We start from the raw sequence: 72,089 nt of genomic DNA, 5'->3' as shown, positions 1-72,089 counted from the left end.
AGAGAATTTTTTGTAAATATAATTTTTAATACAAAAAATTATACAAAACAATTCAAATATAATACAAATAAACATAGATACAAATTCATATACAAACACATACAAATACTTAAACCAAACAAAAAGCAGCATATAAATACGATACAAATGAAACAGAACACATAGAACAGTAATGAACACACACGCAGAACACATACAAATTCAAATAGTAATGAACACACATAGAACACATACAAACCAAATACAAACACAAATAATAATGAATATATAAATAGAGAAAGAGAAAGAGAGAGACCCGCACCGACTTGAGAAGGAGCGAGCAACGGCAGATGGTGGCGAGACTTCGGGGTCGACACCGAAAGAACGAGTGACGACGGCAATCGACTGAAGGAACGGCGGACAGCGGCGAGGCTAGTACCAAGAGTAATAACTTAACCAGTGTGCGTGAGTGACAGCAGAGGAGAAAAAACCAGAAAAATCAAGAAGAAGAAGAAAAAGAAGAGAAGATAGGGAAAATGGGCATTGGGCAGAGGTACTTTTGGGATGCGCATGACGTGGGCAAGCATCGGGTAGCTGGCTTTTCACCTCCAAATTGCGAGGTTGCTGGTCGCCGGAAAAGCGTTTCCAACAAGTTTAAGTAAATTGCGAAATGACCCCATACGTTTCACAATTTACAGAAACGCCCCAAAATTTATTTCTGGGCGTTCTCGCCATCTCCGAAATGGGAAACGATTTCGAAATGCCGAAATAACGTCCCAAACGCATTTCCGTGCTATCTACCCTAATATTGCAAGAGAGAAAACAATCAGAGGACGCAGAAAAGTTCTCTCCCGAACACTTTGATGTTTAAGTTAAATACTAAACATGTTAAAAGATTGAGAGCAAAATTTTCACCAGTATATTAAAGACATACATTTTGTAGAATGAAGACCTATTATTTATGGAAGGGATTAGGACAATCTTAAATCTCCTTAGTTTGTGATTTTTTTTTATAACTAATATTTACCTCAATATTCTAATATCTTATTAAAATTAAGATTTTTAATAAATAATGTCCATCCCTTTCATACTAAGGTTTTATTAGGATTCTTAAAAGATAATGTCTATCCTTTTTATAGATCCCTCTAAGACATTTGCAAATGTCAGAATTATTCAGTTTACAATGTTACATGAAACGCCTCGATTAAGAAAAAATTTACATATTTTTAACCCAAAATATTATTTTGAACTTAATTTTTTTGAAACTTTTACCTATAACATAACAATAAAAGTTCATTCTTGTTCAGTTGTCACTCCCATTTTCCTCAGTAAGTCTCTTTATAAGCTTCTTGTTTAAAGTTAGTTGAATTTCGCCGATTACTCAATCCTCTTTCTTTGCTTGTGAGTTTCAAAAGATTAAATGCCCCTTAATTAATATGAAAAATATGGCTTTATCGAAGATAATATAAATAAAATATTGCTTTTTTTTTTTTTAATTAGGTGTCTTGCAGCTTTTGCATATATTTATTTAGTAGGTCAACTACTAAAGAAATATGAAAGTAGATGAAGACAAATGTTACCAAGAAAAGGAAAAAAATGGAGCTGTTTTTAATTTGAAAACATTTATTTATTAGGTTTTTTTTTAATTTAAACAAATGTTAGAATGTTCTATTTAAGATAAGTTCTATTTAAAATAAGATAAGATTATCAATATATATATACATATATATATATATTTTAGTTTAAAACATATCAAGAATGGATACAGCGATATGACTTATATATAGGAGTCCAATTTTCTCAATTTGTCCATTGGTGGAGAACCAAAACACATCCCGAAAGAAGTACGTACCATCTTCAACACATCATTGATCCTTCATAATATATTAATTTGTTTCTTTCATTTGTTGTTTGGTTAATGAAATTTGGTGGGTTGTTAATTAATTAGAATCAAGAAAGCTCGAAAAAACTCGCAGCCATCGTTAAGAAGAGAGAGCGTACTTGGTGGGTTTCATTTGTTTCTTCTTCGTGTGCTTCGTCTGTCTATCGGTTCCAATTTTCGGTCTTCCTTCATAAGATTGCTTCGGCCAAGAAAGTACGTTACAACAGTTCAAATGCCTGCAGGTTGTGCCTCCTTCTTGGATCATTCTTGGTTTAATCTTTCATAATTGTATTCGTGCTTTATGTTTCACAATATATTTGTACCGTATTATATGTATTTTATTATACAGGCGTTCATACATTTACAAATCACAGCAGCTTTAAAGGGAAAATTTTGCTGATTCCCTTGGCAAAATACAAGAACTGAAAAATGTCAAGATACTATACAGGCGTTGACTTGTCGCTACTCTCTAGCCTTGTTGGTCCAACATGAGGCCGTAATAGCAAACCGTTCGATTCCAATGGTCAAAGTTCAGAGATACGCTACCCGATTGCGACTTCTCTCGAGCAGCCCATCCATGATCACCCGTTTCTTGTACTCCGCCGAGTCCATCTCCGCCGGGTAAACGACGGCCTCCGGCGAGTGAATCCCCCTCCGGCTGGGAACCAGAAATAGCATCGATGAGGTGCAGAAAATCGAGCAAGCCTTCCCCCAAACGATCAAAACCAACAACAAAACAAGGAGAAAGCACAACCCCACATTTGAAATGCAACCTTCTTCCACTTTCCGGTACAACGAGGATCTGGAATTGGAACTGATGGACGAAGCGGATGAAAAAGAGAACGGCGTCGTCGAAGTGGCTGGGCCATCAAAACAAGAACTCTTTGATCTAAAGACCGTAGATTGTTCTTTCACAGGTTTTACTTTCGCTGAATCCAAAGTTCCACTGGTTTTTGCAGACACGCTCTTGCTTCTTAACGATGCGTTGGAGTTTTTCCGTGCTTTCTTGATTCTAACCTTCTTGGCCTGTCGATTGAAACGAAACAGTATGACCCATATTCATTAATAATGTAATTGAAAACAGACAAGATTTGTACGAAAATGGTTGAAATAACAATTACCAATGAAGCCCCGAAAAAAATGGCTGTAAGAACACGAGTAAAACGGCGGCGAGACCCTCCTTTGCCGAGATTTTCATCAGAGCAAATATTGACCTCATCTTTGGAAATACGAGTGAAGATCTTGGGGGGCGCCATGCTGTCGTCTTCAGATAAGTGCGAGAATAAGGCCGGATCGCCGGAACTCCCGTCGTCGACACAACCGTCACGGCGTGGCTTGACTGAATAGTGGTCGACGGCGACAGGCCGGAATCGAAGGTTCGGCTGGGTTTGTGCTCCTTCGTCTGCCTTGAACTGAATTTATAATAAATATTTTTATTTGTTAGTTTTTTGCAAAGACGTCAAACAAGATTTGAATCAAGAAATCAAGATTTCACGCGGATTAATGAGGAATAGACTGTATTGTTACTGAATATTTCTCAAATTCTCATACACTATACTACTTGAAAATTCTATTTCCACTATGCATGCTTTGGATCTGTATGACTGTATCCTATTTCTTTTGTTTTTTTTTTTTCTTGGCTAGCTGTATCCTATTTCTAATTTGTTGTGATTCGGAGGTAAGTAGCTGTATCACTGTTTTGCTCTTAAATAAGTGTGAAATTGTCCTTTTCACTTTTATTCTAATATAATTTAATAAATTTAAATTTAATGTAACTTAATGTGATACAAATACTCTAGATTGAGCTTTATATATATATATATATATATACACACACACACACAAATACTAAACTTGCAATATTTGATAACATCCGTAATTGTATATTGTCAAATTCAAAATGATAAAAATCACAAGGTTTTTAATTTCCTTCCTGCTTCCTCGTCACCACCCATACAGTGTTTCTTCTTATATATATATATAGTAGGTCCTGTCCTGTGCCTTACGGCTCCAGGCTCCAGGTACCAGCCATTGTCAATTAAGGAGTTTTGAGAGCTAAACATTCACCCCTTCTTGTGTTGTGTATTCCGCTGGAGGGTATATTCTGCATTTTATTTACTTGAGAACATTTTGGCAAGTTTAACATAATTTTGTTTGTGTAACAGTCAGTGAGACAATGTGATGCACTTTCGTAAAGTTAGCACAGTTTTCAGGACATATTATTATACGAGTATAAATGGGACGCAGAGGACGATTCAAGCAGAACTCGTCGAACACAGGCGATGAAGGAGTACTAAGGTTGCGACGTAGAATGGCAGATTCGGAGACGGTGTCGACCGACGGGGACGGCGGCAACACAACAAGGGTCGACGGACGATGACGACGTAGCTGGAGACGACAGATGGCGGCGACGTTGCAGGAGTCGACGGAGGTGGGCAGCGTCCTTGTATTAAATGAGTCTCCTCTACCTAGAAACAAACGGAGGCTAAGAAAAATAAGTCTCTTTCAAAAAAATGTAAAATACTGTTCATCACCTATTCTTCGTCGTTGTGTACAATAAAGAGGGGGTAATTGGTCTCCTCTACCTTTGTGTTATTAATTTTTTATATTAAATGAGTTTTAAATAAGTGCTTTTATGAATCCTCAGTTTAAATTATATTTAAATTAGTTCTGCCTTAATGTATATTTTAAATTAGTACCTTATGGATACTTGTTTTTTAATATTATCTTAGAAAATTTGTAATTTTTTCATAAATTCTACGATTAGAAAAGTCTTACAATATGAAATCTTAATCTAAACATTGAAATTCTTGGAAACACGCCATAAATCTAAGTCACTCCTATTTTCCCTCACTTTTTTTTTATTGTACTTCTAGTGTGAAAGAAAATTTTAGTAAAAAAAGACTCCTATTAAAAATCAAAACTTGAAAATGCTTTCTTAATAATCACTTCATTTCATTGTGTCAAAATAAGACACTATAACAAAAATAGACATTAACAATAAAAAATTAACGACGACATTAGTTTTGGTCGTTAACGTAGTATTATTAACGACTAAATATAAATCCCATTGTTATAAGATAACTTTTAACGACAAGTAAAATAAGTTGTCGTTAATGACTAAAATTTTTAATTTGAACCATAAAATAATAAAAAAATTATTAAAATTTAACTAACAGTTATATAAGTAATTCTTAATATAATTATATTTTTCTATAAATGCACAAATATAATTATTAAACTATGATAATTGAGCATTAGTTATTTATTGATAATATAATATATTAAAAAAATATAAACATATTAAAAAGAATACATGAACATATTAAAAAGAACATATAAAATATTATTTTTTATTAAATTATTAAATATTAAAAAAAAAACAAATAAATTGAAGAGGCGAGAATCCCCTGCCTCCTTCCTGGCCAAAATCCCCCCCTTCCCCCAAAAACCCCCCAATCCTCCCCCAAATCCCTAAGTCTCCTTCTCTGGCTCTCTAGCTCGCCCTCGCTCTCGCTCTCACTTCTTACTCGTTGCCTCGCCATCGCTCTCTCGTTCTCACTTGCTGCCTTGCTCTCACCTTCGCCCTCGCTGTCTGGTTCTCGCCCCTTGCTCGCCCTCGCTCTCTCGCTCGCGCTCGTGGCTAGCCCTCACCTCTCGCTTGCTGCCTCGCCCTAGCCCTAACCCTCGCCTCTCGATTGCTCATGGCTCGCCCTCACTAGCTGCCTCGCCCTCGCTCGCCTCTCGGTTATTTTTTATTTTTTGGATATTTGCTTTACTTTTTATTTTTAAAATTTGTTTGCTGCTCATATATGTTAAATTTGGTAAATTTGTAGTGTTTTCAGTATTAGTTCATTTTTTTCTGTTTAATTCTTTTATGTTCCTTTCTTTCTTTTTTGCATTGTTTTGTTTGTTTAATTCACTAGAGCTTATGAGTCTTGTCTTATGCCTATTTGAAGATAAAAGGAAATCTAAATCAGATGGAAGTAACTCTAACAATGAAAATCTGTCCAAAAAAGATCTTGCCCTACAACAAGCGTTGGATCAAATTACTACTTCATTTGGAAAGGGATCTATCATATGGTTGGGTCGGTCTGTCTCTCATAAACAAGTTCCAGTGGTGTCTACAGGATCATTTGCTTTGGATATAGTTCCTGTGAAATATTTTATGATTTTTAATTGTAGATTAAGTTTTGTTGGAGAATTTTCTATTTATTTTCTATTTTTGCGAAATGTATGTTATACACAGTCACAGACAGCTTTCATCTAACATTTTCTTCGTTAATATTTCCATCAAACACCCACAGTATGTTTTTTATTAAGATAATATGCTATCAGCTTCTGCAAATGCAAATGACCACGCTTAGGTACTGTAATAATTAATATTTCTTTTTTACTTAAGTTTGAATCTAAGCTCTTTGGCTATTTTTATCTTTATTTATATTATTAGATTGTGTTACTATGGAAGGCATTTTAAATTTATAGTGCTCTGTCTCAACTGTTTAGGTTAAGGACAATTGCTTACTCTTAACTTGTTGAATTCTACACGTATACTTGCTTGAACTGCTATCTGCATACCTATCCCCATACATCATGTGCCTGCATGTGTATGTTCATGAATTGTAAGCCTGTGATCTGAAAAATATATTTCTTATGGGCTTTAGGTTAACAACTTAGTATTGATCATACCAAGTTAGGTATGGATTAAGTAATCAAGTTAGTATTGATCATACCAAGTTTGTATAACAGTTGAGTCATGCCATGCGTGTGCTAAAAGTTTTAACTTTTTTGAATTATTAATATATATGTAAAGAATACTAATATAAGAGCTTTGTTTCTTTTAGGTCGGTAGATATATATATCTATATGTATATATATGTACATGAATACTGGTAGTGTTTTTATCCCATATTCTCATGCTCTGTAATTTAGTCTATCTCTAATACTATCAATTTTTGTTGTATCTAGTACGATGGATAGGAATTGGATGCGATTGAGTGATAGACTTTCTGACCAGTATGTTAATGGAGTTAGTAATTATTTGTGATACCAACATTGTTCGAGGTATATATCCTGTGAGTGATAGGATTTAATCACTCCCTCCGGGTGGCGGGTGATCACCATTTTTTTAAAATTTTGAATGCTTAGTACTATATGCATCACGTGAGTGATAGGATTTAATCACTCCCTCCAAATGGTGGGTGATCACCCATTATTTTTTTATTATTAATGCTTAGTGTTATATGTATCCTGTGAGTGATAGGATTTAATCACTCCCTTCGGGTGGTGGGTGATCACCTATTTTTAAAAAAAATTAATGCTTAATACTATATATATCCTGTGAGTGATAAGATTTAATATGTAACGACTCGTCTAGTGAACCTTAGATGTTAATTATATTTTTATATAATGTGTTGTATGTGGGCTTGTTAGATGCCAAAAGTAAGTTATGGGTGAATAAGAGGGTATGTCTTTAATAAACAACTCATGCTCCATTCTTTTCTAAAAATTTTCATAAGATTCCTTTAAAGATTTTGTTGTAGGTTTTTTTTCCATGCCTATAAACATCATATATAAATAATTTTGTTTACCCCCTGACCTTTTTTTAGATTTTTGCAAGTATAGCTTCTGTTGTTGGCTTATCGGGCATGAAATTAAATTAGTTTTTAGAAATTTTTATTTTCTTTTTTAAACGAAAAGAAATTTAGAACTGCCATGAATGCAAAAAATGGGTGGTTGTAAACAATGGAAGGTCGTTTAGAATTGTAGCACCAAATAGAGCTAGTTTTGTTAAATTTGTGATAGAGATACACAGCAGTCACAGCTGTTAGGATAATGGAACAAATTCACCAAAACTTCTAGAATAAAATTTTACCAATTTCACAAAATCTCCCTAATTTGTAAGAATTTTCAAGAAAGCTGAATATGTAAATAACCGTCCAAATTGATCAAAACTAGTGACACAAAATTTTTACTCCCTAGGTAAGTCAAGATATGGGAATAAAGGATCTTATACCTATGAACACAAAGCTAGGAGATCTTAATAATGTTTTCTGAAGAATTGTGAATGTAATAAAGCAACCCTCACTTGTGCATTCCTGAAACTGAAATTGGAAGAAGCCGCAAGCAATTCCATTAACACTTATTTATATAAGACAATAACTATATTGTGCATCTGATATTTATATACAATGCCAGCTTGTGCTTGTAGAACACATATTTAGCATATCACATGGGCATACGTGTTGAATATATTTACAGCATCTATTTTGGAATGTCCATGTTTAATGGCTATTGGATGCTTCCTCTGCTTTCTTACAAAGGCTATTATATAGATGTTAGGAAAGCTAACATATGAGCAGATTTTGAGTCTTCATAGAGATAAAATTAATGTATCAATCATGATTCATACATATATATATCTATATAAAACCTAAAAAGCCTTTAAAACTTTAATATAAGATCTGATTTAGTGATTTCTAATGCTGTAAAAAAGAGAGAGAGAGAGAGAGAGAGAGAGAGAGAGAGAATTTTGAAATATAGGATTTGAATCCTTCCAATATGGATTCATGGATTGCTAGAAGGAGATTTTATGTTTGAAAGTTGTTGCATGAAGAGAAAGTGGCTTTTTGATTTGTGAGATTAGCCATGAATGCAAAAAATGATATGCTTGCCATCTTCCAAATATTTTATGTTGGGTCATTGGACTAATGATCTTACAGAAGATATGGTCATGGATAAAGATAATTCAAAAATTAGAATTCATATAGGTGGCCACATTCCACAGAACTAAGGCTTTGTGTTTTTATTAATCTACATCTCAATCTACTCTATATTTAAGGGTTTTTATGTTTTGGTACGTTTTAGTGATTGTATATTATGTAGTTTGTGATGGAGACATTTTGGGCTTTGTTAATTCTATTTCTAACATTTTATAAAAAAAACATGAACATTTTTTTTACTCTAATTTCATGTTTTATTTTTTATTTTTTTGTAGGTTAATGAGACAACAAGGCTCTAAAGGAAGCAATTGCTGTCTTGGAGTACATGAACAGTTTTATGACTATATATATTGTTTTGTTGTACATTAGTTTTGAATAGTATATACAATTGTCAAAGTGTTATTTTTAGTTGAACATATTTTTTTATGTAATTTGTTAGCAATTAACACTTATATATATACTACTTTTGGTGTGTAAATACTAATGGATAATGATTACTTTGGTGTTATTTGAATGACATGTTTAATTTTATGAGTTTTATTCTAATTTGATATGGATAATGATATATAGGTTTGGTGGTTTATATCAAAACATGATGTTTTTGTCATTGATGACTAGTAATTGTTTTCATACTGTTAAAAAAAATAAAAAAATATTTTTTTAACGATAGGAATCTTACCGTCGCTAATTGTTCACATTATTAACGAGAGGAAATATTATCGTTATTGGTTTGTGTTTTGATAACTAAAAAGTTATTTTAAACGACAGGAATCATACGGTCGCTAATTGTTTAGACTATTAACAATGGGAAATATTGTCGTTATTAGCTTATAATTTAGTAGTTAATAATTATTTTTAATGACGGGAATCATACGGTCGCTAATACAATTAACGACGGGTTTATTATTTTTGTCGTTAAAGACTTTTATCCTCGAAGGCAATAACGACGACCGACAACAGGAAAATTCCCATCGTTATAACTTTTTAACGACTGGAAATCAACTTTCAACAACTGATTTTCTCGTCGTTAAAACCCATTTTTCTTATAGTGAGATATATGGTATAAAAATGGACAATCTATTCTTTCCTCTTTTTTTTTTTCAAAAATTGATCTTGGAGATTGTGTAATGCTTTCTGTCAAACCTTTCGTTTACATAGTAGTGACATATATTAAAATTAATATATTTCAATATATACTTTAAAATATATATTTAAATTTTTAATAATATAACATTATGAAAAAATATAAGGTATAAAAAATACATTATTTTAGAATATACCCATAAATAAGCTTATAAACTAGTTTGTCAACAAGTCTTAACTTTTGAATGATTTTATTCGCGAGCTTCAAACAAATAAAGCATTTTAAATCTCAAACTCAATTCATTTTCTAAACTTATTAACTTGAAAACAAACCTTAATAGAGTTATTCACAAGAAACCATGTTCATTTGTAACCTTAAGATTAAGGCTCGTCATAGCCTAATTTAGGTTTGCAAACCTGTTTCCTTCCTTTCTCTTTTCTTTTATTCTGTGAGAAAAAGAGTGTAGATATAAAGTTGGTGAAGATGAACAATTGTGGATGATGAGAAGATAATGATGATGGCCATTGAAGGGTAGGGTTGGCTAGCGATGACTGGCAATGGTGGCTGGTGGTGCGTGGTGGCCTACGAGAGGATTTTGGGAGGGAGAGAGTTGAATCATCATGGATGTGAAATATGTTTTGGGTCATTGTAGTGATTTTTCATGTTAGAATGCTGATAAGGACCTTACAACTACTATGTTCCTAGTGCAGTACTCCCATGCAAAGAGGTTGGACGTGCTTAGAGGACTAAAGGGAATCTGTTAGTTGGTCCACGAGTTGTTCATGGGGCCTTATCTATTTGTTGCTTTAGTTCCTATTTCTTAGCTAATAATTTTCCCATTTCCTCATTGTTTTAGAAGAAGTGGTTATTATATTTATTATTTAAACTTCAGTATCTATAAGTGAAGATTATGCAGAATAATAATCATATTTCCCTCCCGCATATCTTTTTCTTCTTCTCTCTCTCTCTTACTTTCTTTCACTATTCACTTCCCTTCAATGTTACTTTGGTGCAAACGTCATTTTTTCGTATCAAAGCATGGTCATGGAAAACTATGGGAAATGAAATGCGGAGTTTCGCAATGAGGTCCAAGAAGTCATCACCCAACATAAAGCTAACTTCGACTAGATGAACACCACCCTTCAAACTATTCTAAGCGAGTTACAGTCCCTACGAGCTACCCAATCAAAAACCACAAGTGAAGAAAACATCAATCCTTTTGCCCATGGAGAATCATCCCACCACCAAGCGCTACACAACTCTGATAGTTCCCATACTCCAGGGGCTACTGAGCAGAGCCATACCAACCTCAAGCTATCTTTCCCAAATTTCAACGGCGAAGATCCTATGGGGTAGATTTATAGGGCTAAAAAATATTTAGAGTTCAAGGGGGTCGAGTCATCACAACAAGTACAGCTGGCATCTTTCCACCTAGAGGGGGTGGCGTTATAATGGCATCGCTAGTTGAGCAAATTCATGGGGCCTTTTTAATATTTGGAATTCACCAAATACTGTGACTGACCATGTGCAGTGGTTAGAGACACTTGGTCTGATTCAAGTCAATTACCGTGACTTGACCATGAGCTTTGAAAATAATGGTAGGCTGAACAAGTTACAAGGAATATGTAAAGGGCTATCTAAGGAATCAAGTAATAAAGAACTGCTGAACTTGGAGGGTGTGGGGTATTTTTTCTAGATAATTTCTGACCCTCCAATAGATAACCCACAAGAGTTGGCCACGCGACCTCAATGAGCTCCTCATAGAATTCAACTAGGTATTTCGGGAACCCACATAGTTACCCCCTACTTGTATCATGACCACAAGATTCCTCTAATGCCCAATACTCAGCTGGTCAGTGTCTAGCCTTACCGGTATCCTTATTATCAAAATGTTGAGATTGAACGTCAAGTCTATAAGTTTTTGACAATGAGGTTTATCAATCCAAGCAATAAAAAATAAGCACCTGATTCCCATAGTAAATAAACTACTCGACAAACTTCATAGAGCAATATTCTTCACCAAATTAGATCTTTTGCTCCAATTATGATCAAATCCTATTTCACGACAAAGACATCCACAAGACATCTTTTTGCACTCACGAGGGTCACTATGTGTTCATCGTCAAGCTGTTCGGACTCACCAATGTGCTAGCAATGTTCCAAAGCCTGATAAATGATGTATTTTGACCCTATGTATGTAAGTTTGTCCTAGTTTTCTTCGATGATATTTTGATCTATAGCACCAGTTGGTTCGACCACCTATCCCACCTACGCATTGTTTTATTTGTTTTATCTAGTAATCATTTATTTGCTAAGAAGTCAAAGTGCTAGTTTGGAGTTTAGCAAGTTGACTACCTTAGCCATATTATCTATTCTGATGGAGTGCACATGGACCCCGAAAAGATAATAGCTATTAATGAATGGCTAACCCTAACAACTCCTAAGGGAGTACGAGGATTCTTTGGACTTGTCGGGTACTACCGAAAGTTCATCAACGAGTTTGGACGAATTGCAACCCTACTTAATTAATCAACTCCTAACCAAAGATGGATTTGTTTGGACTCCGGAGGTAGCAACATCTTTTGTTCGACTAAAGCAAGCATCAACCACAACCTTAGTTCTGTAGTTACCCGACTTCACTAAGCCGTTTGTTGTAGAGAGTGACACCTACAAGGAAGGTATATGGGAAATTCTATTGCAAGAAAGAAAACCAGTGGCTTATTTCAGTAAGGCCTTGAAAGGGGCTTCTTTGTCACTGTCCACCTATGAGAAGGAAATGATCGCCATTATTAAAGCCATCCACAAATGGAGACCATACTTGCTGGGGAGACCCTTCACTGTGTGCACTGACCAATGCAGCCTGAAGTTCCTCCTTAAGCAGTGAATTACAACATCGGCACAAACCCGATGGCTACCCAAGTTCATGGTGTAATACCCTAAGTCATTATGAATAAATCTAATATTAGTTATGCTTTTATTTAATTAAATTATAGTATAATTGCTTAGTTTAATATGATATGAAATTCAATTATTAAAGTATGCTTAGTGTGTAAACATGTGTAAGTATGTAAAATTTATAGGTAGATATATAAGTAGAAAAATGAAAATAAGAATGTATATAGTTTGTCGTGTATAATTTGATATGTATGTATGTATATGTATAATAGCTTGCTGTATAAATATGTATGAAAATTCGTATATATACATAATATATATATATCCGTATATCTAAAAAAAAAAAATCGCAGGAAATCTGGAACAGGCGCACGGCCGCGCCTGCAATCGGCGCTCAGGGAGTGGGGGGGGCCATTAATGGCCGAGGTGACGTCGGAGTGGCCTCCCGGCCACGTGGGTGTCTCGATGGGACGTTCGCGGCAGAGCTTTGGCTATAAATAGCCGAGATCGCGCATGCCCCATTCATCCGAAAATTTCGAGGCCTTAATCGGGCACTTGGGCAGTGTTTGAGAGTTTTCGTGAGTGGGGTACTGGTCCTCGAGGTGTGGGTGACATTTCTGGAGCTTTTGGTGACCAACCGAGCAGTGGGGGAGAAGATTCAAGCCTTCGCCGGAAAATCGCGATTCGCCGGAGCCGAGCTTTCAATCGCAAAATCGAGGTATGTCCGGTCATTTTTTCAAAAATTTAATGCCATAATCGAGTTCTGGGGGTCGAGTTTAAGGGGGGATGAGGCTTCTTTCGAAGCTCCGGGCTCTGGTAGCATCGCCGGCGGCGTTAGAACCGCCGGAGAAGATGACCGCGAGGGGGAGGGGTCGGGCGCGTGGGGGCACGCGCCCGCGATTGAGGCAGAGGCGCGTGCGGTCCACGCGCCCGCCAAGGAAAAAATAAGAAAAGAAAAAGAAAAAGAAAAGAAAAGAAAAGAAAAAGAAAAGAAAAGGAAAGAAATGAAGAAAAAAATAGAAATAGGAGAAATAAAATTTTGTAAAAATTTTAGTAAATGGGAAATTTTATTTATGGCATATTTGGTAAGAAATATTAGTGAAAAGAAATTAATAAATGGAAAGATTAGGTAATTATTATGAAATAATTACATATTTAGCTATTATAAACTAAGAGAAAATAGGAATGAAAATTAGAAAATTACAAGAAAAATTCCAGAATACTAAGAATATTATTTAAGGAATATTGGTAAAAAGAAAGTAAAATTTTATGAAGCATAGATAATTATTATGTAATTTTGGAAGAGATAGAGCTTAGGAATAAAAGAAAAAGGAAGAAATTATGAAAAAATTAGCAATTGGTATTCTAAAAATAATCTATTATGTAGGGGCCCTCGTGAGCAAGGGAACTAAGGGGTAGCCGCTTGGCACGTAGATCGAGACAAATTAACTGTAAGTATGCTGCTTGAATTTAACACAGTTATAAATGTAACTGCTTTTATCATATTGGCATGCTATGATATGAAACCATCACGTAGACTGCATCAATGATATGACTATGAAATGCATACATGCACAATGATACTGTTGATCACACGCATATGAGGCCGTAGGGAGTACGAACTGACACCGCTGGCCTATCAAGGGTGCACCCATACACCCCGGCTTCGAAGAGAAGGCCGCTAAAATGATAGGCAGCATGAGGGGTGTAGTTGACACCTACGATGAAAGACATTGCATACACTCATAGCATTACATTTGGCATTCTTACTTAGATGATTCATCATCTAACATGGGTTCGCCCCTGGAACATTCAACGTTCCAGCTGGGACTTGCAGAGATGATTCAGAAAGTGGTGATGTGTAGTGACACGAGACATCAAGATACGAGCAAATGTATCATGTTATAACATGATTAGTTTAAGATTTATGTATATTGTTCCATCATCAAACGCTTTATGTATTAACTTGTATTAAATGCCATGTACGATTATTAAATTATGCATGAACAGGTTCGATTCAGCTTCCGCTTTACATTTATTTCTAGTCTAGATATCTCATCTGGCACTAGAAACGGTCTTAGGGAATTTTAAAATAATGTTCAAAAAGAAAATTAAACCAAATTTCCTGAGGCATAACACGCTCGAGAAAGCGGGCTGTTACACATGGGTTATGACAACTCAATACAGTATAAGAAGGGCAAAGAAAATCAGGGAGCTAACACATTATCGAGAAGAGGAACAATTCAATGCATGGCTATTCCGTTATTGATTCCGTCACTAAATTTTGTGACAGGCAAGCCACCGCTAAAACATTTTAGTGATGGATTTTCGTCACAAAATCCATCTCTAAATTATGATTTTCTTGTAGTGAGCCGATTGGTGGGAAAAGTTGCAAGCAAAGACTTTGCGTGATCCTTATTACACACAACTCACTAATGCCACCCAAAAAGATGCACGAGCTTATATCCAGTGTGATGGAGTTTGGTTTCACCAAGGCCACGCATGTATGAGTCCTAGTTCTCCTCTAATTCCCTTGTTATTGGTAGAGATTCATTTTACTCTTGTTGGGGGCCACTTTGGTTACCATAGGACTCTTAGTAGGCTACGAAAGGAATTCTATTAGCTGAATATGAGGAGTAGCGTCAAGTCGTTCATCAAGAATTGTGACATTTGTCAATGCTGCAAGCATGATAGTACTTGTAACACCCCGCTTTTACCGAGCGTTAAATGTCTTAGGATTTCAGGGATATATAATTTTTTTTTTCACAAATACATAACATAAATCATTCCCCAACAATCATGTTGTACCTTCTCAGCATATCAAACTTAAAATCAGTAAACTAAGACAGATAACATCATTATAAATGCAGAAGCTATATTGAAACCTCAAATGATACATAATCGAAACCACTTTGTTCGAAAGATCGCGTCATCGTTTAACTTGACATCATTTAAATAAAATACATCATAATCAAAAAGTCATGCTATAACCACCTACAAATCGTTGTCACTCGTTAGCAATTCCTTTCCCTTTGGTACCACTACTTTTACCTGGAACGTTTGAATATTTCAAGGATAAAGTCCAAAATAAGATGCTGAATTATCTAAGTGAGAGTTCAAAACGATATCTTGAATGTATGCAAAACATGAAACAAAACTAACATATCCCTGATATGCCCCCACCCAAGAGAATCCCACACAACACTTAACCTTAACCGGGAAAAATGCAATCTCTCTAAAGGTAACACAACCACATCGACACATTGGCATAACTCAATCTTAGCTTAAGAGGGCAACATCAATGCCTCTCCCTGACACAACGGAAAACCATCGTTACCACTTTCGACATGGAATGATCAACATCAATTCAGGAACTTAGGGAATCACCCCATAATCATGCCAATGATTACATTTCCACTCAAAAGCATATCGGATCACGTCAACTCAAATCCTGGAGATAAGATGATCAACATTATCCCTAGGAATCCACGTCCACCTCCGAAACAATGCTATCGCTCAAAGGCACCTGGGGTGGTGTCCACTTGCAGCCCCGCCACTTAAGCCAATTTGGGGTGGTGTCCACTCTTAGCCCTATAACTTGTGGGCATTTTCCAATAACACGTTTCCCTAGTGCTTTCACTCAAGTGCCACATCATAAGTTGACATTCCAATCCCCCATGTATAACCAATCACTCTAGTGTAACTTCTCTAGCAAACCTGCCCGACTCGGAACCCCAAGTAGTCATCCCAGTAAACACAACCAACATAGGATACCCCTGTAGGTTATTCCAGCAAACACCCCTGGAGAATTATGGCTACACTGTAATGCCCTGTCTTCCCAGAACATGCATTACCTCGAGATTTTGGGAATATATATACATTTTTTTTTCAACATCATACATACAACATAAGCCTCTCGATGAACATACCCTCATCATAATCATTTCCCGACAATCTCGATTGTACCTTCTCAGCATATCAAAATTTAAAAAAAAATAATAGACTAAGACAGGTATTATCAATCACATCAACGGAAGCAAGATCGAAACCTCAATGATATATAACCGACAATTCCTTTTATAATAACCAAATCGATGTTTCACATGAAAATATCAAAATATTACATAATCTCTTAACATCGTAATCGTCGACAAGGACCTATGAAAACTAAACATATCAGCTACATCTCGACGACATCTTTCCCCTTGGCGCCACTGCTTTCACCTGGAACGTTTGAATATTCCAGGGACATAGTCCAAATTAGATGCTGAATCATCTAAATGAGAGTTCAAAAACATTTTCATGCAGATGTGCAAAATCATATATAAAACCGACAAATCCTGACATGCCCCAGCCTAAGAGAATCCCACATAGCACTTAGCCCTAACTAGGGAAAATGCAATCTCTCTAAAGGCGACATGACCACATCAACCCATTGGCAAACACAATCCTGCTTAAGAGGGACAACCTCGACATATGAACCCGGGAACCACCCCATTGTCATTGTTAGGCATTACGCTCCTACTCAAAAGCATTTCAAAACCTGACGTAACCCTAGCCCCAAGAGTATCACATCAGCACTATCCTTGGAATCAACGACACCTCAGTATTAATGCTATCACTCAAAGTAACCTGGGGTGGTGTCCACTCTCAGCCCCGCCACTTGGGTACCATAGGGTGAAGTCCGTCTCAGCCCCATCCCAAATGGGTCACATAGCAATAATCCTCAGCACGCATCCCGAGTGCTGTCACTCGAGGGCCACGTCACAGGATTACAACCCACGTCCCACATGGACAACACAACATGCCGATGCCGAAAAATCATAACATGCATAAAATCAACATTTCAATGTATGCAATTTACCATACAAAATCTAATACAGGTGTAAATAATCATTTGTAAAACCATCAATAAACCTAGCCATTGGGATGAACACTCACAGTAAACCATTCATATGCCACTAACAAGTTTTTCGATAGAGCCACTCACCGCAACTCAAATTTCCTCGAAAAGTGCGATACGCCTCGATTTGCATGCCCTCTTCGAACTTCGCACGAGTCACTTCGACCTTAAGCCGTAAGGCACCCTAATCATCATATTTATCCAACAATTATCAAAATATAATTTTCTCCTTAATTTTCTTACATTTTCCTCATTTTTCTCCTATTTTTTATCACTAATAATCCAAAATAATTGTCTACACAACTATTTTCTCAAATATTTTTACATAACTATACATAAAATAATTTTCCAAGAATTTTGGAAAAAAATCAAAAAATACCTATGTGACATGCACCCCCACGCACGGGCGAGTAGGCTGGAGGATTCGGTTAGCGCGTGATAGTCACACGTCGATCGTCTTCTTCATTTTTTCGATCGCCGGCGATGCTCCAATGCCCGATTTTCTTACACTGATCGAAAGCCCATTTCTAGTCGATCACGATACCATTAGTTTCAGGCCGAAAGGCCACCAGAAAAGCCCCCGATCAGGCAGTTTCAGGCGCGGCGCGGCGGTCCGCCTCATTTTTTCTATCAGCCTTCGAAACACCCTCAAAACACCTCGAAAGCTCACGAAACTTACTAGAAACACTCCTCTCACCTCAGGGATCAAAAGCCCCTTAATGGCTTCCTTCGATTCGCCCTCAAACTCGAGCGATTTGTTACTCCAAATTTGACCAAGAACCCTTACTATTTATAGGCCAAAACTGACTCCCACGTGGCCAATCTCCGGCCATATCTTCTCCCACAGGCCTCCTAGACCACCCTTGGCATGCCCTAACGAAGCTAGGCTGCCAAATTTCTAGATTTTCAGGCCACAAATCATGGCCAGATCTGCCATTTCTGAGCAGATTTTTCAGAAATTACAGTTTGGCCTTCTTAAAATTTTCTTTTGCATTTTGGTCCTTATCCCCAAGCCCCTGATCTTCCCAGCACCATCACTAAGACCCTCAAAATTAGTACTTCTCATTTCTCCCTTGAAACTTCCAAAAAATTACCGTTTTAACCTCCCTCGAGCAAATTTAGAAAATTATACTTAGGCCCCACTGATCGTTTTGACTCTAAATCCACTCGATTCAACCCGAAATCAATTAAGGGTTGTTCTATACATCAAATATTAGTCGTTGACACACTCTGTTGACTTTTCGGATGTCTCCTACGTCGATTCGATTTTCTCAGCTTTGTCGACAGCTGTACCGAAAACTGTTCCCGATCCAATTTCTTTCATCACCAAAAATCATAACTTATATTGCTTGATGATGCTATACCATTTTTCTTAATTATCTAGGGTCCAAAGTACTCTCTTCGGTCGATTCGGTGATTTATTTTACTATCAAACCCACTTTTTGGTATTTTAAATTCATCTAAATTACGTGGTGACCTCACATAGATATAGGGTATTACACTATCCGAGCAACATCCCAGGTTGAGACCCTCATGGACAACACAAAAGCATGCCAATGCCACATGCCATGATTCGATGTATCATATAAAACAACATTTCCATGTACATAATTTAATACACAAAATTTAATGCACATGTAATAAACATTTTGGGACGAACCTCCCACATGAAACCAATCATCATAGGTTAAAACCATTCATATGTAACAAAACTCTTTTTCATGTAATCAAATCAAGTTTAGGTAGAATCAAAACCAATCATATGCAACAAAACCCTTTTTATGTAATCAAATCAAATTTAGATAGAATCAAAACCAATTATGTAGGGAAGAACTACTCATCTCGAACAAAAACTCGGTACACCTCGAAAAGTGTGCACATTCTCGATTTTCGTGCCAAGCCTAAAAAATCACACAATCACTCAACCTCGAGCTTCAAAGCACTCTAGACATCATATTTATTCAAAGAAACATAAACATCCATTTTTTCTAATTTTTCCATAATTTTCACTTATTTTCTTCCTATTTTTCCCTTGACAGTTCCAAAATAAATATCTTCTCAAACATTTTTTCAAATTTTTCAACACCATAAATCATAAAATAATTTTAAGAAAATAAAAAAAAAATCAAAAAATATCCATTGGCCACGCACCCTCACGCACTGGCACATGAACTAAGAGTGAAGGCTAGCACGTGTGCTTCATGCACTGGTCGTCCTCTCTAGCTCTGGTACATCGGCAATGCTGGTTTTTGCTCCCAGCTTGCTCTACTCCCTTAGTCAATCAAAATGGTACCCACTATGGCTTGAAACGATCACTGGAGGTGGCCCAACTTGCCGTTTAAACTCTCGGCTGATGCTCCTGCCTCATTTTTCGGCCAGCGTTTAAAACCCACTAAAACCTATACCAAATCGCACCAAACTTTCCAAAAATACTCCCCAAGAGACAAAGAACATAAACCCTCTATCCTTGATGCTCAATTCAAGCTAAAACACGAGCAATTTCTCTCAATTTTGCTCTTGAAACCCTCGGCCTTCAACTCACATCTAATCCAAGGCCATTAATGCTCTTACCTGCCCTAGATTGACCCATATCCCTCGTTAAAACCCCAAAAATTAACCTTCAAAACATCAATTTTTTGGCCAACACATGATCGAATTTTTAATCAAATCAGCTACCAATATGGTTGATTCTTGGCCTTGGACAAGCCCTCCGGTCGCAAACGACGATGGGAGAGGTGGCTGACAGCTAGTAGTGTTCACATTGCCAATCTTTCCAAAATTTCAGTTTGGCCTAACTCGAGAATTCAGAACTAACTCTATTTTGACCTCTCTCGATCAATTTTAGAAATTACACTTAAGCCCAAATGAATGATTTGGTTGTATATCCTTTTGTTTCAACCCAAAATAACTTAAGGGTTGTTCCTCATGAAAAAATTGACTCCTTTAAGGGTTTTGTTGACTTTTCGAAAGTCCCTTGCAGCAATTCGATTTCTCATCCTGAACCGTAGTTATACCAAAAACTGTCTCTGATCTTATTTCTTTTAGGGCTAAAAATCATGCCTTGAGATGCTTGTTAATACTATATCATTTTATTTTTATATCTAAGTTTTGGGGCACTCCCTGCAGTTGATTCAATCCCCAAATCTTCTAAAAATTTCACCTTTGACCCAAGATAAATTACACTCAAGTCCTTTAAAATTTCTCGAGTGTTACAGTACTACCCTAAGTGGACTCCTCCAATCCCTGCCCATTCCTCAAAACGTGTGGTTTGATATATCCATGGACTTCACCTAGGGATTGTCGTTATCCCAAGGGTTTAGCATGGTCATGGTCGTGGTCGGTTGCCTCTCCAAATATGCCCATTTCATTTCGATAAAGCACCCATCTACGGTTGTGACAGTGCCTTGGGCCTTCCTTGATCAAGTATTGTGATGGCATACCCACCTCTATTGTTAGTGACAAAGATCCAGTATTTGTGAACACATTCTAGCGTACTCTCTTCCAACTTTATGGAACCAAACTCAACATGAGTTCGAGTTATCATCTGCACAGTGATGGCCAAACTGAGGTAATGAATCGAACTCTCAAACAATATTTGCGTTGTTTTACCAATGATCATCCGAAGCAATGGGTAAAGTGGTTGTCTTGGGCAGAATATAACTACAATACCTTAGTTCATTCGGCCACAAAACTCTCTCATTTTGAGGTATTCTATGGAGTTCCACCGCCCCATCTCCTCTCACATGTTCTAGGTACTACCAAAGTCCAAGCAGTTGATGAGCTCCTTCGGCAGCGAGCAGATGTTTTGCGAGTGTTAAGTCGTAACTTAATAGTTGCATGCAACCGCATGAAGGTCCAGTCTAATCGGCATAGGAGAGAGGTGAAATTTGAGGTTGGTGATATGGTATATCTCAAGTTGTAACTCTATTGCCAACAATTTGTAGCTTTCTGACAGTCTCTCAAGCTCTCTCATTGTTATTACGAGCCCTTTCTCATCCTGGAACAAATTGGACGAGTAGCATACTGACTCGACCTACCACTTGAATCACTTATTCACAATGTATTCCATGTAAGTCTCCTGAAAAAACATAAGGGTCCTTTGATCATGGTATCCTAAGCCCCTCCTTCTATTTCTATAGTGGATGAAGTGTTGACACAATTTAAAGTTGTCCTGGATCGCCGAGTGATTCAAAAAAGGAAGTATTGTCCGCAGACTAAAGTATTGGTGAAATGGAAGGGGGCCTCTAAAGCGGATCCTACCTTGGAAAATTTGTCGTGCTTATCCCAGCTTTATCCTTGCGAATAAGGATAGTGTAAGAGAGGAGGACTGATGAGGACCTTACAACTGCTACGTGCATGGTGCAGTACTCCCATGCAAGGATGGCTGCACTCCCACCCTGCAATTAAAACACAAAACAAAATACAATAAAAATTTTATATTTTTTTCTTTATTTAGGTGAGAGGTTTATACTCGTCAGTGTACGAGTGCAGTTGTAGTCCAAATTTAAATTTATATTTTCTGAATGAGTCCAGGTCGTCCACTGAGAGATTTATTTATGGCAAAATAAAAAGAATGTCACACACAAGCACACGCATTTGGACAAATTGGCAACAAGGTTTTTTTATGGTTTTTTAAACAACAGATACTAGGAAATAAATTAAGGCAATAATTGAAATAAATACTTAAAGTGAGAATATAAAATTGGATAGTACTTGAGTTAAGACAATTTCAGTACCAAACCGTTGATTCCCAAATTTTAGCATAAAAGATTAGCAACATTAATTTAATTTCAGATATGAGGGTTTGTTATTAAATGCAATTAGAGATGATGATAGTTCTAGGTTAAGCAATCCCCATACATGATATGCAGGATTCTAATTTAAGCAACCACCATAAATTCAATTGCAATTAATACACAAAACAACTAAATTAATCATCCGGGGTTTTGGTATGATAGCGTTTCCAGTTCTAGTAACTCTCATACATGGCATGAAAGCTCTAAGTTAGGCTTACGCTCCAATCCAAACCTAGTGATTTTTCAATAATTAATACACACTCATACTGAAATTTAAATTAATGTTACTTATTTAAAGCGCAGCTTTCTTTGGGAATCATTGGCGTTAGACACTGTCCTTGCCTTAACCCAATATTAGATTTAGCTACTCATCTTTATTTGAAAGTTAATTGACAGGAATTTAAATGACGTAATTTAAATAACAGAATTTAAATGACAGGAATTAAAATAGTAAAAACTAACCGGCCATTTAGGCGGTGGATAATTAAAAGACAAGAATTAAAATTACAGAAATTTAAAGGCATAAACTAACCGGCCATTTAGGCGGTGAATAATTAAAAGACAAGAATTAAAATTGTAAAAATTTAAATGCATAAACTAACCGACCATTTAGGCGGTGAATAATTAAGTAATAATAAATGACATGAGAATTTAAAAGAAGAAAGGAAGGAAGTAAGATCACAAGAGAGAATACTAAAGAAAAGGGGAAAGAACAAAAACAATTCTCAAAGAGAGAATTCTAAGGAAATAACTAAACTTTGATTCAAGAATAATAATCACACTTACAAATGCAATCAAGTGAGCTATTTATAGGCCATAAGATGCAATACAAACCACACAATTTCAATTATTCAATTAGACATAATTATATCTAATGGGCACTCACACACTTAAAGTTAAATGGATTTTAGCTATAATACACACCTAATATTAAATGGATTTTAGCTAAAATACATACCTAATAAAGCACTCATAAAGTTAAATGGATTTTAGCTACAATATCCACCTAATAGTTAAATGGATTTTAGCTAAAAAACACACCTAATAAAGCTCTCACATAAAAAATAAAAATAGATTTCTATAAATTGATTTTTTAATCTTCATTAGGATTAAAAATAATCCTTTGGCTTTCTCCAAATAATATCTTCCATGGGTTGCTCAAATTGGGGTTTAATTCTTCATGGGTTTGAATTCTTCATGGACTTTAATTTTTCATGGGCTTGATTTCTTCATGGGTTTGATTTCTTCATGGACTTGAATTCTTCATGGACTTGAAGTCTTCATGGGCTTGAATTCTTCATGCCTAAAAATAATTTAATGTTATTAATAAATTGTATATTATATATATGTATTACACATGGCACATATATATATATTATATTATATTATATATATATATTACATGCATGCATATAATGATGTATATGTATTATATATAATTTTATATATTATTATTATTTACTTTAGAACTTCATTTCATTCATCTTTCAATTTAAAGTTGCATATAACCATAAAATATATATTAATATCTAATTTAAGTCATTTTTAAGATCAAAAGAAGGGTATAATTATAACAAAATTTTTACAAAATTAACCACTAATCATAGGTTAGACATAGTCAAAGGACTAGAAGGAATCTGTTAGTTGGTCCATGAGCTGTTTATGGGGCCTTATCTATTTGTTTCTTTAGTTTCTATTTCCTAGCTAATAATTTGGACACTTCCTCACTATTTTAGGAGAAGTGGTTATTCTATTTATTATTTAAACTTCAATTTCTGTAAGTGGAGATTATGCAAAATAATAATCAAATTATCCTCTCACATTTCTTCTTTTCTCTCTCCCTTTCTCTTTTCTACTTTGCACACATCAAATGCGTTTGCAAATTATGTAAAAATGTGCATGTGATATCGTAAATTGTAAAAGTTGGACCGGGAGAACTTAGTTGGGTGACATAGCACGTGATGGCCTTAGGGTTCATAGTTGGGGCCTTTGCCTCGATACTTGATTCTTCACTTTTCCTTGTTTCTTATAGAGTTAAATTTGTTGCATTCTATTTTGTTCCTTAATTAGAGAAGTAAGTCTTTATTTATTCTTTCAAACTTTTTACATTATTCGATGTTAGTGTTCCATAAAATTAAGACTTGATATATTGTTATAATTACTTATTTTCCTTACTTATAAATCGCTTGCCTTTTCATTGTTACTCTCATTTGATGTTGACTCATCCTTAAGTTGCCTCTATACGTTTATTCCAACTTTCGTATTTCTTTTTCAACAAGCAGGTTTTTACATTTACATTTTGCTCCTTTACTTGAGAACAAATCTTCACTCTAGCCTTTCGAACCCTCTATAATATTCGATTATCTAGTTTCATAATCAACTTGAGACACAAATCTCGGTCACAATGCATGCGTTTTAGATCAAATGGGTAATAATATTGTTTATATATATAATATCTAGAAATTAATTTTATTAAAAGATTCCAATGATATCACAACACAAACAATAAATTAACTGAACAATCGATCAGGAAACCTCCTAGTCTTCATTTTTACCCCACTGAATAGACCCCATCCAACCAACAGATCAAGATGCAAATGGGAAATACTGTATTGTTAGTCGATAAATTATGTGTCACATAAGTTTAACCGATCTCTAAAACCTTCAAGCCACCAAAAATATACTTGCATAACCAAGTTTATAGTCAGGTCTATAAATCAAAAGGTCAAGATTCTACCATGTCACTCACCAACTCAATGAATATATATATATATATATGCCATGCATATTAATTTTGTGATAAATAAATACACCACAAAAAGTAGTGTTTGTCTTATATAATAGATAGATAGGCTTTAATCGCCAAGCAGTGCCTCATCACGGATCTTAATATATAGGATCAAGCTCATAATATCCTTCTATATAGTAGCAACTACAAATGTGATGGTCATGATGAAGAGCCATGGTGACAAGTTTGGAAGCAATGTAGGGGGAGGGGGAGTTTCCAATTCCATGGATAGATGAGATTGAATCCAACAAATCAAACTACTATCCTGAAAAAGAAGAATTAGAAAGGCATCCCAAGCGAAAGATACAGAAGATTCCATTAAGACTAAGATTGGCCCTTAATTACCACCAGATAAGCCAGAACTCAAATAGATGGACAACACTTCATTTCAAAAATCAATATACATGCATGTATATATAACAAACAAAAGTAAAAAAATCCATTGAGAAGAAGTTGTGTAGAGAGGTACAAAAGAAGTTAGACAATGCCAAGCTTTGCTATAATGAGGACTCAACGAAAGCCTTTAATGATATGCAATTCGTGAAAGATGATCGATGTTTATCGAGATATATATATACTATATATATAGTTCACTCATTCTCCTGTCCATTGGCAATTTCTTCCTTCTCACAACCGATTTGAGGAAGGAGAAGAGATGATAGCCAACTTCATAAGCTATTATGCGGGAGAGCTTAATAATGAGAACGATTAATGCACCATCTAGTCAGAAAACTTCTTGGAACTTGAAACCAAATCCTGATGAGTTAAAAAGGAGAAATAAAGAAGAAAAGACCAAGGATCCCATTTATCTTCATAGGAATGTAGTAGTTGATGTTGTCGAAATAACAAGCCTCAGTTCTCATTTTGTTTCGCTCAGTCAAGGAGTTGAAGTCAGTGAGAATCTATTTTAACTCTAGCCATTCACGTTGATTTTCTGATATCAAGTTCGAGTCTAAAAGCTTGTTTGGATGTCTCAAAATATTCCTCCTATAACTATATATCGATGCCAACTTTTAAGTCTATTCTTTTGAATATGGTGGCATATGAAGCCTACCTTAACACTACTCCTAATGATTCTGTAGTTTCTTTTTATATTGATCGATCATGCTATGAGGTAAAGAAGTTGCAATCTAAGCTCATAATATTCCACTGCCTCAGTAGTGATGAAGAAGTAGCCAAACTTTTCAACCAGAGAGGCAAGAATTTGATGATCAACCCTCGCCATTTTGGAGCGTTAAGAAGTACATTGAAGTCTATTTTAGAAGTCATGTAAGTTTGTGGCTGGCCTAATGCTTGCAAGCTCATTTTAGTAGGCCTTGGACTGCAATTAGTTTTAGTCCTTGGCTCAATTGTCGCCCAAACCCCTCTTTTCTACCACCCAAATCAAGAAATGATATGTCATAGTATATTAGAAATGATATGTACACGTGAGTAATATAATAATATGAACAAAACTTAGCAATATTTAATAACATTAATAATTGTATATAGTTAATTCTACTCAAAGAATATTAAAACGATTCCCATAATTGAGATCCTTGTGCTTTTTACCTAATAGAGATTGTATTCCCTAATATTCTTAACTTAGTCCCAAAGAAAAGTAATTGTTCAAAACCATGTATGCTTAATAACAAAATATAAAAAGTAAAAAAAAAATAACAAATATAACTGAAATGACCAAATAAATGGAATCAAGTTAAATATTTCTCATTTGTAAAAAGAAGCAATTTAATCAATAAGGTCACCATGTGCAAAATGTAAGTCATGAGGACCACCTTAGCTATCCTTGATAGTTAATTTTTTTTTTTTTTTAGATAAATTGGATTTAGACTTTTTATAATTTGGGCTAATTATATATAGACACCTTTTTTAGTTTAAAAACATCTTAAAGGTTTCTATAATTTATATTTTTTTTAATACACTTTTTTTCAATTTAAAAGTGTCTTTAAATGAATTGTCTTTAAGTAAAAAAAATTAATTTGCCATAACCTCTAAAGACATTTTCAAACAACACACTAAGAAAAAAGATAATTAGTGACTATTTTTAGTGGGGGTCGAAGAGAATCACCACAAAAAGTAGTTTTTAGTGGCAATCATATGTTAGCCTCTAAAGGAAATTATTAATGGCACTCAAAATTACCTTTCATTAAATACTATTTTTTAGCAAAGATATATGACAAACCTCCACTAATGGTTATATTTTAGTTGGGCCACAGAGTAGCCTTTTCTAATTGACTACAAACGTCATAAAAAAAAAAAAAAACATTTTGAGACTATAAATAATAAATTTGTTTACAAAAATTAATTGTATGTATAACTTTTCAAAAATGATCAAAAAATTCCATAAAAAATTTATTAAATGAAATTTTAATTATCTACATTCATCAAAAATATATTAATAGTTTTTTATTTTTTATTTAACCAACAAATATTATTAATATTTAATAACTAAATATTTTAGAAAAAATAAAAAATAAAATAATCTAATTAATAAGTGAGGGATGCCTATCTTGACACCCAACAAACACTTTCTTCCCATAAACCCCAAACCCTACTTGCAAATAGAGAAAGAGATCAAACAAGGGATAGATCGGCACGGCATCTATTTTTGGCAAACAGCTTGTCCTGTGGCCAACATCGATCTCATCCATCTCTAAGTTTGAGGTGTTTTTTTTTTTCTTGTTGTTCATGTGCTTCTATAACTCGATTTTTCTAGTTTCATTGGCTGTCTCATAGATGTTAATACAACTTTTTCTCCCTTCTTTGTTGCTATTTCTCATTGTCAGCGTCCCTTACTCCTGATCTACTACTCGTCATTCATCTCTAAATCGAGTAGCTAGCCACTATTCTTCATTTTCGTTGCAACCTTGAGGTTAGTTTTATCTCCAGATCTGTGCTTCTTCCTCGCTACAGCCTTAAGCTACCATTTTTTTCTTGTTTCTATTTCTCTTATCATGATCATTTAAACTTGTTCTATATCTAGCTCTATCCACTCTTCTTATAAGAGTTTCTATTATTCTTTATTTTTTTCAATAAAAGAAAAAAAGATCTATGAAAGAGTTTCTCCATGCAATGGTTACATAAGCCACTAAAAATTATTTAAAGCCAAAAGACAAAGAAGATTAGACAAGGATAAAAATGCCTCATACTATATGATGACACAACTGTGAACATTAAACAGGGAAATTTTTATTTTTATTAACATGGCAATGTAGTGATCTTCTTGATGGAGAGTGGTTGCTCAAATGCCTCCTTGTACCCTTCACAGTTCAAAAGGTTGTTTCAAAGTGTACGAGGTTTTTCTTTTTTCAAAAATTAAGAGTCATTTGTGAATAATTTAGTTCTTATTTTTTATAAAAAAAAATTATTTTTACAACTCAATATGTGAATTTATAATTACAAACGAGTAATCTGATTGTTGCCATCAAGACTAGCCTCCTCGTGTCCTATGGTACTCGCATTTTCACTAAAGTTCTAGAGAAAAGTTACATATGGTCTTGTCTTATACCTTTTTTATCATACAGTTCTATATTTATTTTTCTTTTACCAAAATTTATAGAGTTTGACTTGTGTTAATATATATATATATGATATCTCTTCATAGTTGGGGGCTTATGGAAATAATTGTGTAAAAAAGTACCCTCAAATGAATAATGAATATTTGGATAGGAGTTGGATGCAACTGGAGGATATGTAATGAATATTTGGACGGACTTGAAGCTTTCTTGGAATTTGCATTTGGTCCTCCACCTCATAAAAAAGAAAAAAAAAAGTCTTATGTCCTTGCATCAAGTTCAACAATATATGTCAAAAAAGTCATGATGATGTGAAATTTGATTTTACTTTCATTGGGAGGATATTTTTGATGAGGTAGGGATGAGTCATGAGACCATTGATGATGATATGCACCAAATGCTAGAAGATGCTTTTGGAAGGTCTAATATGAGAGAGGCACTACAAAAAAATCAGCATTTAGCGGCGGTTTTTTTTGCATTTAGCGACGGTTTTTAACTGCCGCTAAGTATTTTAACGGCGATTTTGAAAACCGCCGCTAAGTCAGCCGTCGCGGAGCGTTTAGCAGCGATTTTTTGCAACCACTGGAATAACTGCTGCTAATTTTAAATTTTGCGGCGGTTTTAAAAATCGCCGCTAAATAAGTGATTTAGCGACGGTTTTGAAACCGCCACTAAAATTAAAATTTTATTTTTTTAATTTTTTTAAAATTTTATTTTTAAAAATTAAAAAAAATATTTAATTTTAGCGGCGGTTTCAAAACCGCCGCGAAAATTAATAAAAAAATTATTTTTTTAATTTTAGCGGCGGTTTCAAAACCGCCGCTAAAATAAAAAATTTAATTTTTTAATTACCTACGCGGGCCAGCCCAGCCCGCGCCCGCTCGCTCGACCCGCGCCTGCGAGCCCTGCCCTCGCCCGCCCGATTGCTCGACCCGCGAACCCACGTGGCGATGCTGGAAATTAAATCCCAGCACCTTCCCCCTCCCCAAGTTTCAAACCCAGAACCCTTATTGTGCACACGCGCGCGCGAACCACTTGATCTGCGAAACACCCCTTGACATATGTGGACATATATATATTATATACATTAGCAAAATTATATTTTATATATTTTAAAAACAAATATATAAAAGAATAATAGAATAAATTAAAAATAGATTTTTAATTTATTAAAAATCTATATTAAAATTTCATAATTCTGAAAATAAGTTTTGAACAACTAATTTTATATTTATTAAAATAAGTTTATTTAAATTTCAGAATTATATTTATTAAAATTTCAGAATTATATTTTATATTTTTTAATATATATTAAAAACAATTATTAATTGATTTTTTTAAAATAATAATAGAATAAATTAAAAATAAATTAATTGAGTTAAATTAAATAAATTATCAAAAAAATATTAAATTAGATTTTTTTAAATTAGATTTTTAAATAATTTTTCTATTAATTTAAATGCAATTTTAAATTTATTTTTAAGATTTTATATTTAATTTTATTAATTTAATTTTTAATTATTTTCTTAAGCTAAATTTAATTTTTTTAATGAAAATAATGAATTTTAATATTTAAGATTTTTATTTAATTTTAATTATATGATAATTATAAATATAAATTAAAACTCTTAAATATGAGTAAGAATAAGTTTTTTCAATAATAACAAAATTTTAAAAAAATTAATTTTGATTTCTTCCATAGTCTTAAAAATGTGATACCTTAAATATTAATTAGCATTGAAAAACCGTAGCATTTGACAACCTTAAATATTTTTTTATGAATTTGTTAAGACATCACATTTTCAAAACTATAATATAATTATTAAAGTAATTAATAATTAATTAATCACTACCTTTCATTTAATGCAAGTTTTTGAGGGAAAAAATTCATCATTGATTGACACTTGGCAAAATACTTTATTTGACTATCATATTTTAATATTATATAAATATACATAGAATAAAGATATAAAAATAATATTTTAAATAAATGAATAATTTTCTATGACTTAATTAATAGTTTAAGTTGTCTATTAATATTTCTCATAAAACTCATGCAAATTTAATACAAAATAATTAGCATTGAAAAACTCGTATATTTAAAATTTATTATTAATTTTATAATAATTAGTACATATTATTTCAAAACAATTGAAAGATTTAAATTATTAATGTAAATTACAAAATGTAAATTATTAATGCGATAAATAGTAAACGCGAATCATTAATGCAAGTTTTGGGGGAAAATTTTATTACTACTTATTATTTCAAAGCAATTGAAAGATTTAAATTATTAATGCAAGTTTTGGAGGAAAATTTCTTTTTTCAAGACTATCCTATTTTTATATATATAAAGATGCAAATTACAAAATGTAAATTATTAATGTAATAAGTACTAAATGCAAATCATTAATACAAGTTTTGGGGAAAATTTTTATTACTACTTATTATTTCAAAGCAAATGAAAATTTTAAATTATTAATGCAAATTACAAAATATAAATTATTAATACAATAAGTATTAATTGCAAATCATTGATTAATGCAAGTTTTGGGAGGAAATTTCTTTTTTCAAGACTATCTTATTTTTATATATATAAAGATGCAAATTACAAAATGTAAATTATTAATGCAACAAGTACTAAATGTAAATAATTAATGCAAGTTTTGGAGGAAAATTTTATTACTACTTATTACTTCAAAGCAATTGAAAATTTTAAATTATTAATGCAAATTACAAAATGTAAATTATTAATACAATAAGTATTAATTGCAAATCATTAATTAATATAAGTTTTGGGAGGAAATTTCTTTTTTCAAGACTATCCTACTTTTATATATATAAAGATGAAAATTATAAAATGTAAATTATTAATGCAACAAGTACTAAATATAAATCATTAATGCAAGTTTTGGAGGAAAATTTTATTACTACTTATTACTTCAAAGCAATTGAAAATTTTAAATTATTAATGCAAATTACAAAATGTAAATTATTAATACAATAAGTATTAATTGCAAATCATTAATTAATGCAAGTTTTAGGAGGAAATTTCTTTTTTCAAAACTATCCTACTTTTATATATATAAAGATGCAAATTACAAAATATAAATTATTAATGCAATAAGTACTAAATGCAAATCATTAATGCAAGTTTTGGGAGAAAATTTTATTACTACTTATTACTTCAAAGCAATTGAAAATTTTAAATTATTAACGCAAATTACAAAATATAAATTATTAATATAATAAGTGTTAATTGCAAATAAATAATTAATGCAAGTTTTAAGAGAAAATTTCTTTTTTCAAGACTATCCTACTTTTATATATATAAAGATGCAAATTACAAAATATAAATTATTAATGCAATAAGTACTAAATGCAAATCATTAATGCAAGTTTTGGGAGAAAATGTTATTACTACTTATTACTTCAAAGCAATTGAAAATTTTAAATTATTAATGCAAATTACAAAATGTAAATTTTTAATACAATAAGTATTAATTGCAAATCATTAATTAATGCAAGTTTTAGGAGGAAATTTCTTTTTTCAAGACTATCCTACTTTTACATATATAAAGATTTTATAATTAATTTAAATTAAATTTTTAATTTCTTTTTAAGATTTTATATTTCTTTTTATTAATTTAATTCAATTTAATTTTAATTTTGAATTATTTAATTATTTTTAAATTTAGCTGCGGTTAAAAACCACCGCTAAATTAAAATTTTTAATGAATTTTGCGGCAGTTTTTAAAAATCGCCGTTAAATTAAATTATTTAATGAATTTATAATTTAATTTTAATTTTAAATTATTTAATTATTTTTGAATTTAGCGGCGGTTTTTCAAAAATCGCCGTTAAATTAAATTTTTTGATGAATTTTGCGGCGGTTTTCAAAACCGTCGCAAATATTAATTTAATTTTAATTATAAATTATTTAATTATTTTTGAATTTATCGGTGATTTTTCAAAAATCGCCACTAAATTAAATTTTTTAATGAATTTTGCGGCGGTTTCGAAAACCACCGCAAATATTAATTTAATTTTAATTATAAATTATTTAATTATTTTTGAATTTAGCGGCGATTTTTCAAAAACCGCCGCTAAATTAAATTTTTTAATGAATTTTGCGGCGGTTTCGAAAACCGCCTCAAATATTAATTTAATTTTAAATTTTAAATTATTTAATTATTTTTAATTTAGCGGCGGTTTCTCAAAAACCTCTGCTAAATTTAATTAATTTTTTAATTATTTAATTATTTTCTAAATTTAGCGGCGATTTTTTAAAAACCACCGCAAAATTGAATATTTTAATGAATTTTGAGACAGTTTTTAAAAACCGTTGCAAAATGTTAAAAAAACCGCCGCTAAATTAGTATTTTGCGGCGGTTTCATTTTTTGCTGCGGTTTTAAAAACCACCGCTAAAAATCAATTTTTTTGTAGTGAGAATATGAGTGTTGATTCTATAAGTCATGTGGAGCCTAATGAGAGTGGAAAGGAATTTTATAAGTTGTTGTCTAATGCTGAGAAACCACTGTATACTGGATGTACCCATGCGTCAAAACTTTCATTTCTTGTGAAATTGTTATAGTTGAAATGCATAAATGGGTGGAGTAATAACTCTTTTGACATGTTGCTCAAGTTGATTAGATCTATGTTTCCAATGATTGAAAATTTATTCGAGATTTGGGTCTTAATGACGTATAGATTGATGTATGTCCAAATAATTGTATACTATTTAATAAAGAGCATGCAAACAAGAATGAATGTATCAAATGTGGTGCGTCTAGGTGGAAACCGATGGTACGTAAAGATGATAGGCATCGAAAGAAAACACCCATGAAAACTCAGGTGTTTTCCATTGACTCCGAGACTTTAAAAATAATATATGTCATCAAAAACTTCTTCTGATATGCTATGGCATAAAGAGAAACTTGTCAAGGATGGGTTATTTGTGTCATCCAGCAGATTCTCAAGCTTGGAAGAAGTTCAATGAGTTGTATCCCTCTTTTACAATGGAGCCACGTAATGTTAGACTTGGGTTGGCAGCTGATAGGTTTAATCCATTTGGATATATGAGCATGGCACATAGTACATGGCATGTCATCTTGATACCATATAACCTACCGCCTTGGATATGCATGAAACAACATCATTTCTTGATGTCTTTCCTAGTGATGTGTCATAATGGTAGATTTAGATGACATCTGGCATATGTAATTAATACATGTGATGTATCTTTGTATATATTATTAATAAAAAAAACATGTTTATCATCATTCATTAAACTCTCTAATTTGTTATGTGAATTAATCCTTGGATCTTCTGTTTGAGAGTGTTATTCTTAAGGTGTTAAGACTTAAAAATATGTGACGAGATTCTCTAGTGACATGATTTCGTAAATATTTCTAGTCCTTAGATTAATCGGATGGGGACTTTGATTAGTAGATTATGAACTGGAAAGATGTTTACTACCTTAATTGGTATGAGACACTAATGGTTAGGGGTGTTTCACATATCATATGACATGAGGATATCTCTAGTAAACATGTGGGTGGTTGTTGGAGAACAATGCACTGAATGTGACATTGATAATTGATTACATTGCACTGTGGATAACGATCTTATTTTCGAGTTGCGTGTGACACCCCAGCCCTACTACCGGGTGCCACCATGACACACATTACAACCTAGGCCCGCTCCAAATGATGACTATGCCCCTACCAATAAATAGTATTAAAAGAATATGGGTGCCCTAGGTGGGGTCCAGGCTTCGCCACCTTCGACCAGTCGGGAACTTGGGAGTAAAATGCAAAGGCAGCGAAAACTCTCCTAAGTCCCGTGCCTATTTAGGCCCTTGGAGAATTAATTCAATTTCAGATAAACAAATACCAACAAACTCAATAAATTACCTCAACCCCAAACATATTAAAACATATCTTAGATTTCGACCGTAGCCGACCGGTACAAGTTCCCTACACCTACTGGTTTTACTCATAGTAGGAACCTTAACTTAATTCCAATTTACTTCTTGTTAAACCATAACTGTCATTTATAATTAACACACAATAGATATATTACATTATTAACTTTTGGGGTTAACCCACACCCTCATGGTTAACGGTCACTACCAACTGGCGGCTCATCTACCAGCACTGTCTTTCCCTTCTCGGATTTCAAGCCACCTGCTGGGTTAGTGGAAAAAAATATAGGGGTGAGTCCCGGGGACTCGGTAAGGGTAATATGAGTTGCAGTAAATTAAAATGCATGACAATTATAGAATAATGTGAAGTGCATCATGCATGCAGGCCTATCCACCTCACCCTAATCCAGATTTTGGTAGCCCCACTGATTTCATTTAAGACCCCATCTCGAGACTCACACGGCCCAAATCTACAGCCCCATGCCTAGACACTTCTCCCACAATCTAATACAAGCCATGAAAAATACATTTACACACAAAGCATATTAAACCCTTACTGCGCATCAACCACTTGCTTCGCGTCAGTTTCACGTCCCAATTTCCTATACAATTTATGAAATAAAATAATTTAATTAAATGTGCAGTTAATTTTAATTATCGTCGTTATATTGCTAATTAATACAGCTAAACATGTAATTAATTTATAAGTAACACTATTAAATAAATTTAAAAAATATTTTATACCTTGCGTATAAGCACGAGTAGAGTTTCGACGTGTTAAAAAAAAATTACAATGTTACAGTAGTGAAATCACTGCTATTTATAGGCGAGGGAGGGAGGACAAATCAACAGAAGAAGGTGAGGATTTTGGACTGAAGTGGGGGAAAGTGGCGCATGGCCACACCACGGGGCACGGCCTGGGGCGCACGACTGGTGCGCGGCAAGGCCACGTGCATAGGCACTGCTTAGCGCCTCAAAATGGCACTGTTTGGCACCTCAAAATGGCACCGTTTGGCGCCCCAAATGGGTGGGAAAAATTTCCACCCTTTCTCTCCCACGCGCTCACCCTCCCACTCGATCCTGGGTCACCCAGCTGGCCCATTACGCGCGCGACCAGTTGGGCTAGCCTTTTCCTCACTTACATATTGCCCCCAATTAAATTTAAACCAATTCTCAGCTTATTTTTGGGATTTCCACTTCAGCCCCATAACTTTCAGAAATTAATACATACACCCAACACCTCATTTCTCCTTATTTCACCTACAACCTAAAATTTCCAAAAACTCACCATAAATCTATTGATTAATTATTTTTCAAAGTCTAGGGTGTTACATTGCGTTTGTGTATTAGTCTTTAGACTTGAACTGACATAGTTGTTTTGTGTATTGGTGTGTTGGATTTGCTAATACGTCAAATCATCCAATTAGGAGGTGGGGACGCTCATCTATGCGGTTTTATATTGTTAACAAATGGAGACAGGTGTTTAGGGATAGGATCTATCACCCTTGTCGTCGTTGATAAGGTGAACGTCTTATGTGGTCTACTGTTAATGTGATAGAAAATTCATTGGCCAAGGGATTATGATTAATCAAGAAAGTGTTTCATGAGACACGCTAATAAGATCTAATACATAGTTACTGAGTTTGTAAGTTTATGATTCCATGACTCTCTCTTAGTCAAGACGTTGAGTGATGAAAGAATTATAGTACACGATAATCGTCAACTACTTGCCTTACTTGAAGTTAGATTTCATTGCCTTCTATATTATGTTGGACCACTGCCAGGTTCTTCCCAAGGTATTTCAAATCATCATCGGAATATGAAGAGATTTTTGTGATGGGTCGAGGTGTTTCGGCCAATGCCAAATGAGTTTTGCTGCTATTTGTTTGCTAGTGGGTAGTGAATCTAGAAAGTCACACATCATACAGCATGGCCTCTGGTATTGGTACTATGCACCTATTGTGTCTCAAACATCATTAATAGTTAATGATGATTTTATGTAATGACCCGTTAGTGGGTCCAGGATGCCTTATTAATGTCCCTATGGGTGGTATACTTCGTTAAGTATTTTGATTAGTGTGTTGTGAGTGATGTAAGTGTGGAAGATTCAATAGGCAAAAATTGTTAAATGTTGAAAAGATCGGTAAAACAAAGTTAAAAAGTTAAAATTGGAAAGATAGAAATGGGTATGGATGTATGAGTGTGTTATGCTTTGTTTACCTTGATTAATTTGATTAACGGGATATGAGTGTGATAGGTTAAATGAAATGGGGGATTAAATATGCAAACAGTCGACATATTCCTTTAAGGTTGTCAACCACTTGGCCCAAAATGGGCTAACTGTTGACCAATTCCTTCCAGGCTATCGACCGATTGCTACCGGGTGGCCATGAAAACATGTATATGTATGATGTTTATGTATTATAAATGGAATTGGAAGTTCAGCGGTTGGGAAAAGCAGAAGCTTGGCATGTAAGTCTTATTTATTTCATTTTCTCCACCTTGTTTTTCTTTCATTCTCTTCCCTTCTTCCTTTTTTTCTTCTTCCTTGATTTTGGAAGCTTCAAAAAGGTGAGATCTTCAAATTTCCAGTAGGTTGTTTCTTCTTTTTGGTTCCACTATCCAAAGCAAGACAAGTTCTCCTTCATCTTTTTTTGTAGAGGCAAGTTCCTCTTCCTCTTTAACTTTTGAGAGGCAAGTCTTTTTTGTTCTTTTCTTTTATATGCAAGTTCTCCTATTGACCGATTGGGAGGATAAGCTTCTGTCAATCGATAGATGCTTCTTGTCTATCAACCAATTTTCCCCTATAGTCGCCTAATTCTTCTTTTAATGGTTGCAACTCACCCTCTAGTCATCATGTTGACTTCTAAGAAGACTCTCCACAAATCACAATCTTGATTGTCATTCCTAGAGGGTGGAAAATCTATAATGTGTTCTTGTGTGCAATTCTTGGTTTCAATATTATGGTTTATTTTCATGGATATGGAAGGTTATGATGTGTATGATGAGATGAGTAGCCATAAACATGTTAATAGAGGATTGATACGTGGGCATGTGCATAATTTGTGGTATGTCATGATTGTGTGTGACCTTCTAGGTTCACTATTAAGTAGAAATCAAAACACGTTAAACTCTTTGATGTTGACCAAAAATTTTAGACTACAACGAGGATCTCTCCATCTCCTGGATGTACCCCGAAAGATCTTGAGTGACAAGACAACTAGCATTATGTTAGGGTGATCCTACCAGTAATGAAGTCTTACTTCAAAGCGAACCTATTTAGACTTCCAATTCTCATGTACTATAATCCCTCTATTGACTAACATCCCAATTAAGTGAGAGTCATAGATTGATCAAACTCACTAACTTAATATCTATGCTAAGATTAATGTGGTGTGATTGAGATGACACATCGGAACTCTTTTTTACATTGGAAACACTTTCCAATCAAATGTACTATGGCCAGGGGTTTCTTCAATCAAAGCTATCGCTGATCGCATAGGAAGTTCACATCATGCCAGAGGTTGACGAATCCCATTAGCAATCATTTACCTTCATGCGTCACTACACAGAGATCACGCAGTGCATCTCCCACATGATTACCAGATGGTTTTTAGCAATGGAAAATTCTTGGCACTAATATACAAGACAATTGTGTTACCTCCGATTTTAGAACTAGTAACACAATCGAAACCTGTGATAGATCATAGATCCTTTCAGCGATGTGATTTATCATGTGTGTCACATTCGATAGATGTTTCACTAACATCTACCCATATGTTTACTATATTCATCTATTGGATTACGGCATGCAACTCATCATCCTTTATCATTAGTATCTCATACAAATCAGAGGTAGTAACCAATGTGTCAATCCATAATTGATTGATCATAGTCCTCTTCTGAGAAATCTAAGGACTAGGAATACTTTTAAAAAATCTTTAACCCCGAAAGTCCTTGTCACATATTCTTAACACTTAAGAATAAGACTATTATCAGAAAATCTAAGAGCTCACTCATATGATTGATTAAAGGGGTACGAATGAAGATATGACCTTAACATATGAAAACATGTTTTATTATATTTGTAAGAATTACACCATTAGTCTAATAATTACAATTGCTAGATGACATCTAAGTCTAGCATTAGGGCACTAACACCAACAGGTGTTTCCTAAGGTGTCATCTAGTCACATTGATAAGATCAGACACATAGCTACTGAGTTTGTGGGTTTATCACTCCATAGTTCTCTCTTGATCGGGACATTAGGTGATGAAATGATTATAATATACGATAACCATCAACTGTAATAGATTCACTTGAAGTGAGACTCACTGTCAGCTATATTGTCCTCGACCGTTGCTAGGTACTATCTAGGACCTCTTGGATTATTACCGGGATATGGAGAGATTCGTGTGATGGGTTAAGATATTGACTCGCACTGAAATGGGTTTAGGTGCTATATGTTTGCTAGCGGACAGTAGATCTAGAAAGTCACACACCATATAATGTTATATCTGGTATCGAAATTGTGCATTCGATATGTCTCGATTATGTCATTAAGCATTAATCATGGGGTGAGTCAAAGGTTGACTTACTAGAGTGCTGAGAGTCAATTGCCCCATGTATGGGAGTCCACTGTTGCGGTAATCGACTCTGGGTGCCACCTCAACCAAAATTGGTGCACTCCACGTGGCACAAAATTAGGGCTGTAGGTAGTTAGTGGCGGTGGAATTGAACAAGGAAGTTTAAGGGAAATTACAGAGGCTGTTAACTATTGGATACTTTTGTAATTTTCCTTTGCTCTTTCCATTCTTTTTCTGCTCCATTCCATTGAAATTAATTAGAGCGTGAGTGTTATGTGAGGAATTTCAGACGCGGGTGCTGGTGATACAGGTAACCTTTGGTCTAGCATCGGAAGAAGTGACTAAAATGATACCAGACAATACTCTATGTGTGGACAACCTAGAACCACCAAAACGTGAGGCAGATCGGTCTTAGTACATAAACAATTTCTGTACCCCAACCTAATATCGAACTTTAGGTATTCATTTATTATATTTTATGTGTTTAAATAACATGTTTCTTAAATATTCAAGCTATGTATGGTAAGTGTTTATTACTTCCATTGCGTGTATCTGATACATGTAAAAAAAAATTATTTTTAACCGCACCACCATACATGAAATCCTTCTGTAACATCATGAAGGACTTGTAGTTTTGAATGTAATCATGAGGGTTACTCTTGCCTAAATATGTAGATATCTGGGGCATTTTGAACATCATTGGCAAAGATTTCTCCATATGATGGCTAGAACGAAAAGGGTTTTCCTTTGTGGGTGGTCTTCTAACGCAAACAACTTTTTCTACTCCATGACTTCCACAATTATCCTTTTCATATCCACTATCTCGCAAGCACTAAACACTGACGATCCTTCAACTTCATTGATTTTTTTTCACAAAACCCCTTGGTGGAGTTCAACCCTTATCAGTGGACACACTTCTTATAGTCTCAAGATACTTCTCCTTCTCCTCCTGGGTGTTTCTTGGCCTTTTATAGGCTTCCCAATCTTGAAGTCGAAAGGGGACGAGTTGCTCCCACAAATCATGACTAGACTGTTACCGCACCCTCCATGGTTCCGGTGTGGTCTCAAAACTTTCTTCTTGTATTTCTTGGAGTGGGATCAAGCAGGACACAAACCTTTTCAATGTTGGTGACAATGTCACACGTGGGGTAATGCTTTGAAACAAACCTACCACCTTTCAAAGTGCCTGCATTCCTTTTTCATGTTGGTGTTGCAAGGCCTCATACTCAATACGTGGTAACATGGAAAGAGCCTATTCAAGTGGGTTAGTATGGTTGACTTGTCGGGATGGGTCTCCCACTGGCCTTGAGAGTGAGTCTCCAGCCTTTTCTGAGAATGAGACTCCAACCCGTCCTAAAACTGAGTCTCCCATTGGGCCCAATAATAGGTCTCTAATCGAACTCAAGGTTGGGTGTCTTGAGTGGCTCGAAGAGGGTTATCTAATAATGGTCTCGTGGAGCGAGGCATGCCATCTCACATCCTGAGGGGGTGCCCCAAAGACTAAGTCTCTGTTTCTTCTTGATTCCATTGGTTTGTGGTGTTTCTCATTTAGGCCATTACAAACTGATTCGTTGGCTTTCATATGTTTCTCACAGATGATATCAAATGTTGTTGCTTGAACACAACAATGAATTTATGGGATGGAACATCATCGTCAAGCCGTTTGAGATTGTTGTCAACCTAAGACCCTATTTGTCCCAAGACTTGATGTTGTCCTAAGATCTTCGTCCTAAGACCTGATGTCATCCTGAGACTTGATGTCGTCTTGAGGCCTTTGTCTCGAGACCTTTGTCTCGAGACTTGATGCTACCTAATACCTAAGTAGCACGAAAATGAAAAAAGATATGTTTTTAAAACGAAACGAAAACGTTGAAACAACATTTTTTTTAAAAATGTAGGAAACGAAAATGCGGGGTAAACTGTAAATTTAAAAATATAGAGAATTTTTTGTAAATATAATTTTTAATATAAAAAATTATACAAAACAATTCAAATATAATACAAATAAACATAGATACAAATTCATATATGATGTGTGATTTATGCACAATTAATTCGGGCAAGTGTACCCTAGTCAAATATGCATATAGTGATAAAAAGAGTGTCGATCCCACGAGAACTAGATTACAATACCAAAACAATTTTAAATTAACCTAAGTTGAACTAATTAATTAATCGAATGAATAAAAATAAAAATAAATAAATGAATTCTCTGTGAGAAAAATTAATTAATAAATGCACTAGGGTTTAGATTTCATTTAATCTGGGTTATGTAATTATCTATTCAACCCGATTCAAAACCACAAATACTTTTACAGTATTTTATAATTATTTGCAAGTGATGGTGGATTCTCCTCAATTAATTAATAAGATTTCTCAAGTCATATTAATCCTTTATTAATTCAATTTCACTGTTAGATTTCTAAGCAGATATCAACGAAATAAATAAGCATTAAGTTCTTTAGAAACCTTTAATCTTGGAAGGCGAATTGACTCACTAAGCTTCCTCGATTCCCACACATGAGCTAATCATCTTTCGATCTCATAGTCAAGCATGTGATTTATATTGCCTATGGATCTAATTTATAACAATTCTTTAGTCAGTCATGCATAAATCATTAAATCATTAAAAGGTGGTCAATCATTTAAAGCATTAAGCACAACAATATAAAATCCTCATGCAAATAATAATCGGGTTTTGAATCAAACTAAACAAATAATCACATAATCCCAATATTAAAATTCATCCAAACCCTAGCTAAAATAAATTAGCTAGACATTATTAAAGTAAAAATAACAATAGAAATTGAAAGGAGAAAGAAGTTCCCTGCCCAGATCTGAAACAGATCTGGGTCACGTTGTTGTGCAGTGCGCTGCTTCTGTTTAATCTTTGGCCATTACAATACTTTAATCCTCAATTCCTTGTGTTGCAGCGTCGCTGTTCTGTGCGCTGCTTCCTTTTTCCTCCCAATCTCCAATTGCTTCTTCACATTCATTGTGTGCACCTCCGCCGCTTCCTCCCTTTTCTTCCTTTACTAGCCTTCCATATTATTATATATATATGTGTGGCGCATAGAGCCCTAAGGCGCTTCACACACCACTGCCACCATTAATATATATATAATAATTATCTTATTATAATATTATATAAATAAATAATATAATATAAATATGAATATTATAATTTAATATATAATATTTAATATACTATTAAATATAATAACTTTAATTATATTATAATATTAATTATTTAAAATATTTATTTATTTATTTTAAAATTAATTTTATAATTTTTTTTTTTCTTTTATGCCCAAATCTTCAAATTAATTTCCTTTGCCAAATTCCTACAAAAAGAGATTAAAATAATATAAAATTCATATAAACACACATTTATGTAGGAAATTAACACAAGGTTAAGATAAGAATTAGATAAAAATATGTAAACAATTAAGCCCTATCAAATACTTCCACACTTAACCTTTTGCTTGTCCTCAAGTAAATTAGAGAAGAAATACCAAATAAACATTTCATTTTTATGTTAGGCCAAAATCAAAAATTCCAACAACATATCAATGCATAATTAATCTCGAAATTGATTACCATCCATATTATCATATCAACTCTAAATCCAAAAGTATTAATCGAAAGAATTAGTCATGCAAAATTATCACTTTTGATGCCATGCATACTTCAAAATTAATTCGTGAAATCTTATAACTAACACAATTAAATCATGTAATAGCTTTCTTGAAATCACTTATCTCCACTACTACAAACATAAGGAGTAATAGGGATGATTTTTTTTTTTTTTGAATCAATATTTTCTAAGCATTACTTGGCTTTTGACACGAATGTCAACATTTTGTGATGAAGACACCTGGTTACTTTTCTAAATAATTGCTTAGAATGCATTTGTATACTCATATTTTGAACTACCGTTTGACGTGAAGGATGATGCAGGAGCACACTGTCGACCCCCAGTTACTACTAAGCAGCTCAAAACATAGGAGTAGAAAAATAGCAAAAACGATTTTTTTTTTCTTTTGTTTTGCTCTTTTTTTCTTTTTTGTATCATCCCATTTTACTTCAACTCTGTTTAGGCCTAGCTTTGAGAAATAATCACAATATTATTCTCACATAATCAATCATGCATAATCACAAAATCCCATGAATTTTATCAAGAAGCATATATTTCAACAATCATGATAATTCGGCATAATCAATTCATTTTCCTTAACACTGTTAAACCCAGAATCAATAATCAAATAGAATAATTTTCAATTTTGAATTAACTATGCATTAAACCAATAGTTAATATAGGAAACATGAAATCGGCCTAAACATGAAAATAAAATATATATATATTTTAAAGAAAATCATCATTTATGCACATTATATATTTCTTCTTTTTTTCTTTGGCAATCAAAAAAATTGAGAATTATTGAATTTCCCACCCCCACACTTAAATTAAACATTGTCCCCAATGTTTAAAAAGAAGAAAAGAAAAGCAATACTCTCCTGATGTAAGCCTTCTTGAAATGCTTGAAGATTGTTGGTCTTATTCTTTTGAAGAAGAGAGGCTGGCTTTCTAGATTCAACAAGTTCTAAAAAGAAGAAAAAAAAATGAAATAAGAAATCAATCCAAGAATATTCTAAAAGTTAAGAGAAATAAAAGAAAAGAAAAATAAATAATATTTCGAATGGGTTGTCTCCCATCAAGCGCTTCTTTATAGTCATTAGCTTGACTAGGTTTCCGTCTTCACGGAGGCTTGAATCCTCCTTCCATTAAAACTTTATTTGTGCTAATTGATGGACTTATTCCTTGAATGCTAGCAACTCTCAATCCAATCCCCTTCTTTTGCTCCCTCAACACCCTTATCAACCTTTCCTTTTCATGACCTGGTGGCTTGGCTTTTGAAGAAGAAGAAACATCCAAAGTCAACAACTTGTCTCTTTTGGATGAACAACATTTTTGCTTTTTTTTCAAATAGCCCATGACCGCAGCCTTGTTCTTGGCATTTAAAATTTGTTCCTACTCATCAAAAGAGTTAGCAATACAATTTTTTATAGGCTCATCTAATCTCTTTACCAAATCATTAATGCCATCTATCCTTAAGACTTCTTTTTCATTGTTATCAGAATGTTTCGTAGCCTTAAACACATTGAAAGTAACTGTCTCATCATAAATTTTAAGGATAAGTGTTCCTTGTTGGACATCAATCAAAGCTCTCCCTATTGCAAGAAAATGTCTCCCTAAAATTAGGGGCATATCATAATCTTCTTCCATGTCCAGAACAATGAAGTCAACAGGAAAAATAAATTTATCTACTTTTACCAAGACATTTTCCACTACTCCCCTTGGGTATTTTATACTTCTATCAGCCAATTGAAGAGAAATAGTGGTGGGTGTTGGTTCTTTTAAGCTAAGCTTCATGAAAACAGAAAAAGGCATCAAATTAATACTTGCACCAAGATCACATAAAACTTTATCAAAATTAATTTCACCAATAGTGCAAGGAATAGAAAAACTCCCTGGATCCTTAAGTTTTGGAGGCAATTTGTTTTGTAGAATTGCAGAGCATTCTTCATTAAGTTTCACCATCTCAAATTCCTCCAACTTTCTTTTGTTTGAAATTATTTCTTTCAAAAATTTGGCATAACTTGGCATCTGAGAAATAGCATCAGAAAGAGGGATGTTAATATGCAATTTTTTAAACACCTCTAAAAATTTAGCAAATTGTTTATCCAAGTTGGCCTTTAGAAATCTTTTAGGAAAAAAAAGAGGGATTTTGTAAGATTTTAAATTAAGAGAAGAAGAACTCACATTTTTCTCTGTTGATAGCTCCTGGTCCTCTTCTTTGGCTTCAAGCTCTTGGCTTTCTTCCTCTTTTGTACGCTCTTCATCTTTTTCTTTACTTTGAAATTCTTTTCCACTTCGCAAAGTGATGGCTTTTACATGCTCCCTTGGATTCTTTTCAGTATTGCTAGGCAATCCTCCTTGTGGTCTTTCTGAAATTGCTTGAGCAAGTTGTCCAATTTGAGTTTCCAAGCTTTGCATTCTTGCCTCTGTACTATTGATAAATTTTGCCATCATATCTTCCAAATTCGGTTTCTTCTCCTGTGGAATTTGATGTTGTTGTTGAAAGCCGGGGGGCACTCTTTGTTGATTATTACTCCAAGAAAGATTAGGATGGCTCCTCCATCTTGGATTGTAAGTGTTGGAGTAGGGATTAAAATTTGACATGTTGCCACCATAAGAAATAAAATTAGCTTGTTCAAAAGAGCCAGAAGAAAAAGGATTTCCTACTTGACAATCTACACTAGCATGTCCCCCTCGCCCACAAAGCTCACAAGAAAGAAAATGAGGGGAAGAAGAAGAAGAATCATTCATAGCTGAAACCCCTAAATTACCCAAATTCTTATTTAATTCAGCAATTTGAACAGATAAAGCAGTGATAGAATCAACATTATAAATTCCAACTCCCTTTTTATTTTCTCTTTCATTGTCCCATTGATAACTGTTGGCTGCCATCTCCTCCAAAAGTTCATATGCTTCCTGGGGAGTTTTCCTCATAAGGGTACCACCTGCAGTTGCATCTAACATCGAACGAGAAGATTGATTAATGCCACTATAAAAAGTTTGCACTTGCCTCCAAATAGGTAGACCATGGTGAGGACATTTCCTAAGCATTTCTTTAAATCTCTCCCACGACTCATATAAGGATTCATTACCAAATTGTGAAAAAGTTGTTATGTCATTCCTTAATTTAGCCGTTTTAGAAGGTGAAAAATATTTAGATAAAAACTTTTGTGCCAAATCATTCCATGTAGTAATAGAACCTGCTGGAAGAGAATTAAGCCATTCTTTTGCTCTATCTTTCAAGGAAAAAGGAAACAACCTAAGTCGAACTGCATCCTCACTAACTCCATTATGCCTAAAAGTATCACATATTTCAAGAAAATTAGCAATATGAGAGTTAGGATCATCATTAGGGTCAGAAAATTGTACGCTCATCTGGATCATCTGAATAATTGCAGGCTTGATCTCGAAGTTATTTGCTTACACATTGGGCCTCCTAATGCTTGATGTAGTGCCATCCAGAGTAGGTGTAGCATATGAGCTCAATGTCCTTGAATTAGTTTGGGTTGCTTGTTCTTGCTCCATCTTATTCCTTTTCTCTTTTTTTGTTTTTTCAGAGTTTTTTCAATTTCTTGATCAAGGGGTATCAATTCTCCACCACTAGCGCGTGTCATGCACCATTGAAACCTATAAAGAAAAAAAAATACTAAAAATTAAAAAATTATAAATAAAATTTCAAAAAGAATGAAAAAAATAATAAATAATAAAATTAAATTAAAATTGCAAATCCTAAAAGAAAGCAAAAAGATGTTCAATCTAAGGCTAAATTATGCAGTTTTGATATACAATAAACTAGTCCTGGCAACGGCGCCAAAAACTTGATGTGTGATTTATGCACAATTAATTCGGGCAAGGGCACCCTAGTCAAATATGCATATAGTGATAAAAAGAGTGTCGATCCCACGAGAACTAGATCACAATACCAAAACAATTTTAAATTAACTTAAGTTGAACTAATTAATTAATCGAATGAATAAAAATAAAAATAAATAAATAAATGAATTCTTTGTGAGAAAAATTAATTAATAAATGCACTAGGGTTTAAATTTCATTTAATCTAGGTTATGTAATTATCTATTCAACCCAATTCAAAACCACAAATACTTTTACAGTATTTTATAATTATTTGCATGTGATGGTGGATTCCCCTCAATTAATTAATAAGATTTCTCAAGTCATATTAATCCTTTATTAATTTCAATTTCACTGTCAAATTTCTAAGCAGATATCAACGAAATAAATAAGCATTAAGTTCTTTAGAAACCTCTAATCTTAGAAGGGGATTTGACTCACTGAACTTCCTTGATTTCCACACATGAGCTAATCATTTTTCGATCTCATAGTCAAGCATGTGATTTATATTGCCTATAGATCTAATTTATAACAATTCTTTAGTCAGTCATGCATAAATCATTAAATCATTAAAAGGTGGTCAATCCTTTAAAACATTAAGCACAACAATATAAAATCCTCATGCAAATAATAATCAGGTTTTGAATCAAACTAAACAAATAATCACATAATCCCAATATTAAAATTCATCCAAACCCTAGCTAAAATAAATTAGGTAGCATTATTAAAGTAAAAATAACAACAGAAATTGAAAGGAGAAAGAAGTTCCTTGCCCAGATCTGAAACAGATCTGGGTCACGTTGTTGTGCAGTGCGCTGCTTCCGTTTAATCTTTGGCCGCTACAATACTTTAATCCTCAGTTCCTTGTGTTGCAGCGTCGCTGTTCTGTGCGCGGCTACCTTTGTGCACCGCTTCCTTTGTCCTCCCAATCTCCAATTGCTTCTTCACATTCATTGTGCGCGCCTCAGCCGCTTCCTCCATTTTCTTCCTTCACTAGCCTTCCATATTATTATATATATATGTGTGGCGCATGGAGCCCTAAGGCCCTTCACACGCCACTACCACCATTAATATATATATATATAATAGTTATCTTATTATAATATTATATATATAAATAATATAAGATAAAATATAATATAATATATATAATATTTAATATACTATTAAATATAATAACTTTAATTATATTATAATATTAATTATTTAAAATATTTATTTATTTAAAAATTAATTTTATAATATTTTTTTTTTCTCTTACGCCCAAATCTTCAAATTAATTTCCTTTGCCAAGTTCCTACAAAAAGATATTAAAATAATATAAAATCTATATAAACACACATTTATGTAGGAAATTAATACAAGGTTAAGATAAAAATTAGATAAAAATATGTAAACAATTAAGCCCTATCAATATACAAACACATACAAATCCTTAAACCAAACAAAGAGCAGCATAAATACGATACAAATGAAACAGAACAATCATATTGAACACACACATAGAACACATACAAATTCAAATAATAATGAACACATACAAACCAAATACAAAGACAAACAGTAATGAATATATATATAGAGAGAGAGAGATAGAGAGAGAGACCCGCAGTGACCTGAGAAGGAGCGAGCGACGGCGAATGGCGATGAGACTTCGGGGTTGACACCCAAAGAAGGAGCGACGGCGGTAATCGACTGAAGGAATGGCGGACGGTGGCGAGGCTAGTACCAAGAATAGCAACTTAACTAGTGTGCGTGAGTGATAGCAGAGGAGAAAAAACTAGAAAAATGAAGAAGAAGAAAAGATAGAGAAAATGGGCATTGGGTAAAGGTACTTTTGGGATGCGTGCGACGTGGGCGGCGCCAAGTAGCTAGCTTTTCACCTCCAAATTGCGAGGCTGTTGGTCACCGAAAATGTGTTTTTGGCTGAAATGTGTTTCCAACAAGTTTAAGTAAGTTGCGAAACGGCCCCATACGTTTCGCAATTTACAGAAATGCCCCAAAATTCGTTTCTAGGCATTCTCGCCGTCTCCGAAACTAGAAACGATTTGAAAATGCCGAAACAATGTCCCAAACGCGTTTTTATGCTACCTATCCTAATACTGCAAGAGAGAAAACAATCAGAGAACGCAGAGAAGTTCTCTCCCAAACACTTTGATGTGTAAGTTAAATACTAAACATGTTAAAAGATTGAGAGCAAAATTTTCATCAGTATTAAAGATATACATTTTCTAAAATAAAGACCTATTATTTATGGAGGGGATTAGGACAATCTTAAATCTCCTTAGTTTGTGATTTTTTTTATAAATAATATTTATCTCAATATTCCAATATCTTATTAAAATTAAGATTTTTAATAAATAATGTCCATCCCTTTCGTACTAAGGTTTTATTAAGATTCTTAAAGGATAATGTCTATTATTTTTATAGATCCTTCTAAGACATTTGTAAATGTCAGAATTATCCAGTTTACATGTTACATGAAACACCCTGATTAAGAAAAAAATTACATATTTTTAACCCAAAATATTATTTTGAACTTAATTTTTTTTTTTAAACTTTTACCTATAACATAACAATAAAAGTTCATTCTCATTCAATTGTCAGCTCCCATTTTCCTCAGCAAGTCTCTCTTTATAAGCTTCTTGTTTAAAGTTAGTTGAATTTCGCCAATTACTCAATCCTCTTTCTTGGCTTGTGAGTTTCAAAAGATTAAATACCCCTTAATTAATATGAAAAATATGGCTTTATCGAAGATAACATAAATAAAATATAAATATATTTTTTTAATTAGGTGTCTTGCAGCTTTTGCGTATATTTATTTAGTAGGTCAACTACTAAGGAAATATGAAAGTAGATGAAGCTATTGTTACCAAGAAAAGGAAAAAATGAAGCTGTTGTTAATTTGAAAACATTTATTTATTAGGTTTTTTTTTAATTTAAACAAATGTTAGAATGTTCTATTTAAGATAAGTTCTATTTAAAATAAGATAAGATTATCAATATATATATATATACATATATATTTTAGTTTAAAACATATCAAGAATGGATACAGTGATATGACTATTATATATAGGAGTCCAATTTTCTCAATTTGTCCATTGGTGGCGAACCAAAACACATCCCGAAAGAAGTACGTACCATCTTCAACACATCATTGATCCTTCATGATATATTTGTTTCTTTCATTTGTTGTTTGGTTAATAAAACTTGGTGGGTTGTTAATTAATTAGAATCAGGAAAGCTCGAAAAAACTCGCAGCCATCGTTAAGAAGAGAGAGCGTACTTGGTGGGTTTCATTTGTTTCTTCTTCGTGTGCTTCGTCTGTCTATCGGTTCCAATTTTCGGTCCTCCTTCATAAGATTGCATCGGCCAAGAAAGTACGTTACAACAGTTCAAATGCCTGCAGGTTCTGCCTCCTTCTTGGATCATTCTTGGTTTAATCTTTTATAATTGTATTCGTGCTTTATGTTTCACAGTATATTTGTACCGTATTATACATATTTTATTATAATAAAAGACGACTAAAATCTGTTCATACATTTTCAAATCGCAGCAGCTTTAAAGGGAAAATTTTGCTGATTCCCTTGGCAAAATACAAGAACTGAAAAATGTGAAGGGCACTATACTACACAGGCGTTGACTTGTCGCTACTCTCTAGCCTTGTTGGTCCAACACGAGGTCGTTATAGAAAACCGTTCAATTCCAATGGTCAAAGTTCAGAGATACGCTACCCGATTGCGACTTCTCTCGAGCAGCCCATCCATGATCACCCGTTTCTTGTACTCCGCCGAGTCCATCTCCGCCGGGTAAACGACGGCCTCCGGCGAGTGAATCCCCCTCCGGCTGGGAACCAGAAATAGCATCGATGAGGTGCAGACTATCGAGCAAGCCTTCCCCCAAACGATCAAAACCAACAACAAAACAAGGAGAAAGCACAACCCCACATTTGAAATGCAACCTTCTTCCACTTTCCGGTACAACGAGGATCTGGAATTGGAACTGATGGACGAAGCGGATGAAGAAGAGAACGGCGTCGTCGAAGTGGCTGGGCCACCAAAACAAGTACTCTTTGGTCTAAAGACCGTAGATTGTTCTTTGACAGGTTTCACTTTCGCTGAATCCAAAGTTCCATTGGTTTTTCCAGACACGCTCTTGCTTCTTAACGATGCGTTGGAGTTTTTCCGTGCTTTCTTGATTCTAACCTTCTTGGCCTGTCGATTGAAACGAAACAGTACGACCCATATTCATTAATAATGTAATTGAAAACAGACAAGATTTGTACGAAAATAGTTGAAATAACAATTACCAGTGATGCCCCGAAAAAAATGGCTTTAAGAAAACGATTAAAACGGCGGCGAGACCCTTCTTTGCCGAGATTTTCATCAGAGCAAATCTTGACCTCATCTTTGGAAATACGAGTGAAGATCTTGGGGAGCGCCATGCTGTCGTCTTCAGATAAGTGCGAGAATAAGGCCGGATCGCCGGAACTGCCGTCGTCGACACAACCGTCACGGCCTGGCTTGACTGAATAGTGGTCGACGGCGACAGGCCGGAAACAGAGAAAAGTTTTGAATCGCCTTGTCTTCTTCGCATGCAAATGCATCGTAGAGAGGCTAAATATGTGGGTTGTGTAGGAAGAGAGATTTGGAGGTTGGTTAGACACTTGTGGTCGCCAAAATTGAGGAAAAGGAAAGGGGGCTCGCGGGAAAATGGACGACAAGAGAAAACAAACGGCCGTGTGGTGGCGCCGTAGCGGTTGGTGGCGTCGCGTCGGAATCGAAGGTTCGGCTGGGTTTGTGCTCCTTCGTCTGCCTTGAACTGAATTTATAATAAATATTTTTATTTGTTAGTTTATTGCAAAGACGTCAAACAAGATTAGAATCAAGAAATCAAGATTTCACGCGGAATAGACTGAATATTTCTCAAATTCTCATACACTATACTATTTGAAAATTCTATTTCCACCATGCTTTGGATCTGTGTCACTGTATCCTATTTCTAATAGCTGTATCCTATTTCTAATTTGTTGTGATTCGGAGGTAAGTAGCTGTATCACTGTTTTGCTCTTAAATAAGTGTCAAATTGTCCTTTTCACTTTTATTCTAATTAATATAATTTAATAAATTTAAATTTAATATAACTTAATGTGATACAAATACTCTAGATTGAGCTTTATATATATACTAGGGAATGCGCGTAAATAATATTAAGACTAAATTTTGAATAAAAATAAAAATTAAAGTTATTGTATAACGTTGTATAATAAAAAATAAAAAAATTGAATTAAAAAAAATGCTCTATAATCTAAAGAGAGAAACGCTCCAATCTCACTTCATTTGACAGAAACACTCAAATAAAAAGAGAAACGCTCATTAATTAAAAATTTGACAGAAACGCCCATTAAGATTTGAAATGCTCATTTGACAGAAACGCTATATATATGCATTTTTGTTAATCTATATGGATTAAACATTATCTGCAAATGGATTAAACATTAAGATCTTGCATTAAGAATTATGTGAAAGAAATCTTTGCAGAAATGAGTGAAAAGAGCGAAACAGTTAAAAAATGAAGTGAAATGGGAAGTGGAGTAGAAATCAGTAAAAAAGAAATCTTGCATTAAATATTAATGCAAATGGAGTTTATTTGAGATGAGAGCGTTTCTGTCAAATGGATTAAACATTAAGATCTTACATAAACATTAAACATTAGATTCCAAACGTAACTCGAATGAGCAGCAAACACACAAAATATATTTGCAAATATTAGATTTCAGAACACACAAAATATATTTGCAAACACAAAATATAAAAAGGAAACATTATATTGCTTCTATGCATACATAAACATTAAACAAAGAACAACAAATAGAAATGTATACATAGATTTGCAAACATTAGATTCCAAACTGAAAACATTAAACATTTGACAACTTCCTTCACAATCTAATAATGAGCAACAAACACACAAAATATATTTAAACGAACATCATCATTTCTGGCATACATTACATACATACACAGAAATACATACACATATGTGGCGTTGGCAGGGGCAACGGGGACGGCGAGGCGAGCTGCACTGTGGCCGGGTGGCAGCGACGACAGGTGTGAGCGACTGCAGGGGCGATGGCACACGTGTACAAAAAATTAATAATTTTAAAATATCAAGTATACAAAAAATACACTAAATTAAATACACATAATTAACACATACACTAAATGAAATACACTAAATCAAATGTACATAATGAATAATCAAATAATCAAATACACATAATTAACACATACACTAAATGAAATACACTAAATTAATAAACAAAACTAAATTAATTTACACTAAATTAAATTAAATTAACACTAAATGAATTTACACTAAACTAAATTAACACACTAAATTAACACACACACACACGTGTATATCTATATAATACACTAAATTAATACACTAACATTTTAAAATATCAAATGTACACAAAACATAAAACACTATAAAAATTACACAAAATAATAGGATAGAAATAATGAAATGTACATAAATTAACACACATTTGTTTACATAAACTAAACTAAATTAAATTAACACTAAATTAATTTACACTAAACTAACACTAAATTAAATTAAATTAACACTAAATGAATTTACACTAAACTAAATTAACACACATAATCAAATATACATTAACACACACACACACACACACACGTGTAATACACTAAATTAAAACATAAAACAGTCAACTAAACTAAATAATAAACTAAATAAAACAGTAAATCAATATAATACACTAAATTAATAATTTTAAAATATTAAATGTCCACAAAACATAAAACAGTAAATTAACACACACACACGTGTATATCTATATAATACACTAAATTAAACATAAAACACTATAAAAAATACACAAAATAATAGGATAGAAATATATAATAAAATGTACATAAATTAACACACATATTTGTTTACATAAACAAAACTAAATTAAATTAACACTAAATTAATTTACACTAAACTAACACTAAATTAAATTAAATTAACACTAAATGAATTTACACTAAACTAAATTAACACACATAATCAAATATACATTAACACACACACACACACACGTGTAATACACTAAATTAAAACATAAAACAGTCAACTAAACTAAATAATAAACTAAATAAAACAGTAAATCAATATAATACACTAAATTAATAATTTTAAAATATTAAATGTCCACAAAACATAAAACAGTAAATTAACACACACACACGTGTATATCTATATAATACACTAAATTAAACATAAAACACTATAAAAAATACACAAAATAATAGGATAGAAATAATGAAATGTACATAAATTAACACACATATTTGTTTACATAAACAAAACTAAATTAAATTAACACTAAATTAATTTACACTAAACTAACACTAAATTAAATTAAATTAACACTAAATGAATTTACACTAAACTAAATTAACACACATAATCAAATATACATTAACACACACGTGTAATACACTAAATTAAAACATAAAACAGTCAACTAAACTAAATAAACTAAATCTATATACAGAAAATAATCAAATACACACATAAACTAAACTAAATTAAATTAACACTAAATTAAAATGAAGACCTGGAAGTGAACACCAAATACAGAAATCTATATATATATATATATATATCTATATATATATAGAGAGAGAGGACCTTGGAAGTGGGCGGCGACGGCGTGGCGGGGGGCGACGGCAGTGCGCAGACGCGGCGGCGACGATGGCGTGGGTGGGCTACGCGAAGGCGAGAGAGGGAGAGAGACAGAGAGAAGGGGGCGGGCGAGGGTCAGCCGCGGGTGAGAGAGAGGCAGTGTGGGTGTGGGTGACAATGGCGGGCAAGCGGCGGCGACGATGGGGTGTGTGCTGCGGGTGAGACAGAGAAAGAGAGAGGAAGAGAGAGAGGCGGTGTGGGCGAGGGGCGGCGACGGCCGCGGGTGAGAGAGAGAAAGAGAGTGGGAGAGAGAGATGCAGTGGGGGCGTGGGCGACAATGGCAGGCGAGTGGGAAACAGAGAGGGAGATAGAGAGGCTGAGAGGGAAACAGAGAGAGAGAGGCGTGATGGGATGGTTTTGGGCGGGCGGCTGCGCGGGGGGGGGGGGGGGCGTGGATCTCAGCAGCCGTGGATCTCAGCCACACAAACATAGATTGTCTCTACACATTTTCAAAAACCTTCTTGCTATATTATATAGATATACACACACATAAATCAAAATGTATATTGTCAAATTCAAAATGATAAAAATCACAAGGTTTTTAATTTCCTTCCTGCTTCCTCCTCACCACCCATACGGTGTTTCTTCTTATATATATATATATAGTAGGTCCTGTCCTCTGCCTTACAGCCAGGCTCCAGGTACCAGCCATTGTCAATTGCCTTATCAAGTACCTTTGGCCGCAAAGGAGTTTTGAGAGCTAAACATTCACCCCTTCTTGTGTTGTGTATTCCGCTGGAGGGTATATTCTGCATTTTATTTACTTGAGAACATTTTGGCAAGTTTAACATAATTTTGTTTGTGTAACAGTCAGTGAGACAATGTGATACACTTTCGTAAAGTTAGCATAGTTTTCAGGACATTATTATACGAGTATAAATGGGACGCAGAGGGCGGTTCAAGCAGAACTCGTCCAACACAGGCGATGAAGGAGTTCTAAGGTTGCGATGTAGAATGGCAGATTCGGAGACGGTGTCGACCGACGGGGACGGCGGCAACACAACAAGGGTCGACGGACGATGACGATGTAGCTGGAGACGACGGATGGCGGCGACATTGCAGGAGTCGACGGAGGTGGGCAGCGGCGATGCTGATAAAGCTAACGGAGATGAAGAAAAGTGTGATTTATGCTGTTTAAGTGTATTTTTTTCCCTTTTGTGATAAAAAAAATATTTTCCTAGAAACAAACGGAGGCTAAGAAAAATGAGTCTTCTTTCAAAAAAATGCAAAAAATGTAAAATCCTGTTCTTCGTCTGTACAATAAAGAGGGGGTAATTGGTCTCCTCTACCTTTGTGTTATTAATTTTTTATATTAATGAGTTTTAAATAAGTGCTTTTATGAATCCTCAATTTAAATTATATTTAAATTAGTTCTGCCTTAATGTATATTTTAAACTAGTACCATATGGATACTAGTTTTTTAATATTATCTTAGAAAATTTGTAATTTTTTCATAAATTCTAAGATCAGAAAAGTCTTACAATATGAAATCTTAATCTAAACATTGAAATTCTTGGAAACTCGCCATAAATCTAAGTCACTCCTATTTTCCCTCACTTTTTTTTTTTATTTTACTTCTAGTGTGAAAGAAAATTTTAGTAAAAAAAAGACTCCTATTAAAAATCAAAATTTGAAAATGCTTTCTTAATAAGCACTTCATTTCATTGTGTCAAAATAAGACACTATAACAAAAATAGACATTAACAATAAAAAATTAACGATGAAATTAATTTTGGTCGTTAATGTAGTATTATTAACGACTAAATATAAATCCCGTCGTTATAAGATAACTTTTAACGACAGGTAAAATAAGTTGTCGTTAATGATTAAAATTTTTAATTTGAACCATAAAATAATAAAAAAATTATTAAAATTTAACTAACAGTTATATAAGTAATTCTTAATATAATTATATTTTTCTATAAATGCACAAATATAATTATTAAACTATGATAATTGAGCATTAGTTATTTATTGATAATATAATATATTAAAAAAATATAAACATATTAAAAAGAATACATGAACATATTAAAAAGAACATATAAAATATTATTTTTTATTAAATTATTAAATATTAGAAAAAAAAACAAATAAATTGAAGAGGCGAGAATCCCTCTTTCCTGGCCAAAATCCCTCCTTTCCCCCCAAAACCCCCAATCCTCCCCCAAATCCCTAAGTCCCCATCTCTGGCTCTCTAGCTCGCCCTCGCTCTCGCTCTCACTTCTTACTCGTTGCCTCGCCATCGCTCTCTCGTTCTCACTTGCTGCCTTGCTCTCACATTCGCCCTCGCTGTCTGGTTCTCACCCCTTGCTCGCCCTCGCTCTCTCGCTCGCGCTCGTGGCTAGCCCTCACCTCTCGCTTGCTGCCTCGCCCTAGCCCTAGCCCTAGCCCTAACCCTCGCCTCTCGATTGCTCATGGCTCGCCCTTACTAGCTGCCTCGCCCTCGCTCTCTCGCTCACGCTCGTGGCTAGCCCTCACCTCTCGCTTGCTGCCTCGCCCTAGCCCTAACCCTCGCCTCTCGATTGCTCATGGCTCGCCCTCATTAGCTGCCTCGCCCTCGCTCGCCTCTCGGTTATTTTTTATTTTTTTGGATATTTGCTTTACTTTTTATTTTTAAAATTTGTTTGCTGCTCATATATGTTAAATTTGGTAAATTTGTAGTGTTTTCAGTAATAATTCATTTTTTTCTGTTTAATTCTTTTATGTTCCTTTCTTTCTTTTTTGCATTGTTTTGTTTGTTTAATTCACTAGAGCTTATGAGTCTTGTCTTATGCCTGTTTGAAGATAAAAGGAAATCTAAATTAGATGGAAGTGACTCCAACAATGAAAATCTGTCCAAAAAAGATCTTGCCCTACAGCAAGCGTTGGATCAAATTACTACTTCATTTGGAAAGGGATCTATCATGTGGTTGGGTCGGTCTGTCTCTCATAAACAAGTTCCAGTGGTGTCTACAGGATCATTTGCTTTGGATATAGTTCCTGTGAAATATTTTATGATTTTTAATTGTAGATTAAGTTTTGTTAGAGAATTTTCTATTTATTTTCTATTTTTGCGAAATGTATGTTATACACAGTCACAAACAGCTTTCATCTAACATTTTCTTCGTTAATATTTCCATCAAACACCCACAGTATGTTTTTTATTAAGATAATATGCTATCAACTTCTGCAAATGCAAATGACCACGCTTAGATACTGTAATAATTAATGTTTCTTTTTTACTTAAGTTTGAATCTAAGCTCTTTGGCTATTTTTATCTTTATTTATATTATTAGATTGTGTTACTATGGAAGGCATTTTAAATTTATAGTGCTCTGTCTCAACTATTTAGGTTAAGGACAATTGCTTACTCTCAGCTTGTTGAATTCTACACGTATACTTGCTTGAACTGCTATCTGGATACCTATCCCCATACATCATGTGCCTGCATGTGTATGTTCATGAATTGTAAGCCTGTGATCTGAAAAATATATTTCTTATGGGCTTTAGGTTAACAACTTAGTATTGATCATACCAAGTTAGGTATGGATTAAGTAATCAAGTTAGTATTGATCATACCAAGTTTGTATAACAGTTGAGTCATGCCATGTGTGTGCCAAAAGTTTTAACTTTTTTGAATTATTAATATATATGTAAAGAATACTAATATAAGAGCTTTGTTTCTTTTAGGTCGGTAGATATATATATATATATGTATATATATGTACATAAATACTGGTAGTGTTTTTATCCCATATTCTCATGCTCTGTAATTTAATCTATCTCTAATACTATCAATTTTTGTTGTATCTAGTACGATGGATAGGAATTGGATGCGATTGGGTGATAGACTTTCTGACCAGTATGTTAATGGAGTTGGTAATGATTTGTGATACCAACATTGTTCGAGGTATATATCCTGTGAGTGATAGGATTTAATCACTCCCTCCGGGTGGCGGGTGATCACCCCTTTTTTTAAATTTTGAATGCTTAGTACTATATGCATCCTGTGAGTGATAGGATTTAATCACTCCCTCCAAATGGTGGGTGATCACCCATTATTTTTTTATTATTAATGCTTAGTGTTATATGTATCCTGTGAGTGATAGGATTTAATCACTCCCTTCGGGTGGTGGGTGATCACCTATTTTTAAAAAAAAATTAATGCTTAATACTATATATATCCTGTGAGTGATAAGATTTAATATGTAACAACTCATCTAGTGAGCCTTAGATGTTAATTATATTTTTATATAGTGTGTTGTATGTGGGCTTGTTAGATACCAAAAGTAAGTTATAGGTGAATAAGAGGGTATGTCTTTAATAAACAACTCATACTCCATTCTTTTCTAAAAATTTTCATAAGATTCCTTTAAAGATTTTGTTGTAGGTTTTTTTTCCATGCCTATAAACATCATATATAAATAATTTTGTTTACCCCTTGACCTTTTTTTAGATTTTTGCAAGTATAGCTTCTGTTGTTGGCTTATCGGGCATGAAATTAAATTAGTTTTTAGAAATCTTTATTTTCTTTTTTAAACTAAAAGAAATTTAGAATTGCCATGAATGCAAAAAATGGATGGTTGTAAACAATGGAAGGTCGTTTAGAATTGTAGCACCAAATAGAGTTAGTTTTGTTAAATTTGTGATAGAAATACACAGCAGTCACAACTGTTAGGATAATGGAACAAATTCACCAAAACTTCTAGAATAAAATTTTACCAATTTCACAAAATCTCCCTAATTTGTAAGAATTTTCAAGAAAGCTAAATATGTAAATAACCGTTCAAATTGATCAAAACTAGTGACACAAAATTTTTACTCCCTAAGTAAGTCAAGATATGGGAATAAAGGCTCTTATACCTATCAACACAAAGCTAGGAGATCTTAATAATGTTTTTTGAAGAATTGTGAATGTAATAGAGCAACCCTCACTTGTGCATTCTTGAAACTGAAGTTGGAAGAAGCCGCAAGTAATTCCATTAACACTTATTTATATAAGACAATGACTATATTGTGCATCTAATATTTATATACAATGTCAGCTTGTGCTTGTAGAATGCATATTTAGCATATCACATGGGCATACGTGTTGAATATATTTACAGCATCTATTTTGGAATGTCCATGTTTAATGGCTATTGGATGCTTCCTCTGCTTTCTTACAAAGGCTATTATATAGATGTTAGGAAAGCTAACATATGAGCAGATTTTGAGTCTTCATAGAGATAAAATTAATGTATCAATCATGATTCATACATATATATATATATCTATATAAAACCTAAAAAGCCTTTAAAACTTTAATATAAGATCTGATTTAGTGATTTCTAATGCTGTAAAAAAAAAAAGAGAGAGAGAGAGAGAGATTGATAGAATTGAGCTGATGCGGTATCCACCAAGAGGGGGGGTGAATTGGTATATAAAAAAATTTCTTTTGGAAAGTGAAAATATTTTTGTGTAAAGAAGAATAATTATGTGGTCTTATTGATGATTACACAAAGTCAAAAGTGCAACGATGCAAGCTTAAAAAAGAAAGTATAAAGAGCAGTGAAGACACAGATTTATAGTGGTTCAGTCTTCCAAGCTTAATCCACTACCTTAGTTATCCACTAAGGATTTTAAAACCAATATCACTATCAACCCCCTACTCAATATGAGTAGGTCCTCTAGTCCTTGACTAGGCAATGTACAACCTCCCAATTTAATGGGCCATCTAGCTACTGCTAGGAAGAAATACAAACAATGAAGTAGAGAATCTAAGAGTACAACTCTTAGTTACAATTTCTCTCTTTAAATAAATAAATGAGGCTTAAAAGTAATAGAACAGTATATATCAAAGCCTCTTAAATGAGAGTATAGAGAGAAAGAAGGATAAAATTCAATGTAACAGTGAAGGCACGATCGTTCAAGATATTCAATATTTTTCCAGCAGCCTTTAATGCATCTTCAACCACCTATTTATAGTTGATGGTGGGTATGTTTGAATTTTGGACTGTTGTGGGTGGTTGGCGAGCATTTAATGCACCAAAAACTAGCCGTTATAAAATCTGTGAAACACAATAGTCGACAGAGAAAATGATTAGTCGACTATTTTTACAAGTAAAATTAAGAATAGTCGACAGACATATACTGATAGTCGACTATTTCTAATACAAAAATCCAATAGTCGACAGACATACTTGAATAGTCGACAGATGCTAAAATGTGAAGAAATTTTTGAATTTCATGAACAAAAATAGTCGACAGATATGAAGGCATAGTCGACTATCCTTACTCGATAGTCGACAGATGTTAAAATAGTCGACAGATGCTTGAATAGTCGACAGAACAATCAAAATAGTCGACTATTTCAAAGCATAGTCAACAGAATGAACCTGATAGTCGACTATCCTTTTGAAAATCTTGAATTTTCAATACATCCTTATTCGATTCTTTAAAGACTCATTTTGATTATCTTGAAAGCAAGTTGAGATTATCAAAAGTATAATTTGAAACAAATTATTCTTAACAAGCAAGTTGAGATTATCAAAAGTATAATTTGAAACAAATCATTCTTACATCCATACTCAATATTTCATATCTTGCTTTAAGACTTATATACTAAAAAATGCATTTTCTCATTCATATAATCCACATAGTAGAAATTGATTTTCATATAGTTATTATCAAAACTATTTTATTACTAAGAGTGAAATATCAATCTCCCCCTTTTTGATGATGACAAAACAAATATGAAAAATGTGAAAATCAATTTACTCATTTTATCTCCCCCTTTTTGTCAATATCAAAAAAAATAAGAATACTCCCCCTTTTTGAAACACACTGAGGCTCCCCCTTGAACCAAGCTGCACATAGATAATTCAACCAGATCATTCAGCCCTATTTAAACATTCATTAACAAGAGTGAAATGTCAATACTAAAACATTCATTCATAGAGTGATAGTTGAGTTCAACAAAACATATAACAAAAGCTATTGGTAAATCTGCCAAAACAAGCATACATAAGGTAAAAATAAAGTGAAATGTATGATGAGGGCATCATCTAAACATCTGGAGAGATGGATGAAGGAGAAGACTGGGCGGATGAAGGAGAGTCAACTGGTGGAATGGATGGAGATGCAGCAGGTGGAGGAAACTGAGAGGAGAACATCTGAATAAGGTACCCCATCTGAGAAGATAGATCTTCTTGCTGCTAATGAAGACTCTGTAGATCTAGTCTGACTTCTTCTCTAAATTCTTGTAGACTAGCTTCAACTCTTGATAGGTCTAATTTAAGATCTGTCATTCCTTGAACCACTAAGTCTTCATGAGATGACGATGGTCCTTCTGATCTTCTTTTCTTGCTAGGCCTTTCAAGTTTGTCTGCTTTAACCCATTCCCCATCCCTGTTTGCATAGCCAGTTCTAATAGGTGTCTTGTCATTAATGTGTTGAGATTGGCTGAGATACACTTTTCTAGCACTGTCCATGTCTCCAACCAGACGATCTAGTAAAAGACTGACTGCCATACCATAAGGAAGGGACCTAGTTTTTGTGGAAAGAGCACCTACCATCAAGTTGATCATCAAATAACACAGATTTGGCCTTCTCCGGGCCTTAATACATTGGAGTAGCCACAAGTCAAGTCTTGTAACAAGAGAGAAACTTCCATTTCTAAGGTTAATCATCTGACAACAAATAAGATGAAGAATCCTAGTATTCAAGTCCATTTTTGATGTGTCAGAAATCTTAGATGTAAGTGAGTCATCTCCTATGACTTCTTTACTGGCTTGAAGAAAATCTTGAGTCCAGGAAGCATAGTCCTCTCCATCTAAAGGGATTTTAAATTGTTCGTGGATTAGCATCATGGTGATTTCCATATGAACATCCCCAATGTTAGTCTTAAACTTTTTATCCGATTTTCTCTTATGATAGATATTGTTGGCATTGGAATAAAAAGCCCTAACCACATCTTCATATATGCATCGATGAATTGTTAAGAAATCCCACCAACCGAAATCCTTAAATGTCTGAATGTAGGGAAAACCAATGGATTCTAGAAATGATAAGTCCAAATAATGACCTTCAAGGACCTCACGAGACTCAAAGTACATGGAATACCTTTCTTGTTGCTCTTCAGAAATGAAAAGTTGGATTTGAGGTCTCGGATGGGACGGAGGACGGCTTGAAGAACCCGATTCTTTTTCCTTCCCTTTTCCTTTGCCTTTGCCCTTGTCTGTGTTTTTAGTCCTTGCCATATGGAATGATTGAAACACGAAGCAAAACAAGAGGGATAGACAGAGCAAGAGTAACCGTGCGAAATGGCCGAAAGATCGGGCGACAGCTAGAGCCGAGGGATACCGGATGAAATGAAGTGCTTTGGCACTTTGATGGAGCGCGAGAAAGAAAAACAACCGAATGCACTAGGTTAAAGAAAATTCGGTACTTCGAGGGGAGGGAAGCGACAACACGGACGGTTAGGGTTTTAAAAAAAATAGGGGCCGATAGTCGCCTGGTCTTTAAATAGGCACGATGGGATAGTCGACAGATGATAAGGATTGTCGACTATTTTATTAAAGGAACAAGGAAATAGTCGACAGATGCAAAATAGTTGTCGACTAATTTGGCTTACACAAGGCGAATAGTCTACTAGGCTGAACCTGCTGTCGACTATCTCTCAATGACTTAGTCAACACTAGTACAACTGCTGTCGACTATATTTGAGAATAAGACTGATAAACTTGCAGAGATGCCCCAAACATCACAAATGAATTTTGGCTCGTCAACATTCTGTCAATTATATATATTGATTTGACAGAATTGAATCTTGGCCTTATCAATAATATATATGTATAAAACAAACATTAGAAAGGAGCACAACACACTTACTCATGTTATGATTAATCCCAGTTCACTTCTAAAATATTCAAACTTTTCTCTATCAAGAGGTTTTGTAAAGATATCTGCTACTTGATGATTTGTATCTATGAATTCAAGACTTATGTCTCATTTTTGAACATAGTCTCTAATAAAATGATGTTTTACTTCTATATGTTTAGTTCTTGCATGAAACACTGGATTTTTTGTCAAAGCTATAGCACTAGTATTGTCACATTTTATTGGGATGTTTTGAAGCCTTATGCCATAGTCTTCTACTTGGTATTTCATCCATAATATTTGAGCACAACAATTTTCAGCTGCTACATACTCAGCCTCAGTAGATGATAGAGCCACTGTATTTTGTTTTCTACTTGACCACGATACCAAACAATTTCCTAAGAATTGACATGAACCACTTTTACTTTTTCTATCTATTTTACATCCATCATAATCTGCATCAGTGTATGCTACTAGTTTAAAAATATTTGATTTTGCATAAAATAGTTCTAGATTTGTAGATCCTTTTAGGTATCTCAAAATTCTTTTAACTGCTTTCAAGTGAGATTCTTTGGGATTAGATTGGAACCTAGCACATAAGCACACACTAAACATAATATCAGGTCTACTAGCTGTTAAATAAAGCAGAGAGCCAATCATACTTCTATACAGCTTGTTATCTACAGTTTTCCCTAATTCATCTTTATCTAGGCTTTGAGAACTACTCATAGGTGTAGCCATAGGTTTACAATCTTGAACATCAAACCTTTTGAGAAGATCTCTTATGTATTTTTGTTGAGAAATATATATACCTTCTTCTTCTTGTTTTATTTGCAATCCTAGAAAGTACTTAAGTTCTCCCATCATACTCATCTCAAATTCTCCTTGCATAAGAATTGCAAATTGATCACAAAGAGATTTATTTGTAGATCCAAAAATGATGTCATCCACATATATTTGAACTAATAAGATGTCCTTATCATGACTTCTTATAAATAATGTTGTATCTATTTGGCCTCTTTTAAATCCTTTTTCTAAGAGAAACTTACTAAGTCTCTCATACCAAGCTCTAGGGGCTTGTTTTAGACCATATAAAGCTTTAGATAATTTGAACACATGGTCTTCATATTTGTGATTTTCAAATCCCGGGGGTTGTTCTACATAAACTTCTTCATTAATATACCCATTTAAGAAAGCGCTCTTAACATCCATTTGATATAATTTGAAGTTTTTTAAACAAGTAAATGCTAACAACATTCTTATGGCTTCCAACCTAGCAACAGGGGAATAAGTTTCATCATAATCTATACCTTCTTCTTGACTATAACCTTGAGCCACTAACCTTGCTTTGTTTCTAGTTACAACTCCATTTTCATCCATCTTATTTCTAAATACCCATTTTGTGCCTATAATAGGATATCCTTTGGTCTTGGCACTAGTTTCCAAACTTCACTTCTTTCAAATTGATTTAGTTCTTCTTGCATGGAAATAATCCAATTTTCATCTTTTAAAGCTTCTTTGATATTTTTGGGTTCAACTTGAGATAGGAAGGCAGCACATTGGAATTCATTCCTAATGGAAGATCTAGTTCTAATGCCTTTGGATGGATCTCCTAAGATTTCATTCATTTTGACATATTTCCTTTCTCTTGAAAATGTTGGTTCTTTTTCAAATTGATGTTCTTGAACTTCTTCAAATGAAACGTTTTCTTGAGAATTAGACTCATTTTGTCTTATAGAAAGTTTTTCAAAATTTTGAGTTACATTATTTTCACCATCTTCTCTAGGTTTTGGAACCTCAAGGCTTATATCATCAACTATAACTTGGATTGTTTCCTCTACCACTAGGGTTCTTTTGTTAAATACCCTATAACCTTTACTTTGAGATGAATAACCTAAGAATATACCTTCATCACTTTTAGCATCAAATTTACCTAGAGATTCTTTTCCATTGTTGAGAATATAGCAAGTACTACCAAACACATGAAAATGACTTATGTTGGGTTTTCTTCCTTTAAATAATTCATATGGAGTCTTTTTCAATAAAGGCCTCATTGAAACTCTATTTAAAATATGGCAGGCAGTATGCACAGCTTCTGCCCAAAAGTACTTAGGAAGGTTTTTATCACAAAGCATTGTTCTAGCCATTTCTTGTAAAGATCTATTCTTTCTTTCTACTACACCATTTTGTTGAGGAGTCCTAGCACAAGAAAAGTTATGATCTATTCCATTTTCTTCACAAAACAGTTTGAATGATTCATTTTCAAATTCTCCTCCATGATCACTTCTAATTTTTGAAATACAAAAGCCTTTTTCTCTTTGAATTCTTTTACTAAATATTTCAAATGACTTAAATGTTTCATTTTTAGATGCAAGAAAAATTACCCATGTGAATCTAGAATAATCATCTATTATAACTAAAACATATTGTTTACCTCCTAAGCTTAGAGTCCTCATTGGACCAAATAAGTCTAAGTGAAGTAGTGTTAGAGGTCTAGATGTTGATACTTCATTTATTGGTTTGAATGATATACTGATTTGTTTGCCTTTCATGCAAGTGCCACAAATGTGATCTCTTTCAAATTTAAGCTTAGGCAATCCAATAACAAGATCATGTTTCACTAACTTGTTTATTAGGTTCATAGTAGCATGCCCTAACCTATTATGCCACAGCCAAGAATATTGAGATGAATTTGTAACTAAACAGTTTTCCATTTTGGAAGATTCTAGGAATGTGAGATAGATGTTTCCTACTCTATTTCCTTTTAATTTTATTTCTTTTGACTTAGAGCACACAACTTTACAAGAGTTACCATCAAAACAAACTTCATAGTTTAAATCACACAGTTGACTAATACTAATCAAATTATGTTTAAGACCATCAACAATAAATACATTCTCTAAAGTAATATTTTCAAAAGAAATAGAACCCATACCTATAATCTTACCTTGAGAATTGTCACCATAGAAAACCTTACCTCCTTCCTTGAGAACAATGTTGCTGAGAAGATCTTGATCTCCTATCATGTGCCTTGAGCAGCCACTATCAAGGAACCACTTGCTCCTTGGATCATTTGAAACCAATGCAGTCTACACAAGAAATCATTCACGTTGTTCCCTTTGGTACCCACATCTTCTTGGGTCCATTCTTGTTAGAAGATACTACATCTTTAGGAACCCAAACTTGTTTGAATTTTTGAGGAAAATTTCATATGAAACATTTGTTAATTGAGTGACCATCTTTTCCACAGTAGTGACAGGTAATACCTCTTTTTGAAAACTTTGGTTTGAAAAATGGTTTTCTTTGAATAAATTTTTGGTTTGCTGCTTTAACAAACACTGTTTTACTAGAGCTTGCTTGGAATGGATCAAATCCAATTCCTTGTTTATTTCCAAAGTTTCTTTGAGCTCCAAGTATCATTTCTAGTTTATTTTTACCTTCAACCAACTTTTCTAATAATTCCTTCATGTCTTTGTTTTCTTTCAAAAGATTTTCCTTTTCAGCACTTAAATTGTTTCTTTCATTTTCTAACAGTTCTATTTTAACATTCAGATTATTTACCTCATTTTCTAAGGAATTTAATTCTCTTTTTAAATCAATATTTTTCTCATTCATATGCTCACATTCACATAGCAAGTCATTAAATGCATCATGAAGTTCTTCAAAAGTAAAGTCAGAGGATAGATTAGGATGCTGAGAATTTACCTCATCCTCAATATTGGCCATAAAGCAAATGTTGGCAACTTCATCATCTTGAGACTCATCACTTGATGAGAGATCTTCTTCACCCCATGCAGCTAGAGCCTTTTTCTTTATTTTCCTTTCCTTGCGATCCATCTTTTTCAGTTGGGGGCAGTCACTTCTAATGTGACCTAGCTTCTTACATTCAAAACATCGAAGCTCATTAGATGGATTAGACTCTTTTTGATCTTTTTCTTTCCGAAATGTCTTCCTTTGATTAAACCTACCTTTCTTCATAAATTTCTTAAATTTCCTAGCTAACAGAGCAAAATCATCATCTTCGCTGTCCTGAGAGTCTTTTTCTTCTTTTTCAACTTTAAAGGCTACATTCTTATCTTTCTTTGGTTCAGCATTATCACTTCATTTCATCATGATTTCATGAGTCATTAGTGATCCTAGTAGATTATCAAATTCAAGTTTGTCTAAATCTTTTGCCTCAGTAATAGCAGTGACTTTAGGATCCCATGATCTAGGTAAGCTTCTTAGAATCTTCCCAACTTTTTCACCATTTGTAAAAGTTTTTCCTAGAGACTCTAAAGTTGAAACAATATCATTAAATCTGGTGTACATGTCTTTAATAGATTCATCTTCTTTCATAGTAAATAATTCATAGTCATGAACCAGAATATTTATTTTTATTTCTTTTACCTGGTTTGTACCCTCATGAGTTACCTCTAGTTTATCCCAAATTTCCTTTTCTGTTTTGCATGTTGATATTCGGCTGAATTCCTCTGGGCATAGTGCACAAATCAATGTGTTCATTGCTTTTGCATTTGTCTCCATACTCATTCTCTCTTCAGCTGTCCATTTGTCCATCTTTTCCATGTCAGCCAAGGTGACTCCTTTCTTAATAGCTTGCATAAGACTTGAGTCCTGCATAAGATAGATATTCATTCTAGCTTTCCAGTAATTGTAGTTAGTACCATCAAAATAAGGTGGACGAGAAGTACTCTGTCCTTCATGATGAGATGAGCTAGAAAAGTATGCCATTATGTGGATCTTGACCCTAGGTTGTTAGACCTAATTGAAAACAACGGGAACCACGCTCTGATACCAATTGATAGAATTGAGCTGATGCGGTATCCACCAAGAGGGGGGGTGAATTGGTATATAAAAAAATTTCTTTTGGAAAGTGAAAATATTTTTGTGTAAAGAGGAATAATTATGTGGTCTTATTGATGATTACACAAAGTCAAAAGTGCAACGATGCAAGCTTAAAAGAGAAAGTATAAAGAGCAGTGAAGACACAGATTTATAGTGGTTCAGCCTTCCAAGCTTAATCCACTACCTTAGTTATCCACTAAGGATTTTAAAACCAATATCACTATCAACCCCCTACTCAATATGAGTAGGTCCTCTAGTCCTTGACTAGGCAATGTAAAACCTCCCAATTTAATGGTCCCTCTAGCTACTACTAGGAAGAAATATAAACAATGAAGTAGAGAATCTAAGAGTACAACTCTTAGTTACAATTTCTCTCTTTAAATAAATAAACGAGGCTTAAAAGTAATAGAACAGTATATATCAAAGCCTCTTAAATGAGAGTATAGAGAGAAAGAAGGATAAAATTCAATGTAACAGTGAAGGCACGATCGTTCAAGATATTCAATATTTTTCCAGCAGCCTTTAATGCATCTTCAACCACCTATTTATAGTTGATGGTGGGTATGTTTGAATTTTGGACCGTTGTGGGTGGTTGGCGAGCATTTAATGCACCAAAAACTAGCCGTTATAAAATCTGTGAAACACAATAGTCGACAGAGAAAAGGATTAGTCGACTATTTTTACAAGTAAAATTAAGAATAGTTGACAGACATATACTGATAGTCGACTATTTCTAATACAAAATCCACTAGTCGACAGACATACTTGAATAGTCGACAGATGCTGAAATGTGAAGAAATTTTTGAATTTCATGAACAAAAATAGTCGACAGATATGAAGGCATAGTCGACCATCCTTACTCGATAGTCGACAGATGTTAAAATAGTCGACAGATGCTTGAATAGTCAACAGAACAATCAAAATAGTTGACTATTTCAAAGCATAGTCAACAGAATGAACCTGATAGTCGACTATCCTTTTGAAAATCTTGAATTTTCAATACATCCTTATTCGATTCTTTAAAGACTCATTTTGATTATCTTGAAAGCAAGTTGAGATTATCAAAAGTATGATTTGAAACAAATTATTCTTAACAAGCAAGTTGAGATTATCAAAAGTATAATTTGAAACAAATCATTCTTACATCCATACTCAATATTTCATATCTTGCTTTAAGACTTATATACTAAAAAATGCATTTTCTCATTCATATAATCCACATAGTAGAAATTGATTTTCATATAGTCATTATCAAAACTATTTTATTACTAAGAGTGAAATATCAAGAGAGAATTTTGAAATATAGGATTTGAATCCTTCCAATATGGATTCATGGATTGCTAGAAGAAGATTTTATGTTTGAAAGTTGTTGCATGAAGAGAAAGTGGCTTTTTGATTTGTGAGATTAGCCATGAATGCAAAAAATGATATGCTTGCCATCTTCCAAATATTTTATGTTGGGTCATTGGACTAATGATCTTACAGAAGATATGGTCATGGATAAAGATAATTCAAAAATTAGAATTCATATAGGTGGCCACATTCCATAGAACTAAGGCTTTGTGTTTTTATTAATCTACATCTCAATCTACTCTATATTTAAGGGTTTTTATGTTTTGGTACATTTTAGTGATTGTATATTATGTAGTTTGTGATGGAGACGTTTTGGGCTTTGTTAATTCTATTTCTAACATTTTATAAAGAAAACATGAACATTTTTTAGACTCTAATTTCATGTTTTATTTTTTATTTTTTTGTAGGTTAATGAGACAACAAGGCTCTAAAGGAAGCAATTGCTGTCTTGGAGTACATGAACAGTTTTATGACTATATATATTGTTTTGTTGTACATTAGTTTTGAATAGTATATACAATTGTCAAAGTGTTATTTTTAGTTGAACATATTTTTTGGTGTAATTTGTTAGCAATTAACACTTATATATATACTACTTTTGGTGTGTAAATGCTAATGGATAATGATTACTTTGGTGTTATTTGAATGACATGTTTAATTTTATGAGTTTTATTCCAATTTGATATGGATAATGATATATAGGTTTGGTGGTTTATATCAAAACATGATGTTTTTGTCATTGATGACTAGTAATTGTTTTCATACTGTTAAAAAAAATAAAAAAATATTTTTTTAATGATAGGAATCTTACCGTCGCTAATTGTTCACATTATTAACGAGAGGAAATATTATCGTTATTGGTTTGTGTTTTGATAACTAAAAAGTTATTTTAAAAGACAGGAATCATACGGTCACTAATTGTTTAGACTATTAACGACGGGAAATATTGTCGTTATTAGCTTATAATTTAGTAGTTAATAATTATTTTTAACGACGGGAATCAAACGGTCGCTAATACAATTAACGACGGGTTTATTATTTTCGTCGTTAAAGACTTTTATCCTCGGAGGCAATAACGACGACCGACAACAGGAAAATTCCCGTCGTTATAACTTTTTAATGACTGGAAATCAACTTTCAATAACTGATTTTCCCGTCGTTAAAACCCGTTTTTCTTATAGTGAGATATATGGTATAAAAATGGACAATCTATTCTTTCTTTCTTTTTTTTTCAAAAATTGATCTTGGAGATTGTGTAACGCTTTCTGTCAAACCTTTCGTTTACATAGTAGTGACATATATTAAAATTAATATATTTCAATATATACTTTAAAATATATATTTAAATTTTTAATAATATAACATTATGAAAAAATATAAGGTATAAAAAATACATTATTTTAGAATATACCCATAAATGAGCTTATAAACTAGTTTGTCAACAAGTCTTAACTTTTGAATGATTTTATTCGCGAGCTTCAAACAAATAAAGCATTTTAAATCTCAAACTCAATTCATTTTCTAAACTTATTAACTTGAAAACAAACCTTAATAGAGCTATTTACAAGAAACCATGTTCATTTGTAACCTTAAGATTAAGGCTCGTCATAGCCTAATTTAGGTTTGCAAACCTGTTTCCTTCTTTTCTCTTTTCTTTTATTCTGTGAGAAAAAGAGAGTAGATATAAAGTTGGTGAAGATGAACAATTGTGGATGATGAGAAGATAATGATGATGGCCATTGAAGGGTAGGGTTGGCTAGCGATGACTGGCAATGGTGGTTGGTGGTGCGTGGTGGCCGACGAGAGGATTTTGGGAGGGAGAGAGTTGAATCATCATGGATGTGAAATAAGTTTTGGGTCATTGTAGTGATTTTTCATGTTGGAATGCTGATAAGGACCTTACAACTACTATGTTCCTGGTGCAGTACTCCCATGCAAAGAGGTTGGAGATGGTTAGAGGACTAGAGGGAATCTGTTAGTTGGTCCACGAGCTGTTCATGGGGCCTTATCTATTTGTTGCTTTAGTTCCTATTTCTTAGCTAATAATTTTGCCACTTCCTCATTGTTTTAGAAGAAGTGGTTATTATATTTATTATTTAAACTTCAGTATCTATAAGTGAAGATTATGCAGAATAATAATCATATTTCCCTCCCGCATATCTTTTTCTTCTTCTCTCTCTCTCTCTCTCTTACTTTCTTTCACTATTCACTTTCCTTCAATGTTACTTTGGTGCAAACGTCATTTTTTCGTATCAAAGCATGGTCATGGAAAACTATGGGAAATGAAATGCGGAGTTTCGCAATGAGGTCCAAGAAGTCATCACCCAACATAAAGCTAACTTCGACTAGATGAACACCACCCTTCAAACTATTCTAAGCAAGTTACAGTCCCTACGAGCTACCCAATCAAAAACCACAAGTGAAGAAAACATCAATCCTTTTGCCCATGGAGAATCATCCCACCACCAAGCGCTACACAACTCTGATAGTTCCCATACTCCAGGGGCTACTGAGCAGAGCCATACCAACCTCAAGCTATCTTTCCCAAATTTCAACGACGAAGATCCTATGGGGTAGATTTATAGGGCCAAAAAATATTTAGAGTTCAAGGGGGTCGAGTCATCACAACAAGTACAGCTGGCATCTTTCCACCTAGAGGGGGTGGCGTTATAATGGCACCGCTAGTTGAGCAAATTCATGGGGCCTTTTTAAT

At 33.9% G+C, this 72,089-nt stretch overlaps 1 protein-coding gene, 1 long non-coding RNA gene and 1 other non-coding gene across 3 annotated transcripts; 2 read left to right on the top strand and 1 right to left on the bottom strand.

Moving 5' to 3' along the window:
- The first annotated feature begins 45,740 nt into the window (after window positions 1-45,740).
- Window positions 45,741-45,847, top strand: LOC127812380 (small nucleolar RNA R71). Its single transcript, XR_008025884.1, has one exon. It is a non-coding gene; the product is annotated as a small nucleolar RNA R71 (small nucleolar RNA).
- A 3,734-nt stretch (window positions 45,848-49,581) lies between these two features.
- LOC127812111 (uncharacterized) lies at window positions 49,582-50,322 on the top strand. Its single transcript, XR_008025820.1, has 3 exons — window positions 49,582-49,706; window positions 49,807-49,982; window positions 50,130-50,322. It is a non-coding gene; the product is annotated as an uncharacterized LOC127812111 (long non-coding RNA).
- Window positions 50,323-63,307: 12,985 nt separating this feature from the next.
- Window positions 63,308-67,813, bottom strand: LOC127811165 (uncharacterized). Its single transcript, XM_052350872.1, has 3 exons — window positions 67,293-67,813; window positions 64,901-66,241; window positions 63,308-64,451 (listed from the first exon to the last, which is right to left on the bottom strand). The coding sequence occupies exons 1-3, from the start codon at window positions 67,811-67,813 to the stop codon at window positions 63,308-63,310; spliced, it is 3,006 nt and encodes a 1,001-aa protein (XP_052206832.1).
- Window positions 67,814-72,089: the final 4,276 nt, after the last annotated feature.

Source organism: Diospyros lotus, chromosome 10, assembly GCF_014633365.1.
Source record: "Diospyros lotus cultivar Yz01 chromosome 10, ASM1463336v1, whole genome shotgun sequence".
Taxonomy (NCBI): Eukaryota; Viridiplantae; Streptophyta; class Magnoliopsida; order Ericales; family Ebenaceae; genus Diospyros; species Diospyros lotus.
This window is presented reverse-complemented; position numbering and strand designations above follow the sequence as displayed.

Coding starts and splice junctions, on each gene's coding strand:
- LOC127811165 (XM_052350872.1), bottom strand. CDS start 67,813: ATGAATATCTATCTTATGCAGGACTCAAGTCTTATGCAAGCTATTAAG. Junction 66,242..67,292: donor TCACTAATGACTCATGAAAT/CATGATGAAATG, acceptor AAATGATCCAAG/GAGCAAGTGGTTCCTTGATA. Junction 64,452..64,900: donor CTTTCTATAAGACAAAATGA/GTCTAATTCTCA, acceptor CCCTGTTGCTAG/GTTGGAAGCCATAAGAATGT.